The sequence below is a fragment of the Bufo bufo genome, chromosome 1 (assembly GCF_905171765.1).
Source record: "Bufo bufo chromosome 1, aBufBuf1.1, whole genome shotgun sequence".
NCBI lineage: Eukaryota > Metazoa > Chordata > Amphibia > Anura > Bufonidae > Bufo > Bufo bufo.
Genome location: NC_053389.1, coordinates 218,717,985 through 218,790,073, shown reverse-complemented (window position 1 = coordinate 218,790,073; position 72,089 = coordinate 218,717,985). Strand labels below are relative to the sequence as shown.

The 72,089-nt window shown below is 45.5% G+C and overlaps 1 pseudogene; it reads left to right on the top strand.

The window, feature by feature from the left end:
* Nucleotides 1-31,749: 31,749 nt before the first annotated feature.
* On the top strand, nt 31,750-60,595 carry LOC121000816 (annotated as a pseudogene).
* The last annotated feature ends 11,494 nt before the right edge of the window (nt 60,596-72,089 follow it).

Genomic DNA, 72,089 nt, shown 5'->3' with positions numbered 1-72,089 from the left:
GCGGGGAGCAGCGCTTGGTGGTCGCCGGACCCCGGGTTTCCGGCAACAACTCTCCCCGTTCTGTTCTCGTTGTAGGTGCAGGTCCCAGAGGTGGGAGACAATGGGGACATATCTTGAACAGCCTGCCGGATCCGTGCTGCCGCTAGTGCACGCATGCCGACGGAAGTTCCTGCGGCATCACGGAAAACATGCCGAGAGGCGGCCGGAATAAAATGCAATCAAGTCAATAAAAACCCTAAAGATAGTGCGCTAACACAGCACTGCTATATGAAGACTAATCCAGTGATCTTTAGCAATACTACTCTAAGTGCCAATTCACTTTTATCTGTAACTCGAGCTGGCGCACTACTGTCCCCATACAGCCCTGGAAACATAGTGCACCTGACCTAGCCAGTCATCTTGTTAAAAGTCCAGCGCAACTTTTTCCTACAGCGCTACACTGAAACCTTCTCTTGCCACTTTCCTGTAGAGCTTCGGTATTCTTCTTATCTCCTGCTACTCCACAAAAGAGCAAGTGTGCGTGGGTGCATGCATGATACAAGAAAAACTTAGCGCTGTCATTTGCAGCACTCATCATTCACAGTATAATAGAGTTATTACGTTTGACCTAGCCAGTCATGTGCTTTTACAAATATACCATACTTAAAAATAACATGATTTATGTGTTTTTTATATATGACCTTTTGACACTCTGTGGGCAGGACTGGTGCCCTTTTTTTGCACTATATATATATATACCACCAATGTGTCTGTTTTATGATCTGAAGAAGGGATGATTGTACCCCCAGAAACGCGTTACCAGTCTACAATAAATATATTGGCAATTAGTGTACCAGCGCAGTCAGGTTCATTTTATCCACTTCAAATTATCTTCATTGCTGAAAGTTCTTCCAGAGGTCGTCCTGGACTGCAGCAGACTCCTGATACCTTCACTTTGAAAGCCTAATAGAGATTTGTGCCTGTCAGTACAACCAAACAAGATGAGCACCCAATTTATTACCTTTCCCCTATTTACTGCTCAATGAGGAGCACTTTTCTCATCTTTATATAAATAGAGAATTGGAGTCAGTCAGTAAGGTATGTATTGTTTAAGGCAGATAGAGACTTTACTGCAGTGAGAGGGACATTGTTAAAGTACCTTTCACACTTTGACATGGTCCTGGCCCCTTGTATCTTAATCCTGTACCCCTCAGCTGAGAATTACAGCCACCATTGCAAGAATAGTATTGCCAGCCTTATATTCTGCAGAGAGAGACTTTGGAGAGTTACAGGGAAGGAGTACTACAACCTCCATCTTTTGCCTATATCCATACATTGTTATTTGAGCAGATTTGCACTGAGAATTGTTTGGAACTGTGTTCTAATTCTATGATTTTATGAGTGTAGGACAATAGCACCGCGGGTGGCCTGATGTGCACAGCATCATTGTAATCTGTGATGCTGTGTGCTCCCGTGGGCACGAACGATCAATGCCCCTCCGGCACATATGGCCTGCTCATGGACTGTATGTCTCAGAGGGCATACGGTCGTGTGCAAGGGCCCTTAGTGAGAGTTATCACAACTCCAGGTGCACCAGGATGGTCACTTCAGCATGACCTGTTGTTTTACTATGTGATTTAGTTACATTAATGCAGTCAAAATAACGTTGGTCAGGGAGAATCGGGAGGGCCCCATACACAGTTTTGTTTTTTTGTTTTTTGCATTTGGTCCATTCGGAAGAGGGTATTCAGCTTAAAAATGCACAGGAATTCTCTTTGGACCAATAATTGTTTCCAATCACCGCCATGGGGGCCAATAAATACTCTATCAAGGCCATATACTCTAAGTAGAGATTCATCACAGTGGTAAAACTATTTGAAAAGGCACAAGATTGGTTCCAACGTCAATGTATTCTTAATTTGCTTTGCTGAGATTATGTCCCAGCAGGTATGATGCAGTGACAGCATGGCACCTGCTGGGCTGAGAAGAAGAGCGCAAGGACGAAGGATCAATCCCTGACCTGTCCTTGGCCTGTGCACTATACTACTCAGCAGGCGCAATCAGGGGCGTAGCTAGAAATGCATGGGCCCCATAGCAAAAAAATTTATGGGCCCCCCCGTGCTATCCACAGATCCCCCTCCCCTAAACAGTGTCATCCACAGATCCCCCCTCCCCTAAACAGTGCAGTCCACAGATCCCCCCCTCATAACAGTGCCATCCACAGATCTCCCCCCTAAACAGTGCCAGCCACAGATCTCCCCCCTAAACAGTGCCATCCACAGATCCCCCTACAGTGCCATCCACAGATCCTCCTCCCCGACGCTCACAGCAGTATATTTATAAACTAATCAGTAACTACTTTAACTTTAATCATTGCTCATTGCTGATCTCTTTAATTGGATTATTTTGATATCTTACTCTGTCTTAGCTCCGGTAACAGCAGGCAGTGCGGGGGGCGGCGCTCACTCACTGACGTCACGAGCCTGCGCCGCCTAGTGGGAGGAGCAGGCGCGTGACGTCAGTTAATGAGCGCCGCCCGCACTGCCTGCTGTTACCGGAGCTAAAACAGAGTAAGATATCCAAATAATCCAAGTAAAGAGATCAGCAATGAGCAATGATTAAAGTTAAAGTAGTTACTGATTAGTTTATAAATATACTGCTGTCAGCGGCGTGGCCCTGTATATTCTAACCCCCAGGCAAGCGTCCCTGTCACCATGGGAACGCCTGGGGGTTAGAATATACCATCAGATTTGAGTTTTTACGATCCCACTGAGCTCGTGAAAATTCAGATCCGATGGTATATTCTAGCCCCCAGGCAAGCGTCCCCGTCACCATGGGAACGCCTGGGGGTTAGAATATACCATCGGATCTTCTGAGTTACTCAGTGGCCTGGCTGGAGCCTCCCCAGCCACTGTGTCGGCCCGGCCCTGCGTGCGCCCTGCTCCAGTCCTGACTCCTCCCCAGCCAGGCCCGAGCCGCGGACCACCCGCGCCCTGCCCACTACACTAGTCTAGTGTAGTGGGCGGGCGGTCCGCGGCTCGGGCCTGGCTGCCTGTGTGTAGTGTGTATGTAAATAAAATAAAAATCAACAGAAGGCGGCCCAGACGGGCCCCCAGTGGCGTAGGGCCCCATAGCCACTGCTATGGTTGCTATGGCGATCCCTACGCCACTAGGCGCAATGACTTCACTGCATCACGCCTGCTGGGGAGGGCAGGATGTGCTCCATTCATCGGGGGAACAGGGCTAGGTGAGTTTTATAGGTTTTTATTTTATTTTATTTACACCACAGGGACTTCACTAATATAAGTGAGGCACTAAGGGGGGAGGCACTACTGTGTGGGAGCATTAATAGGGTTACACAGAGACACAGAGGTGGCACAACTACTCTTGTAGGGGGCATAACTGTTATGTGAATATAACTAATGTGTGGGAGCACTAAAGGGCATGATTAATGTGTGGGGACACTAAATGGGCATAACTACTGTGTGGGGGCACAATGGGGATATAACTATTGTGTGGGGGCATAACAGGGGGCATAACTACTGTGTGGAGGCACAAAGGGAGCATACATATTGTGTGGGGCACAAAAGAAGGCATAACTACTGTGTGGGAGCACTAGGGGGCATAACTACTTTATGGAGCACTAAGGGGGCATAACTTATTTGGGGGCACTATTGGGGTATAACTACTGTGTAAGGGCACTAAGGGGGCATAACTATTGTGTGGGTGACTAAGGCAGAATAATTACTCTGTAGGGGCACTAAGGGGACATAACTACTGTGTGGGGGTACTGGTAGAATTTTAGTGTGTGGGGGCACTAGGGGGCAATCTATTGTGTGGGGGAACTAAGGGGGCATAACTACTGAGTGGGTGAGTAGTAGTATGGCTTGTAGCGAAATTGCTTGATGTGGAGGAAGACTCTTTCTATAATTTTCTATGGGGTCCTTTTCTAGTTCTGCCCCTTTCATGAGGGAGACAAGCCTATCCAATTCTTGTCTGGGTTCCTGCCAAATGCACCCCAATGGGGAATAAGTCCAGAGAGTCAGGGTCTGCAGGTAACTAGTGCGCTTCTTTACTGGAGGAATTCAGGTGCAAAACAATACAGCCGAGGCATAGGGCTGGCTTCTCCAGTCTTCTCCCTGGAAGAAGAAAGGTTTGATGCTGAGGAAAGGCTTGAGCTAGCTGTCCCCCTCTCTCTCTCTTCAGAAGGCTGGTACCCTGGTCAAAGGCCCATGATCTGTAGCTCAGTAGTCCAGGTGGTTCCTTAGTCACAAGGCTGGTGACCCATGGTCTGTGGCTCAGCATCCCCATCCCAGCGTCTTCTTCTGGTCACTCATGCACACTGGCATGAGTCTCCCTCTCCAAGTACTGGTCCCTCAATGCAAAACACTGGAGTGCAGGATGCAGCAGCGGCGCAACCAGGTAGGTTCACAAACGGCTATATTTCTTGATTGATTGATTTATTGAAGAATTTTACAGGTGACGCGTTTTGTTGCCAGACCAGCGCCTTCATTTTCTCAAAATGTTTGTGGCATCTTTAACAAAATATTATATGCTCAAATAAGCCCTACGTATGGTACAACAAGTCACAATCGTATATAAGGTCAAGGAGAATGGATACGTCAAAAAAAATACAGAGTACAGCAAATCCAAGTGAGAATAAAACTACAAATTACCAACCTGGTTGTGACATAGTAGATCTAGGTAGAAAGGATCACCTTAAAGATATATCTGTAAAGAATAAATCAAGGCAACTGGACTTACTGTAGATTTCTTGAAAACGTTTCACTCGTTCTTCCAACGAGCTTTCTCAATTCTGAGTGACTGTACAAGAATTCTGACCTCTGACCCCATGCTGGGTATAATTACCAGATGTTGATTCAGTTACATATTTATTCCCAGAGAATTCTTGTACAGTAACTCAGAATTGAGAAAGCTCGTTGGATGAACGAGTGAAACGTTTCCAAGGAATCTACAGTAAGTCCAGTTGCCTTGATTTATTCTTTACAGATATACCATGACCTGAATAAATGAGAACCTTCACAGACATCACCTTAAAGGGTTTCTGTCACCTGAAAAATGGGTATTAAGCTGGCTGACATTAGCGATGTGCTAATGTCAGCTGAACATAACTGTATTAGTGCCATCTCACTGCCTAAAGCCTTTATTGAGAAAAACAAACTTTTATAATATGCTAATTAGCCTCTAGATGCAGGGGGGCGTTGCACCTGCTCCTAGAGGCTCCGTTTGCCCACCTCTTTTCACGCCCTTCTTCTCTTGATTGACAGGGCCAGGGCAACGCTGCTCTCCTCCCGCCGGCTGTATCTGCAATGTAAATCTCGCGCCGTTCAGCATTCGGCACAGGTGCAGTGAGGGAAGGACGCTCGACGGCTGCTGGCTTCCTTACTGAGTATGCGCCGAATACTGAACGGCGCGAGATTTACACTGCAGACACGGTTGGAGGGATGAGAGCAGCGCTGCCCCGGACCTGTCGATCAAGAGAAGAAGGGTGTGAAAAGAGGTGGGCAAATGGAGCCTCTAGGAGCAGGTGCAACTCCCCCCCCCCCCCCCCCCCGCACCTAGAGGCTAAATAGCATATTATAAAAGTTCGTTTTTTTCCATAAAGGCTTTAGGCAGTGAGATGGCACTGATACAGTTATGTTCAGCTGACATTAGCACATCGCTAACGTCAGCCAGCTTAATACCCATTTTTCAGGTGACAGATACCCTTTAATATCCTGCGATGCATTTTGCAGCCACCTTTCTCTTTGCTGTTATAAGATAGGGTCAGGGGCTATTCATAGTATTCAGTATATTGGGCAGACTAGATGGGCCAAATGGTTCTCATCTGCCGACACATTCTATGTTTCTATGTTTCTATGTTTCTGTTCTGGTGGTGGTACTTTCTATCTAGGTTTACTTTGTCGCAAAGAGGTTGGTAACTTAGAGGTTTTAATTATAATGTATCTAGGGATGCTTTTTGATTCATCCACTCTCCTTGACTTACATAGTATTTTGTGAGATTTAGGCACAGATTTACCATTTGAGCACATCATTTTTATTTTACACAGTATAACCTTTCACTATCACCTGTTTAAGCGCCTTTTAACTGTCTTTATGCACCTTTTAACCGTCTTTATGCACCTTTTAACCCTAGCCAACGGCTTGGAACATTTATACTGGATTTTAAAAGAACCATTGCCTAAACTGTTCCTTGCCGCTAATGACATGATCTTGCCTAACCTGTTCCTTGCCGCTAATGACATGATCTAGAATTTGTAAGGATAGGTTCCCGGTTTTGACACTTTAAACAGCATACATTTTGCAGGAGATCTGTTAATTAAGGAGCTTCCCATTAAATAGGTGCAGGCGTCATGTCCAACCTATAAGTCGTTTCAAAGGTAGAGACTGCTGCTGTAATCGCTGCTGACTCACATGCCATATCATCTAAGTTCACATATGTACTGAGGTTCTGGTATGATACCGCTGGGGCACCAGGAGAAGGAGTTTGTGTTGAGAAAGTGGGAGAATGATAGAAAAGTGAGGAATGTAAAATGTCTGTGCGACAATTTCTGTAGAGATAAGGCCTCATGCACACGGCCGTTGTTCTGGTCCGCATCCGAGCCGCCGTTTTGGCGGCTCGGATGCGGACCCATTCACTTCAATTGGGCCGCAAAAGATGCGGACAGCACTCCGTGTGCTGTCCGCAACCGTTGCTCTGTTCCGTGGCCCCGCTAAAAAAAATACCATGTTCTATTCTTGTCTGCGCTTTGCGGACAAGAATAGGCATTTATATTAAAGGCTGTCCGTGCCGTTCCACAAATTGCAGAACGCGCACAGACACTATCCGCGATTTTTGGACCGCAAAACACACCACGGTCGTGTGCATGAGGCCTAAGACGTGGCTGAAAGAAGTTGTTATGGTCTTGTCCAAAGGGAGAAGATGAGGAAAAAGAGTCTACAATCAGAGGAGATGTCACAGGATGTAATAGGTAGGTAGTGCCTTATTCTCCTATATGTTTGGTAGTGCTAAAAGACCAGATAGCATGCTGTTGGAAGGTCTGTCATGGTGCAGCCGCCTGCATCAGGGGCGGATTGGTCATAGACCCTACAGGGAAATTTCCTGGTGGGCCAATGCCCAAGGGGGCCACCCAAACTCTTCTGATGGCCGCAGCCCTGTACATAATGACCTGATGCTCAATGGCCGCAGTTTCCCTCCTGAACTCAACTGTATTACCGTGTTAGGCTGAAAGAAGACATCTGTCCATCCAGTTCAGCCTGTTATCCTGCAAGTTGATCCAGAGGAGGGCAAAAAAAAAACTGTGAGGAAGAAGACAATTTTCCTCATTTTAGGGAAAAATAATTCCTTCCCGACTCCAATCAGGCCTCATAACTCCCTGGATCAATAGGGAGACACAGATGAATACTCTATAGAGGGTGACAGTATTTTGATCTGCACTGTGGTATTTGATTCAGCTGCTGCGGTACTTTGTGCTGCACTATGGTAGTGCAGGCCCTGTCTACTTGTGTTGGCCCTGCCTACTTATGTGGCCCCGTCTTCTATCAATTTAGTCCCACCTACAACATGGGGCCACTTTGAGGTTTTTTTTCCAGGACCACTTTAAGTTCCCAATCCGCCCCTGCTCACATGTCACCTCCATTGCTCCGTCCTCTATATCTTAATTAGACATGACTACAGGAGGACGAGGACAGAACATGGCAGCTGATGTGGGGAGGTATTTTGTGCTGCTATTTGGTCAGGCTCAGCAGTATTTTTTGCAGCACTGTGGTATTCGGTACTGCAGGAGCAGTATTTATTTGCTGCAATATGGTATTTGGTTCTACTGGGGCAACATTTTATGCTGCACTGTAGTATTTGGAACTACTGAGGCAATATTTTGTGCAGCACTGTGGTATTTGGTTCTGCTCGGGTAATATTTTGTGCTGCGCTATGGTATTTGGTGCTGTTGAAGCAGTATTTAGTTGGGGCGGTATTTCTTGCCGCACAGCTGTATTGTTGCCCTTGCCTACTTATGTTGCCCTGCCTTTTGTCAATCTGAACCCTTCTCCCCTCCTGCAACATGGGGTCACTTTTATTTTTAATCAGGGCCACTTTAAGTTCCCAGTGTGCCCCTGGAGATTAGAAAATTAAGCATAATAATGGCGTGATCTGATTCTAATGTCTTATATGTGGCAGAGGAGCCCCCTCATGCAACTACACCCACTACAGTTACACTCCTAGTATTTGCCTATTGACGTCCACTGCTGTGTCTGATTGTATTTTGTATAATAATAGAGCGTTGCTGACAAGTAGATCTATTTGTTCTTTTAGTTTATCTGTGACTGCTTCATAATCACTGATTTTCACTCTTGACATTTCAGTCCCTTATCTAGAGATTTGACGATCAGTAATTCTGATTGCTATGATAAAGATCAACCTTGTAGACATCTTTGTGGCAGGTTGGGAGAGGAGCTTTAGGTTAGTCTGGGGTCTTCTGTCCATATTTGGAGCTCTTCTCTGCACTTGGTCCTCCTTTGCAGTCCCCCTGTCTGCCACTAGATGTCACTGTGAGTCCTTGTACTGCTTGGAATCCTTGTTAGGACATTTCCACAATGATCACTTATGATAATGACATTTTCCTGGTGATTTGTTCTGAGATTTCTTGGCCTGAGACCTGTCCGTGCACCGAGGACCCTCCACAGATCAGACACTTAGCGCCTCATCTTCGTTCCTCAGCCCCTACCATCTCAGCTTTATCAATACAGATGGAAAGTTTAGAACCAGTGTAGGGCTTGTGGCATGAACAAGTGGAGAGTTTACTGTATAAATGAATGGGCACTCTGAACAGGGGGGAAGGGGTCAGTGAGGGTCTCCCTGTTATAATCCCCCCCAATGACATTCATCTTATTATCACTGTGATGATCTTTCATCCATAGCTGGGAGATTCGACAGAGCAGTGCGATCAGTAGACAAGTTCAGCTCTCAATCAGCAGATGCTATGATGACAGCGCAGACGACTCGTATGATATATGACCACCAATTGTTCTCATTAAAACAAGGGCAAACTGCACAATGAGAATCACTCGTCCTGTGGAGGATCCGCCATGATTCAAGGTTCAGCATTTAGGGAGTAATTAAGTCGACTCGCTGCAATAAAGAGACCAATGAGGACGAGCGCGTTGAGCGCCATCCCAGCAGAGATGAATTAACGCTGGAGGCCGAGACAGACGGCAGATAATTCACTAGTAAAAGGTCACACGTGAGAGGCACCCCCACCCCAAGTGTTCGGCCTAACACCGTCGCTGCACTTACTGTTCATTCCTCAGTTTGCTGTTCACACAACACCGGGAGCTGCGCAACATTAGCTTCTATCTCCTCTTTACTTCAGCATATTGGAAGGTTTATAAATGACTACAGAGCACAGCAGTAATAAAAGTAAGCTGCCATTGTCTGATCAAGAAAAATCTGAAATAATGGCCTCATTAATGCACTGCTCAAACCGCAACAAACACAACAATGCAACGTCCGAACAAATGCACCAACATCAGATGAGGCACTGTAAATAATCCACATGGAAGGTGAAATGCAAAAAATGGACCCAGATCCTCAGGTTCCCTCATGAAACTCTCAAGTGTTAGGCCTCTTTCACACGGGCGTGTGTGCCTCGTGGTCGTGCTGCGGCCAGCAAAATGCGGGCCGCAATGCACGAGCACAGTCTGTGGGGCAGCCTGGGTCCGCGATCCGGCCGTTTCGCAAAAAGATAGGACATGTTCTATCTTTTTGCGGAACGGAAGTACGGGACGAAACCCCACGGAGACTATCCATAGTGCTTCCGTAGGGTTCCGTTCCGTGCTTCCGTTCCGCACCATTCTGCATCTCCAGATTTGCGGACCCATTCAAGTGAATGGGTCCACATCAGTGATGCGGAATGCCAACGGAACGGCACCCGTGTATTGCGGATCCGCAAATGCGGTTCGCCATACGGCAACGGGGCGCACACGCCCGTGTGAAAGAGGCCTTAATTGTATTCATTTCACACCATTAACAGTGATGATTAAACTTGAAGGACTTATGTGTTTTTTCAACTGTATTAACTATGTATCAGTGCCATCCACTGAAATGAATGGACGTTTTAAAAAGAAATGGATGTATTACTTTCACTAAAAAAGTGCATGCGGGATGTCATGTGGACTTCATTACACCATCCATCCCATAGAGTAGTGGAGTAGATGTGATTGTCCTGCCAATCATCAGCACATGGGAGTTTTATTTCTGGATGGAGAGGCATCACATAAATATAGATCAATGTGTGGAATAGGTAACCCTGTCATAACCGCAATAATTACATTGTTTTTTATCACTTTATATTGATTATCGAGTAAATCAATGCCAGATGTCAGCCCAAATAACTTAGATAGCCTATGCAAACAGTGGATCAGGGAGAGCTCATCTGCAGCACCGGGGGAGCAAAGGGCTTGGTTGACATCAGCACCATGAAGTATGTATGCTATGAGAGGTTGTGTCCACACTACATGTAGCAGGATCTTGGTAATGAGGTTGTTTATCTACCACATAAGGTTGTATCTAGGTAATGAGGTTGTGTCCAGACTACAAGCAGTAGCATATAGGTAATGATTGTTTATATACTACATGAGGTTGTATCTAGGTAATGAGGTTCCACACTACATCTGATTGGATCTATAGTATGTGACCGAGGGTTATTCAGGCCTCATCTATAGACAGTCTCGATGGTCGATTTTCCAGAAGACTTAAAGACATGGTTGTTATGGGCAAACCATGCTGAAGGCATCAGATCAAGCAGTTACCCTGATGAGCGTTGACATAGATTAAAGATACTGCTCCAGGGCTTGTATGATCTGTTCAGTCTGACAGTAGAGTATTCATAGGCAGAAGGCAAATTTGTAAAGGGGTCCATAGAGATTTCAGAGCAGAGTACTTTTGGAATTGGTAGACGCTGGAGAAAACATGAGGATGTTTGCAGAGAGGTCTAAAACTGCACATAAATTGCAAAGGAAGCCACAAACATTTTAACCTCTTGTCTCCAGTGTGACTAGCAGTAGTATCATGGGAGTATCTCACTGGTGCATTTGACTTCAGGATGTCCTGACAGTAAAGATAAATGGGCCCAGGACAAGATTTTTCAGTGAAGCTTGAGGGGTACAATGATTATCCCCTAGGATGAAACTCTGGAATGACATAATTAGTGGCCAGGACGGAATTATTTGAGTTGCATCTTCAGATGATCAGTTGAACTGAAGGACCCAGAGAGAGCTCCCCCCCTTTAATTCTTCTTGGCTAGACAATGTGTATGGATATCATCATGAAAATAAAAAGGGAATAAGAGGCTTGACATAGATTGAGTCTGTGTGTGGACTGAAGATAATCAAAGTTTATATGGTCTTTAGGTATCATCACTCTTTTTCTAAAGCCAGCTTCACAGTAAAGAGCTCATGGTCACCAGCTCATTGACCTTTGAGAGACAACCATGCCAAATCCGACTGAAGATTCATTTACCTATAAGCTCACAAGATTGGCAAAAAGGAGCTTATAGGTATGGATCTAGGATTTTAACTGGGGTGGGGGCGGAGGTGCAAAAAGTGGTGGCACGCAACTCACGCAACTACAAATTTAGCTTAATTTGGTTATGCCTCCTAATCACTATATGAAATATGAATACAGATGGTCACTTTTTTATACTGACCTTGTACTGCAGACTATAAAAGGGAATGCAACATTGACCAAACACAGTCAGAGGTAGAATAAAAACTTACATTTAGTAACTCACAGGTGATGTCTCTTCTGATTGGGGTTGTTTGCTTTCTTTTCTTCTTCATCTGGTCCACACTTTCATGATGTTTCTCTAGCCATGACTCATCTGTGCATCACCCAGATGTTTTTGGCTCCTCACTTTTGCTACATGTCCACATGCTGTGCCCCTAAAAATAACAGTGTGTCAGTGTCCCCTGAAAATCATAGCTCCACACACTGTGCCCCTGGAGATAGCTCCACATGATGTGCCCCCTGAATAAAACAGCTCCACACAATATGCCCCTGAATAAAATATAAGGCCACCACTGTGCTCTCTGAATAAAAATTTCCCCCACTGTACTCCCCAATTATAAAAGAAAATTCCCCATTGTGCCCTTGATTAAAAAGTAGTAGCACAAGTGCTGCTATTATGTTCAATTATACAAGCATTCTTAAATATGAAATATTGAAAGAGAATGTCCTGAAAGATCTTAACAAATCTTATAAAGACCATCAAAGCGTTTCAAAGGCTGAAAGGCACCAGAACATAATCTTAGGGAAAAACAAAGGATGACGGCAGCATATCCATACGAGGGTCCTTTATTCACCAGATGTCCATGAATAATGTACAAAAAAAGAGTACAAGTATGCAACGTTTCGGCTACATATTATTCTTTCTCAAGCATGCTTGAGAAAGGCTAATATGTAGCCGAAACGTTGCATACTTGTACTCTTTTTTGTACATTATTCATCGACGTCTGGTGAATAAAGGACCCTCGTATGGTTATGCTGCCGTCATCCTTTGTTTTTCACTGATCTGTTGACTGTTGAGGATCCATGGTTGTGGACGAGCTGATGCATACCTGAGGGAGTCTGTGAGGTACTGGTGCTGCTCTACATTACTGTTTGTTCCATAAGATAATATTAGTGACCCTCCATTAGTTACAGGTTATAGTTCATCACAGATCCAGTTTGGTAAAAAATTGAACCATTGATTCAGTTGAAGAGTTTACAGATGAGAGGTAGTGGGTAACCATGATCTCGTTCACATTATGATAATCCATACAGGATCTCAGAGATCTGTCTTCACAAAGAACAACCATTTCCAGACGAGGCTTCTCTCAAGGTTTTCGTTGATATAAGCTGACATTACCTTTACGGTTTCAGGTAGAGATACTAGGTATATGATTTCTCGGGGGAGGGGGGTGGGTTCATGGCTAAGGAGAATGGGGATAGCTCATTGTCAATGGGAACAGAAGGAGTTCCAGTGAGTGATCTGACCAGATGACCAGTCTACAGATTGTGAATAATGACTGAGCCAGGGCTACTAAAGAGTACCTGACTGTTGGTGTAAGGAAACACCAGCACGGAAGTTCCTTCAGACTGAAGAGCACCAGGTTGGAAATGAACTAGTGCTGTACTGGTAGCTGTTTGGAAACAAAACCCTGTGAAACTGAAGATCCCCTGATGGAAATGGGATGAAGGGGAGGCAGCAGAGGAACTAAGTTACTTGGCCAGGTTACAATCAGTAACATTTTCAACAGTGACAGAATCTAAGAAAGCTATACAATTCACATAAGCATTCTTGTTCTTTAAACGTTTCAGCCACCAGAAATATGTCATTAGAGAAAGTAAGAGTTAGGCCCAAGGTAATTTCCCCACACTCACTTCAGTTGTCTTTAACATAATATAGACACAGACCAAAAATCAGCTAACAAAGTTTTTTCTTTTGGAGTTAGGGTCTAGTGAGCCAGTTGCATAAGCTCAACTGGAATCGCTGATGGTTGATTGTAGAAGTTTGGTACCAGGCAAGGATATCACCGGACATATTTCCTTTCTTGAGACCTTTCCTTCAACCAGATCTACTCTGGTAGCCAGGGAGATTAAGTCATAAAGGGTCGTGAGGAGATCAAGACTAGATGAGCGAATAGAAGTTGACGAAGTGGAATTCGATCCGAATCTCAGGAAAAATTTGATTTGTCCCGAAGTCAAATTTCCTCACGCTTCGTGGTAACGAATCACATTTTTTCTAAAATGGCTGCTGCCCATGTTACAAAGTGAAAGTAAGAAGCCCGGGAACGAGGGAGCACCCATAATGCCATGCAGACAGCCAATCAGCAGATAGCCATCCCCTGTGATGTCACAGCCCTATAAAAAGCCTCCACAATTTTACTGTGAACTTAGAGCACGGAGAGACGTTACAGGCCCTAGGGACAAAAAACGATTGAGCAGTTCAGGGCAATATTATTCATAGTGTAGGTAAAGTATAGGGAGGCATTATCCACACTGTAGGGAACGATCAGGGAGCAATAGGAGAGTGTAAAGCCTGGGTAATAGAAGTTATTCTATTACACCTTGCTGCACTAATTGGGGTTAAAAAGTGATCTATTACTTCAGATTTTAGGTTGTTTTAAACAGTAATTGCAGTTATCCTAGCATCTGTTATTGGGTTGAAAGTGCGGTCTGATACAACCAGTTTTGGGGTGTATTTATTTTAAATATATTAAAGTACATTCATTCATCCTTGCTTTTGGGGTGAACTTGCTGCCTAATACAAACAGTTTTGGTGTGTGTTTATTTTAAATATAAAAAACTACGTCCATTCATCCTTGCTTTTGGGGTGAAAGTGCGGTCTGATACAACCAGTTTTTGGGTGTATTTATTTTAAATATATTAAAGTACATCCATTTATTCTTGCTTTTGGGGTGAATTTGCGGCCTTATGCAAACAGTTTTGGGGTGTGTTTATTTTAAATATACAAAAGCACATCCATTCACGCTTGCTTTTGTGGTTAATTTGCGTATATAAGTATTGTAACAACTCCGGGTCACTTAGCTCTTCAGGATCGCCGTCTTCTCTGCTTAGACGGTTGGCACAACTCAAGAAGTCACTCCAACACTGCAGATTTGGGTGCAAACTGGCCACGGCCCGCTTTACTATCACTTTTTATAGCAGACCAAAACATAAAGCATAAACATAAATCCTCGGCTGTCTGGCCACTGACTATACAGTATTTTCCCTCTATCAGGATCTGGGTCTACAACCCAGCTCCCCAAAACACTGCAGTGCTTACCCCACACAAGGTTAGAGGGTCCCGTCTCCCACAGGCCTCGACGCAGCCTGCTCCTTCCCCAGACTGGCAGCCCTGATTAAGAAGCTCAGCCCACATTTACCTGAGCTCCTCAGCTGGCTGCTAATTCTCTTAATTACCAGCCTAGCTGCTGCAGACAGTGGGAAAAACCTATTTTCCCAGCCTTTCCTGTTCTCACCCAGGCTCCTCTGGGTGAGATACACCATTTCAATGGCCTTCATATGGCCCTCTGGCAGCTCCACTGCCACAGTTATATATACACTCACCTAAAGAATTATTAGGAACACCATACTAATACGGTGTTGGACCCCCTTTTGCCTTCAGAACTGCCTTAATTCTACGTGGCATTGATTCCACAAGGTGCTGATAGCATTCTTTAGAAATGTTGGCCCATATTGATAGGATAGCATCTTGCAGTTGATGGAGATTTGAGGGATGCACATCCAGGGCACGAAGCTCCCGTTCCACCACATCCCAAAGATGCTCTATTGGGTTGAGATCTGGTGACTGTGGGGGCCATTTTAGTACAGTGAATTCATTGTCATGTTCAAGAAACCAATTTGAAATGATTCGAGCTTTGTGACATGGTGCATTATCCTGCTGGAAGTAGCCATCAGAGGATGGATACATGTTCTCATTCTGTTTACGCCAAATTCGGACTCTACCATTTGAATGTCTCAACAGAAATCGAGACTCATCAGACCAGGCAACATTTTTCCAGTCTTCAACAGTCCAATTTTGGTGAGCTCGTGCAAATTGTAGCCTCTTTTTCCTATTTGTAGTGGAGATGAGTGGTACCCGGTGGGGTCTTCTGCTGTTGTAGCCCATCCGCCTCAAGGTTGTGCGTGTTGTGGCTTCACAAATGCTTTGCTGCATACCTTGGTTGTAACGAGTGGTTATTTCAGTCAACGTTGCTCTTCTATCAGCTTGAATCAGTCGGCCCATTCTCCTCTGACCTCTAGCATCCACAAGGCATTTTTGCCCACAGGACTGCCGCATACTGGATGTTTTTCCCTTTTCACACCATTCTTTGTAAACCCTAGAAATTGTTGTGCGTGAAAATCCCAGTAACAGAGCAGATTGTGAAATACTCACCGGCCCGTCTGGCACCAACCACCATGCCACGCTCAAAATTGCTTAAATCACCTTTCTTTCCCATTCTGACATTCAGTTTGGAGTTCAGGAGATTGTCTTGACCAGGACCACACCCCTAAATGCATTGAAGCAACTGCAATGTGATTGGTTGACTAGATAATTGCATTAATGAGAAATAGAACAGGTGTTCCTAATAATTCTTTAGGTGAGTGTAAGTACCTCCATTCCTCCTTGTTTCTGGGGTTAAATTGTGTTCTGATACAAACAGTTTTGGGTGTATTTAGTTTATATATAAGTACTTGCAGTCTGGCATGTTGCACGGGTGAAGAAAACACACTCCTGGGGCTTAAGAAAAAAAAAAAAGATACACCATAAAAGTCGAGAACAGATAACCCGAAAAGGGTTAGCTGCCGAGGCCCCCATTTGCGGAAGCAGAACACTTTTCTACACACTGTTATGGTGGTCCTGACCCGGTGAAGTGGTGAGGAGTGCATCCAGCGTGTCCGCAGAATGGCGACTGGGAGGATCGTTCCATTTATGCCCAGTGAAGATCGTCAGGAATCCGGACCATCGGCTGGTGGGTCCACAGCGCCCGAGCAGCCAGGTGAGGCAGCGTTGGGGTAGTTGTTTGCACTGGTTCAGGGTTTGGGGGCAGGTGGTTCTGGCGGGCGCCGACACAATTTAATTGGGAGGTTGGGGCAGTTGTTATGTGGCTTGGCGGGTGTGGGTTCGGAGTTAGGGGCGTCGGGGTGTGGGGTCTCGGGTTTGTGGGGCTGTGAGTGGTTCTAGTGTCGGGTCGGGTGGGTCGGTATCGGTGAAGACACAGGTGGGCGGCGAGGAGGCTAGGCCCAGGGTGGCTGATGCGGCGAAAGGGGAGGTGTATGAGTGTTTCGAGGGCCCAGGAGGTACGTGAGAGGATTTGGCAAGGGGAGTATTTTTTCTCTTCTCCCAATGGAGCGTTTTAACCTGGATACGGTTAAGAGGGATGGGGAAAGAAGAAGGAGGAGGAAAAATGTCGGTATCGGCTGATACTGCGCACGTTTGGGAATTGGCTACAAGCATTTGCTATTTTAGCGAGCGTGATCGAGGAAAAATCGCAGGACTGCTGTCCGGCTCTTTTCTGTTATTTGGATGCGATAGGTGAGGCTTATAGGGTGTGTGGGGGTTCAGGGTGGCTTAGGTATGACGAACAATTTTGTCAGAGGAAGGCGGTCCGCCCGAACATGCGGTGGGACCATAAGGACATCGGGTTGTGGATGAGGGTGACTGCGCCGGAAAGGCCAGGGCAGTCCTTTCGAGGGGAACCAGGGGGAGCAGGGCAGTCCGGTTTTGCAGCAGCAGCGGCCAAGGGCCTGTGCTTCCTGTTTAACGAAGGGAGCTGCAAGTTCGGTCAGAAATGTAAGTTCAAACATGAGTGTTCATCCTGTGGGGGCAGTCATGGGTCTAGCCGATGTTTTAGGGGCGGCAGGCAGAGAGGGGAGAATGTTACAAAAGGGGTGGAGCCCAGTCCGGGTGGAAAGGATGTTGGGGTATCTAAATAAATATCCGAAACGGGAAGTGGCGGTGTTTTTGGAAATGTGTTTTTTCTTTGGAGGGTTTTCGTATTCCATCTAACCCGTTGCCGATGGGGGAGGTGAGGAAAAATCTGCGTTCTGCGTTAGAGCACCCGGAGGTGGTGACAGATAAGTTGGCAAAAGAGGTGTCGTTGAGGAGGATGGATGGACCTTTTTTGGAGCTGCCGTTAGCAAATTTACGGGTTTCCCCATTGGGGGTGGTTCCCAAGAAGGAGGCGAATATATTTCGGCTCATTCACCATTTATCGTTTCCAAAAGGTGCGTCGGTCAATGAGGGTGGTAAGGTCAAGCTGCGCGTTGTTGGCGGTGGGAGGTCCTAGAAGCTGGTGGTACAGAATTGTATGGGTGAAAGGGAGGGCCTCAATGGGGGCTGGACTCTCATAGTTGGAGCACCTGATTGTATCGGAGAGGCGTCCGTCAGTTGGTGTCTCCGAGCTGGTGTTACACGGCTGGAAGCAAGATGGAATCGCCATGGTGGTTGTTTATGGAGGTTAAATTTTGGGGCTTCTACGACCTCCCTCGTCAGGTTTAATGTTAATATTCATGTTATTTATGTTATAGATTTTTAATTTATTAATAAAACGGCTGCTGTTGCCGATTTAATCCGAACAATGGCTGTGTGTGTTTCTTTGGGGGAATGTGGCACTGTGGTGAAATTAGAGGGGGTTGGAGGGCCCGAAGAATAACCAATAACCTACTCATGAGTAGTTGATCACGAACATTCTAACCGCAAATTTTCATCACAAATATCGGCACTATTCCAGTCCGACAGGAGCATGCACGCAGCGTTCGGGACTGCCCACTACTACGTCCTCCGTCTTCTGTATATAGAAGATAGGAGACGGAGGACACCTAACAACGCTGTTTTAGCCGCACCACTGAAATGCCTGGGGGAGGAAAGAACATGCTCCAATTACTAGGTAATTCACTACCTATACAAAAGTATTAACTAGGGAACTAAGGTAAACTTAGTCAGACCAATCCAATTACATAAAAAAATATATATATAACAGTTACCCTTGAAGCCTACTCATAGATAAGGTGTAATGGAAAGATCTGCACCTGTTCTGTGTTTTTGACGAAAACCTGGTTTGATACTATACATTTTAGGGTGTTCAAATTTTACACTTAATTCCATGCATCAATCAGTAGTTTAGGAGTTAGTGTTCAGATTCTTTTACACTTAATTCGATGCATCAATCAGTAGTTGCGGAGTTGGTGCGAAATTGCGGCCTGATACTATTGCTCTTTTACCCTTTCAGTTAATGTTACAGTACAGTAAGTCCGACAGACAGGTGAGGAGGAGAGATCTGCTGCTTCCTGCTGTAGACGGGCAAGTAGCAACATTAAGAGTCGCATGGGAGCTGGTGTTGCGAACGATCAGGCTCGTGGCCCTGAGACTGGTGAGGGTGACATCAGTGATGTGCACACAGTGGCGGACGATTATATGGCCGATCGCATGTGGGAGACGGGTAAAGAGGGGGCTTCATCATCATCAAAAGAGGGTGGCAGCTTGCACGTGAGGCTGCGGCCGAGCCAGCAGGGTGGCAGCATGGCCTTGAGTCAGCAGGGTGGCAGCAGTGTGAGATCTGTAGCCAAACATGCCTGGGGTAGACCTCCTGCCACTTTATTCTGTGATATTGTCTGTATATTTATGCCTGGAGGTGGGGCAACCTCACATTTGAATGTGCCTTAATTTTGATCTATGGGTAACATTCAGGGGCACCTGGGCAGCCTGTGTTACATGAGCCAGTTATAGGTGGGACTCAGAGCCTCCTCCCTCCTCCCACTGTATGTGTGATTTCACGCTGGAGGTAACTGGGAGCTGCTGGCTGTGTGTCAGACTTTATGAACCTATCATAAATTGTCTATACGGCATAGGTAGGTTAACGTTAGGTCCCGTGCCATTTTGAGAGACCTTGACGGGGTGCGCGGGCTCCGGTATGTTCTTGATATAAGAATATATTGGCGAAAGACTCATTTTAATATCAGTGTGAGGGTTTAGCCATATATTGTCAATTGTATTTACCATTGTAGTGCACCATTTTCAGTGATTTTCTGTTTCTTATAAGCTTCATCCGCACATTATGTGGTCCGTTGCGGGCATCCTTCATTGTATGCATTTTTTACTGGGGATTGCTGTTGGCAATAGATAACATATGCAGGATTTGCTCCCCCGGTTAGTAATGCGCTACAGCATATGGTTTTTGAGCATTTTCTGCCTGTAAGACCCGTGTAGGATGTTTTTGTGGTACATGTGGTCCGCTGCCAGCATCCTCCATTGTATGCATTTTTGCTGGGGATTGCTGTTAGCAATGGATCACATGGGCAGGATTTGCTCCCCCGGGTAGAAATGCGCTACAGCCTTAAGGATTTGGAGCATCTTTTGTCTTTTAGACCACTTTATTCTGTGATTTTGGTTGTTCTCGTATGACAGATGAGAAGAAGGGCAAAATAAACAGTGACATCAAGACAAACTTACTCCTGATGCCCTATCCACTCTGTCAGGGGGACACTACTTGTCTCAGTGTGTAACAGAACAGGTTCTGTAAAAATATATGTGGAATCAGCTAACAACAGTGTAAAAGAAGTGCACTCTTTCACTCTATAGTAGAATCTTGGGGCACTGCACAGTTCTTTATACCTGACGCTAACATTGACCTGTAAGGATGAGTTCACACCTGAGTTATTTGGTCAGTTTTGGCCCCTTAACTTACCAAATAAGTGAAGTGTGAAGTGATTCTAAGAGTAAGGGGGTCAGTCAGCACATCCCAATGCATAGGTGCACATCGCCATGACTAGAAACACAAGGAAAAAAACACAATGCAAGAGCACTCTGAAAACACAGAGTTTGACACATAACAGGTAGTATTTAGTGTTAGGTTCCTGTTTTATAGAGATTGCCTTGACGTTTGGCAGACGGGCCCAAATAATTTTGTATAAAATGTATTTGCCAAGAATGTCAAATTTACAAAATAAGCGTAACATTAGCACCAAAATATTTTCTATAACTATGGCACTATTGTACTTTGTTTTTGCAGAGTGCTGTTGTATTGTGTTTTTTTCCTTGTGATTCTAAGAGTGACGCCTGTCATCTGCGTGTCATACTGACTCAGACTCATACTGTTTCACTAGCACATTGGATTCCCTATGCATGTTTCTGCAATGCACAGTGTTCTACACCACTATAAAGGCTCTCAACAGCCAGGAACTAGCTATTTTTTAACGCGATTCGTCACTAATAAATTCGGATCGAATTAAATCTTTTTGGGAAATTGGGTGAACCGACCGAATAAAATTTATGAGAAATTCGCTCATCTCTAATCATGACTCTCCAACTAGATTTTGCCAACAAGGAATCATTGTTCCGGCTTGCTTTGAAGCCAAAGTCCAGAATTTAATGGCATATTAACCATTATATTAACAATTGAAGCTTATTGCTGGAGATGCAATAAGGAAGAAGCTGCAGAAGTCTAACCAAGTACTTAAAATATTTTTCAGAAGTTGACCAGGAAATAACACTGAGAAGACATGACCAGGTGAGCCTGGTCACGACCAGACATGGCCTTTTTCGTTTGTAGGTGACATAGGAGAAGGTTTGGTAGGTAAGGTTTGCCTGTTTGCCGATAACACAAAAATGTGTAATAGGGTTGATATTCCTGGAGGGGTTTTTAACATGGAAAAATATTTAGCTTCACTAGACTGGTTCAATGTTTCCAAATGTAATATGATGCACTTGCGGAGAAGGAACCCTCAGAGTATCATATTGGCAGCTCTGTGTTACTGAGGACTTCAGAAGAGAAGCATCTAGGATTCCTGATTAGTGATGAGCGGGAGGTGCCATATTCGATTTTGCGATATTTCGCGAATGTTCGATTGAATATTCGTCATTATTCTATTTATCTCGAATAATACAGTCCTGATCAAAAGTTTAAGACCACTTGAAAAATGGCAAAAAATCATATTTTACATTGTTGGATCTTAACAAGGTTCCAAGTAGAGCTTCAACATGCAACAAGAAGAAATGAGAGGGAGACAAAACATTTTTTGAGCATTCAATTAATTGAAAATAATGATTAAACTGAAACAGGCTGTTTTTCAGCTGATCTAAATTTTAGGACCACATGCCTCTAAAAGACCAAATCTGTGCAAACATGTGGATTCATTGTCATTTTCTGTCAGGTAGTCACACGTTGTGATGGCAAAGGCAAAAAAACTCTCCCTTTTTGAACGTGGTCGGGTTGTTGAACTGCATAAGCAGGGTCTCTCACAGCGCGCCATCGCTGCTGAGGTGGAACACAGTAAGACAGTCATTTGGAATTTCCTAAATGATCCTGAGGGTTATGGAACAAAAAAGTCAAGTGGAAGACCCAAAAAAATTTCATCAGCACTGAGCCGGAGGATCCAATTGGCTGTCCGTCAAGACACTGGACGATCCTCGACCCAAATTAAGGCCCTTACTGGTGCTGACTGCAGCCCCATAACCATCAGACGGCATGTGAGACTGAAGGGCTTCAAAAACAAAAAACGTCTTCAAAGACCTCGTCTCCTTGAACGCCACAGAACTGCTCATTTGGACTTTGCAAGAGAGCACCAAACATGGGACATTCAAAGGTGGAAGAAAGTTTTATTCTCTAATGAGAAAAAATGTAACCTTGATGGTCCTGATGGTTTCCAACATTACTGGCATGACAAGCAGATCCCACCTGAGATGTTTTCTACGCGCCACAGTGGAGGGGGCGCCATAATGGTCTGGGGTGCTTTTTCCTTCAGTGGAACAATGGAGGTTCAGGAAGTGCAGGGGCGTCAAAATGTTGCAGAGAGCATTCCTCATGACTGAGGGCCCTCGTCTGTGTGGTAACGACTGGGTTTTTCAATAGGACAACGCTACAGTACACAATGCCCGCAGGACAAGGGACTTCTTCCAGGAGAATAACTTCACTCTTTTGGCCCATCCTGCGAGTTCCCCTGATCTAAATCCAATTAAGAACCTTTGGGGATGGATGGCAATGAAAGTTTACAAAAATGGACAACAGTTCCAGACAGTAGATGGCCTTCATGCGGCCGTCTTCACCACTTGGAGAAATGTTCCCACTCACCTCATGGAAACACTTGCATCAAGCATGCCGAAACGAATTTTGGAAGTGATAAACAACAACGGCGGAGCTACTCATTACTGAGTTCATGTTTGGAAGTTGGATTTCTGTTTTGGGGGGGTTTAGTTTTTTTTGGAGGTGTAGTCCTAAACTTTTGATCAGCTGAAAAACAGCCTGTTTCAGTTTATTCGTTGTTTTGATTAAATTGAATGCTCAAAAAATGTTTTGTCTCACTCCCATTTCTTCTTGTTGCATGTTGAAGCTCTACTTGGAACCTTGTTAAGATCCAGCCATGCTAAATATGATTTTTGGTCTTAAACTTTTGATCAGGACTGTATGCGATTTAATTTTTCGCGTATTGCGATTTTGTTTAAACTGTATAAGGCAACTTTCATATTTGTTGGCTAATATGTGTATTTTACGAATATATTCGCTGTATTGCTATAACTTCGTTTTTTAGAATATTACGAATATTCTAAAATACGACGTTATAGCAATATATCGAATATTCGTAAAATACACATAATTTAGCTAATATAGTGCTATAATCTTTTTTTTTATAGTCCAATTTTTTTGTCTCTTCTGAACTTCATTTTTGGAAAAAATTGACACTATTAAAAAAAATTCTACAGCACTATATTAGCTAAATTGCAGTCTATATGTGTATATTACGAATATTCACTATATTGCTATAACTTTGATTTTTAGAATATTACAAATATTCAAAAAAACGAAGTTGTAGCAATATAGCGAATATTCGTAATATACACATATAGACTGCAATTTAGCTAATATAGTGCTGTAGTATTTTTTTTTAATAGTGTAAATTTTTTCCAAAAATGAAGTTTAGAAGAGACAAAAAAATTTGACTATAAAAAAAAGATTATAGCACTATATTAGCTAAATTGCAGTCTATATGTGTATTTTATGAATATTCGCTATATTGCAATAACTTCGTTTTTCAGAATATTCGTAATATACACATATAGACTGCAATTTAGCTAATATAGTGCTGTACATAAAGAGGAAAATTACAAATCAGTAATGAGAATCGTTACTGATTTATAATTTCCCTCTTTATGTAGGATAGTTTATGTTATGCGACAAATAGGCAATAATTACATATGCGAGTGAATCGGGTCGCATAAAGGCTGTATGCTATTGGGTTGGCTTGGTCGAATAGACGAAGATAGAGAATATAGCGCTATATTCGCTATATTCGACAATTCTACCAAGCTAGAATTGTTGAATGTCGAATATAGCGAATATAGCGCTATATTCTCTATCTTCGTCTATTCGACCAAGCCAACCCAATAGCATACAGCCCTTATGCGACGCGATTCACTCGCATATTTAATTGACGATTTATCGCATAACATAAACTATCTTACATAAAGAGGAAAATTATAAATCAGTAATGAGAATTGTTACTGATTTATAATTTTCCTCTTTATGTAAGATAGTTTATGTTATATGATAAATCGGCAATTAAATATGCGAGTGAATCGGGTCGCATAAGGGCTGTATGCTATTGGGTTGGCTTGGTCGAATAGACGAAGATAGAGAATATAGCGCTATATTTGACAATTCTACCAAGCCAACCCATTAGTTATAGTAGTAATTTTTACTATCGCAAAATTTGTGATGCTAGATTACTAGCACTAATTTAGTGATATTAAAGTAAATTACTAATATGACTAATGTGTTCAGATGGGAAAAAAACAAATATTCGTTATAACGAATATATTTTAATATATTAGAAATATTCGCGAATTTACGAAGTTGTAATATTCATACGAATATTTCGCTCATCCCTATTCCTGATATCAGACAGCTTCAAAATGAGTTCACAGTGTGGACAAACAGCAAGGAAAGCAAGTAGGATGCTTGACTGTATAGCTAGAGGTATACCCAGTAGGAAGAGAGAGATTGTGATCCCACTGTATAGAGCTCTAGGGCGACCACATCTGGAATTCTGTATCCAGTTCTGGAGACCCCACCTACAAAAAGATATAGAAAAAATTGCAGGTGTGCAGAGATGGGCTACAAAAATGGTGGACGGTCTTAAGCATCAAACATACCAGGATAGACTTAAAGAACTTAAAGGGGTTGTGGAAGCAGTATGTATTGATTACCTATCCTCAGGATAGGTCATTAATATCTGATCAGCGTGGGTCCAACAACAAGTACCCCCACTGATCAGCTGTTTTAAGAGGAGGAGACGCTCCATGCGAGCACTGCTTCCTATTCATTACACTACGCTTTATCTCCCTTGCAGAGGTGGGGTAGTGTAATTACAAGTACTTTCTCCATTAAAGTGAATGGAGCAAGTACACTGCACTTCCAAGACGACAGGCAGTGTAATGAAGAGGAAGTAGCACTTGCATGGAGCGGCTCCTCCTCTTCAAACAGCTGATCAGATCAGATATTTGTGACCTATCCTGAAGATAAGTCATCACTATACTGTCTGAACAACCCCTTTAATCTGTATAGCCTTGAGGAAAGAAGGGACATGATTGAAACCTTCAAATATGTTAAAGGTTTAAATAAGGTTCAAGAGGGAAGTGTTCTCAATAAGAAGATAAACACCAGTACAAGGGGGCACAAACTGAAATTAGCTAGGGGTAAGATCAGGAGCAATGTCAGCAGATGTGGTTGGGAAATCTGCAGTAAGTGAATTTAAACATGCCTGGGATAAACACATGTCTGTCCTAAGATAAAAAAAAACCCATATATAATGTAAACCACATTAGCCTCATTTGTAGAAAACTGATGAAGGCACAAAATAAAATGGTACATTGATTTATAAATCCCTGATAGGTCTTAGGATCCCATCATACTGTGGTGGAGGGCTTGGAATTTGAAGCAGAGTAACCAGATTGAAGAGGCTCAGTGAAGGCTTTTGGAATCACAGGTGCAGCAGATACAAGAAACTGAAGTGCATCCAGATGACTAGAGATTCTAGATGACTAGAAGTCTGTACTGCATCTAGCTGACAGGCTCTATAATGAGCCACTTGATCAGCCAGCTCATAGACATAAGTAGGCAAAGAAGTTGAAAACACAGCACTTATGAGGTCAATGGCCTGGTGATACAATTACGGTTCATGTAACAGAGAATAGTATGAGTCCAAGCCACAATATCATTGTGTTAGGCCTGGACCTTCTGCCATACCCAGGGGCGTTGCTAGGTTAAAACATTCGGAGCCTGGGGTCGTTATGTTTTGTCCCAGGCTCCTAATGTCCTGCCTGCCTGCTAGATACAACTGTGTTGCCATCCTCAGAACAGCAATACAATTGAATCTAATGCACTAGAAGAGCTGAAGGACCTGTGGTGACATCACAGGTCATATGACCAGCAAAACAGGCAGTGGTTGAGAAGGACCTGCGATGATGTCACCATTATGTGACCAGTGCAGGAGAGGACGGCAGTGAAGAGGAGAAGTCCTTGGGGAAGAAGCTGTGGTGATGTCTGCTATATGAGGAGAGGTAAGTGAAGGTAGAGGCAGAGCAATGCTGGGAGTTGTGGTTATTTAACTTGGACTATATGTTAGGGCTGAAGGGAGTGATGTTATTTACATGGGACTGTATGTTGGAGGGGGCTGTGGGAGGGAGTGATTTTACTTACATGGAACTGAATGTGGGAGAGGGCTGTGGCAGGGTGATGTTATTTACATGGGACTGTATGTTGGAGGCGGTTGTGGGAGGGAGTGATGTTATTAATAGTGACTTATAGATCTGCCTTATTACTACTGAGGGGTCTGTAGATTGCTTTAAACGTCCCATAGGGGTGTGCTCCTGCTGCTTCTTGTCATTTATGCTTCCAGGGGCACCTGCTACCTGCCTCCCAGCAGGGCCCCTGGGTGGAGTTATAAGTACATTGTTAAGGGGCACTAAAGGGGCATTCTATTGTGTGGAGGCACTAAAAGGGCATAACTGTGGGGGGACTTACAGGGCATTCTTACTGCCTGGGGGCACGTAGGGAGCATTCTACTGCATGGGGACATTGTAATGTGAAGATGGCACTACGGGAGCATTACTACTGTGTGGAGGCACTAAGGGAGCATTCTAAAGTGAAGAGGGCACTAAGGGGCATTCTACTGTGTGGAGACACCAACAGGACTGGACAGAATTGAGCATGAATAGATAGGTATTGGGTTAGAGTTACAGATGTGGCTTAGTGTAAAAAAAAATTGCTGATCTTATCCCTCCTTAGGCTTTTTAGAAGTTGGAAGGTATGCCACATGTATCAAGCAGACTAAACAGGGCTAGATGAAAAGGTAGTCAGGAACAGTGAGTAATAGAGGGGTACTTTCTACACTATACTGTATGAGTTCATGCAAACACTATGTACAGTTAAGTTTCTATGCTAATTCAGATAGCTTCCAGGCTAAGTGTGGGACTTTCCAGACAACGTGTGAGGTCATTTCCACATTAAGTGAAAGGTTGTGCTCCCACATCACATGCGATTTTGTTCATATTTTGTGAGGTCGTACCTACACTATGTGAGATTTGTCTATTCTACATGAGGTTTTACCCACACTAGTGGTGTCCACATTACACAATTACAAAGTGTATGACACATGTAGACAAGGTTCTATTCTACATGAGGTTGTTGCTTTGTTACATTATGTTGTCTTTTTATTATACAACATTATGTACATATGGTGTTGCATCTAGGTCATGTGGCTTTATTTTAACAACATGCGCTGAATAAGAATAATTCTCTATTACATGCCGTTGTATCCATACCACAAGAGTATGTATCTAGGTAATGAGGGTATGTATTTGCTGGATGAGGCTGTATATGCAGCAAGTCAATGAAGGGGAGCAGAAGATGGGACTTATGTAATGACCCTGAGTGCCATTACTACTTCTTTTGACACCTTGCTACCATTTCAATGTGCTAATCTATCTCACCTAATGTATTTCCTATAATGTGCTTATTTATTCCGAAACTGTTGTGCTCAAGTGTAATGACATTGGTCCACCAGCAGATCATGGCAACAACATTGGCAGTATTAGCTTCCCTGGAAAGGAACCTTCTGGCTTCCTTCCAGCCCTCTGTAGCTAGAGGGAGGAGTTTAGTTAGTTAGTGAGTCAGTCTATCCTGCCCCCTCCTAGGGAGAGGTTGTGTGCTGGCTAGCAGAGCACTGCCTGCTCTGCTAGGTCCAGAGGCCCTGTCTCTGAAGTCTACATGGTTACTTGTCCCCTCCTGGGCTTGCAATGCCTCCTTCCAAGCTGATCTGAAGCTTGAGGTACTCTAAAGCCAGGACAAGAAGTTCCTAGGATTATAAAACAGACTACAGCTAACTTAAGTTCCAGCAGAAGAGGAAGAGTTTCTTATTTATCCAGCCAAGTATAGCAGAGCTTAGAGAGCTACTGCATAGCAGAGCTGAGATAGCTGCAGAGAAATATTTGCCTGCCAAAATTAAGCCAATACCTGCTGATGACCAAGATATCATTTGGAAGCTGTTTGGATTACCCATTTATGCCAAGTAAAAGCAACTGTTCAACATTACTACAAAGTCTGGACTCCATTTATTCCACTCGTCCATCATCCAAATTCACCTACCCCTTTTGCATTGCTTCGGACCACATCATGTCTGGGATCCATGGATATCCAGGTAGGAACTTCGTGGACCGTGTACATAACATCTACAGAGACTGTACGCCACCCTGCACCACTCTGGCAATCCTACCTCTGGGTACCAACATTACCATCTACAAAGGGAGCCTTGAGCTTCCGCTGCTTAACCGCAGCTGGCGTCACGTTTACTTGCTCTATATGAGGGACATATTTCGTAGAAACCTCCAAAGGGGTAAGGGATACCCCAGACGTGGCCAGTGGGCCCGTTGCAGTTATAGTTGTGGCCCAGGGAGGGATAGTACTATTCACAGCTCACGATAGCAGTCCTCCCTCTGCCGCTCCCGGGGGCCTGCAGTGGGTGGAGGGTGGACCCATTCTTCCCTCGGGAACACCCTGGTATTGGGCCTTCTTCCAGACTGGTAGCTAGGGTGCCCTTGATAGTAAATATTTGGTTAGGGTGCAAGGCAGGAGAATGGATGCATGGCCAGTAAGGTATAGAGACAATGATCAGGCTGGTTGGTTACAATAAGTAACGTTTCTTTACTGAGTGGATGATGAGAGTTGTAGTACAAGTAGCAGCAAAATCCCAGTTCAGAAGTATCTTTGTCATGAGGGTGTCATGACCTATCGCTGACCCTGTTCTGCCTAGGGTTAGAAGGTCGCAGCAGGTGGCTATGCGCTCAGTTTCTCAAGAGATCGCTCCATGACCTAATGGTGAGAATGGTTTCCTGTCCAGATTTTCCTGCTTAGGTTTGCCATCCTTTTTGTCCCATTTAGGAATCTGTAGCTTTTCCTTTCAGCTGTTCTGTCAGCCACTCCCAGCCACTATATATTCTCCCTTTCTGCTTCCCTTGTTGGCAGATATAGACCTTCCTTCCAGATATTCTATTCTGACCTCAGGTGGACAACTGTTGCTGTGGAGCCGTTGGAACTGGAGCTGTTGGATCTCTGGTTCACTCCTGTTGTTGTCTCCCTTCGGGGATTGTTTGCAGTGTTTGTGTTGTTTGTTCTTTCCCTGTTGTTAGCCTAGGTGTCAGTGGTGAGGACTAGGGCTCCCAGTGGCCGACTCACTACCTAGGGTAAGCCAGGGACGAGGCACGTGAACGGCGTACGGGTTAGCAGCCCGTCTAGGGACGTCAGGGCAGCCAGGTGCCAGTGCCAGGCGAAATAGGCGTCACCACTCCTCCCTCTCTCTAGTGGAAGGGTACTCCTCTTCCCTCCCCTCTGTGCCGCACGTCTCTTACCTGCCATATCAGATGTGATAATCTTACAGTGCAGCAATATCCACAATGGGAGCACACGGGCAACACAATGATGGAGGTACTGTAATAATACTTCTAATCTCTCTAGTACTTCCAATCTCTACATATTCTTTGCAGTCTTTCCAGGCAACCATAGGCATGCAGTTAAGTTCTTAACTCCCATACCTCCCAATTTTTGAAAATCGTAAAGAGGGACAATATATGCCGGCATGCATCGCAGCAATTTTTTCATACTAATCTAACTCCGCCCAAAGCATAATTACTGACCCCCGTCACAAGTGCAGTAGCTGGGGATTGGTTAGGTGAGTATAAGTTCCTTTATTTTTTACAGCATGTGGAGCCCCTGGGGAAGTTTTTTTTTCGTGCACTTCAATATCCATTTAAATATTAGTACATAAATCAACAGATTATAGATATTTTAAAGTAGAAATTGCACAAAATAATGAAGTTATGGTCTAATATACAGGTAGAAACCATACAGACACTTTAGTAAGGAGCAATTTAGTAAATTTATTAATGCACATTAATGCATTAATTCCCCAGGTCAAAAAGAGGGACATTTAAAGATCAAAGAGGGACATGGGTCAAAAAGAGGGACTGTCCCTCCAAAAGAGGGACACCTGGGAGGCATGAACTCCTACTGCAGTTCCTGAACTGAGGTGTGCAGATTAAGACAAACTATGGCAGGTGCTTGAACAATAAATGCTTCCTGCAGCAGTAAGGTCCCTTGCCATAAACAGTCTGTACAGTTTGCACAGCCTTGCAGATTCTAGACTTTCTCAAGATGTCTGTTCTCCTTCTTTCAGAAGTACTTTATTGTTAGAGCTGTTCTTTAACTTGAAGTCTTAGGGATAACAGCTCTTTGGAACTTGAGGCCTTGTATGCAGAGCTTCTCTCAGACATGTCTGTCTTGTTCCTCTACAAACACTAGATTCTCTAACAAACTAAACAGGGGCGAACCTGGGTCCAACACCCTGACGACATAAATGATAACCACATTTTAATCAAATAGCTGCCTGTTTATACTTGCCATGTAAATTACATAACATAGGAAAAACATATTTAGCCATGAATCATAACATTAAACTGAATAACAGTAATTTAAGTGTTGTCGCAATAGTTAACCCTTTGCAGTGCCTCACTGGGCTACTGCATGTATTTATTATGCAAGGTTGTATCATTATTATATAATGTATCTATACTACATGAGGCTGTATCTAGGTAATGAGCATACACTAGATCAGGGATCAGCAACGTTCGGCACTACAGCTGCTGTGAAACTACAACTTCCAACATGCACACTTACTTGGCAGTTCTTGCAACTCCCATAGAAGTAAAGTGAATAGAGGATTCTGGGAGTTGTAGTTTCAGAACAACTGGAGTGCCGGAGGTTGCTAATACCTTCACAAGGTGTATACTTCGTACACAAGGTTGTATTGTTATTATATTATGTTGCATCTATACTACCTGAGTGTGAGGTTTTATCTATTACACAAGGTTGTGTCTCTCCTATATGAAGCTGCAATAATCCATCATTTCATTGTAATTTTCATCTTTTCTTGGACAATATATTAAATCATCATTTCCAGATTTGATTGCGGATCATGAATCCATCACTCTGTGTGAGGATTTACCTGCAGACGCCGCTGTGTATTAAGACGGCGGCTGGTCATTGAATAGATCACGGCCGTCACCGGCTTGTTAATGTCGTTGCATATTCCTCTATGACTTGTTCCGCGCCATCATTCTTACATAAAGGGGACACGTCAGCTTTTGACACTTCTCTTTAGTGATGAGAATGGATTTCTTGATTCTGCGGGACGCACTTAATCGCTGCGACCTTTACTCAGTTGTCATTATCCATCTTTGTAATACACCATCCATCATCTTTCACCTTCCATCTTACACTCATTTCTTGGAAAGTAAAATAAGTTTCTGCTTTAATAAAACTTTGAAAAAGTCTCCAGTTTTACATTCATTTCACGGACTTAATGTTTTGCTGGAGGAAAGTGGGGATAATGGTGGAGGCTTTAGTGCTTCTGAGATCCTAAGCAATTAATTATGTGCCCTCAGTGATGACGCGGACACCTCCAGATCTACAGCAGAGGACATGATAGGCCGATATTTACTAATGTCAGGGCATCTGGATTTTGTTTAAAGAAATTATCTGCGCCTAGCCCAACAAAAGCTATAAGGTCAATAAATCTGCCCCAAGGAGTCCTAAGGTTCTGGACTTTCAATAAATCCTTCAGGAGCTGGAGCAGCGCAGAACTAATAGACTTACCAAAGCACAATGGCAAAGAAGGTCACAAAACCTGTGAATGGAGGGGAGAAGTCATTTATAATCTCAGGGGAGATCAGACCAGAGGTAAGGTAGTGCCATCTACAGGGACCAGTGAGTGTATGAGGTAGTGCCATCCATGAGATACCACCTGTAGGGACCAGGTAGTGAGGTAGTAGCATCTTCAGGGGCCAAACTGTAAGGCAGTGTCATCTTCAGGGGCCATGCTATGAGGTAGAACCTGTCATGGTGGGGAGTGGGGGAAACCCCCCACCGTGCGGTGTCAAAGGGTAAAAGGGGATCAGCCTGGCCAAAAGAAGTAATAAGGGAGCAGGTCACCTCCTACAGCGTACCTAATCCTCTCCTCACAGTATGAGCGGACCCCAATGGTAGGACGACTCATACTCAGGATTCCTAGAGACCCTAAGTCGCCCTGGTAATCCCTCACCAAGGGGCCGGGAAGAGACGACCTGTTCATCCCAGTCATGGAGGAACAGGAGTCTCTATCTGAGGCCAGGCTGCAAGGAGAGGGGAACACACACAGCATAAGCAGATGGCAGGTAAGTGAAACCCATAACACACTTACCTGCCACAGACATACTGACTGGAACCCGTGCACTAGTGCTGCTGTCCACACCAACATTAAAGGGGACAGCACACACCACAAACCACACAGGAACCCAGGATACCAATAGCTTCAATAAACATGAGACAGGGGAATGTCTAGCAAACATGCTGGACACCAAACACCACCAGACATGTAACACCAAACTAGACATACAAACACCCTGAACATAACCCACTCCATACAAATAGAGACAGGAAGGGAAGGAGACACCGGGATAACATTGAAGACCACAAGGGTGGCCCTCACTGGACAGATGGAACACCCTGGACTGGAGCAGAGCTCCAGCACCAACAACAGCTGAAGTACAACAGACTCCACCCAGGAAACCACAGAAGATAATAGCCAAGTGACCACACCCAGTCAGGGAGTTAACCCTTACAGCACCAGACAGAGGGAGGCTACAACTTAAAGGGGAAGTGCACACACAAGCATACCAAACACAACCACCGGCAACAGCATGCGTGGCAACCATGTCACGGCAATCACCCAAAAAGCCGAGACACTGCCACCGCATGCTCTCACAGCAACACGTTGCCGCGGGCAACCGCAAGTGTGGCAACAGTGTCACAGCGTACACCATAGGCCGTGACAGTACCACCTGCAGGGACTAGGTAGTGAGGTAGTTGCATCTGCAGGGGCCAAAATGTAAGGCATTGTCATTTTCAGGAGCTACACTATGTGTCACAGCCACTATTTCTGGCTGTGACCTTCCGTCATTGCTTGTTCAGCACTCCTCGCTGAAGTTCCGTCCCTGTGTCATTTGTGGTTCTTTATGGGTTAACTCCCCTGTGTGCCTATTAGGAGTTAATCCTCTGTCTGCTCCATGGGTGTGGTCTCTCTGCTGCACCCATGGAACCTGTATATAAGGCTGAGGTTTCCTCAGTTCTGTTTCAGCTCTCCTGGTGTGTGTTGTCTTGTCCTGCTCCTGGTTTGTACTCTCTCTCCCATGCTGCTGACCCATGGGATCCGTGTCTGTCTGCCTGTGCTCTGTGGGTTTCCCTACTTGTTCATTTATGTTCTCTGATGTCTTCTTTCCTGTCTTTCTGTTATCTGTTCTGCTAGTTATGTCTTAGTTACTTTGTGTTTATTCTGATGTCTGTGTTCAGCAAGCCTTTGCAGCAGAGTGGCATGACAAGGCCATGCAGTTTACTACTGGTGGAGCAAGTCCTTCTCTGCTCATTGCCACTCCTGCTCCCTTGCGTGAACTTCTGCTTGTGTTATTAGTTGCCCTGTTTTGTATTTACCTGTCTGTTATGTTTGCCTATGTGCCGTCGGTACCTTCTGGTACCTGTTGTCCATTCGCTCCTGCTGTCACTGTCTAGTTCACGCTCCAGAGTGGACCCTGGCAACTTCCTGCGGCAAAGTCTAACCTTACCATCTAGGGCTCTAGTGAATACCAGGAGTTGCTTAGTCATGCCCCTCTGGAGTATTACTAGACAGTGGCGCAGTGGGGGTTTTCTCCCACTGTGCTGACGGTACATAGAGCTCATGTTTTATCTGTGCTGCCTTCCATGTTTTTGTTTGTGCAATAAACTCTTATGTGTCTGTACCTGATTTCTGTTTGTTTATTGCATGACGACGCGGTGGTCTCTCCTGGGACCTCCAACTCGTGACACTATGAGGTAGCACCATCTGCAGGGGCCAGGCTGGGAGGTAGTAGCATCTGCAAGGGCCAAACTGTGAGGCAGTGTCATCTTCAGGAGCCACGCTATGAGGTAGCACCATCTGCTAGGGCCAGGCTGTGAGGTAACGGTACCTGCAGGAGCAAAGCTGGGAGGCAGCATCATCTTCAGAGGTCACAGCGCCACACTATGGGGTAACATCATCTGCAGAGGGTGGCTGGGAGGATGTCAGGAGCTTGTCAGGAGATGACTTGGAGCTTCTCTGGAGAAAGTTGGGAAGTTGTCAATGATGTCACTGAGTTGTCAGGAGGTGGCAGGAATGTTGTCTGGAGGCTGCTTGAAGTTGTTGAGGAGGCTGCAGGCATGTGATGTCAAGAGATGGCTGGGAGGATGTCAGAAAGGGATCTAGAACTTGTCAAGAGGCAGCTGAGAGGTTGTCAGGAGGCTGCAGGACACTTGTTAAGAGAATGCACATTGTCTCATAATTAACCTTGTGTCCATTCCATTTTACAGTGTTCTGTTTATTTGCTGTCTATAATTTTCTGCTTTTAGCTTTCAGGACCTTTGATTGTTTTCTGCTAAACCTTCCGGAATAACCGTATGGGCCTTCCTGGCTCCAGATGTGAACGTTACGATCAGATTAATTTGCGTTGTTTCCAGCCGCCGTCTGTGTGGTTTATTGTCATCCGTGCGGCTCAGTCACCGTCCTGCATGGTTTATTATCATTAGAAGCAGATACAGGGGACACCTCTGATGATTTGTGTTTATGATGATGAATGTTCCAGAACCGACAGGATGATATTTATATTTTACATTGAGCCCGAGTGCGCTGATTAGCAACTGCCGACCTGACAGAGCAAAGAGGCTGAATTAATGGACCCCACTGCGCTCCGGTCCTGCAGATAAACTGAGAGAATTGTTCTATTGATTGGAAAATATTATACTAGGATTAAGTGTGCGACAGCCACCATGCCAGCACATCTTACATGACAGAGGACAAGAGACACGCTCATTGTGAGGGTCATTTTCTATTTCCTGAAAGCACAGTGAAAAGACCAAGAGAAGCTGAATATCCAGCAGCTCCATGATTGGAGTATAAGACGTGATGTAACAGAATTGGAACTGCAGCTCTGGATGTGAATAAAGTATAAGAAATGATATACAGTAACTGCAGAATTGTGACAATTCCTCTGGATGTGGCTGGAGCATAAGGCATGATGTAAGAGCGAGCTGTATCGAGAATGAAAGCATGAGAATGCAATTTTTGTTAAGAGTCCAGTGTCACCAGTATACAAAAGTGACATTTCGAGTGTAGGCACCCTTTATCAGGCTGTATGTGCATTACCCCAGATAGGGTATCTGCAATTGTTTATTATATATTGTAATGTCATCTTATGTTTATTGTACCTGTCGTATGCTTTAGGAATTATAAGGTATAGTTGTCATTAGGAAAGTACCGCACCATTTCATTCAAGGGAAGCTCTAGAGAGGTCTAAAGAGAGTTAGCTGAGCAAGCCTGGAGTGAAGAAGCACATCCATCTGCTCCTGCTCCATGGGCCTTGGGACTGAAGTTACAGCTTGTCTGTGAGGACCACTACTCCAGGGAGACTGCAGGGTCCCAAGGTATTAGAAGATCTGCAAGCTACAGCGTACAGAGTCAGCAGAGTGATCAGTATTACATCTAGACAGACTCTGCTGCAAGGTGTGGGATAACAAGTTAAGACACCCATCACCACAGATCAGGAGAGGTGCACTCAAAAGTCTGCATATCACAAGCAAATACCTTTAGCCACAAGTGCCAGCTTATTGCTGTTAGCAGAGGGAAATCAGGAGAGAGCGGGGTGGGGTGGGGGGTGCTACTCTAGAGTGCTATTGTCTGCCATCTTTGCTGCCACCATACCTCATCATCTGGGGATAGAGACATTGCAACTACAGACGACAGCAGGATGTACTGTAATTTGCACTCAGTATGGCGTTTAGTTTGATATTTTCCTATGTCTGCCTGATTCCTCCACTCCATCTTTTCACTGCACCAAACCCCAGGGAGTGACAGCCTGAGTGAGCGCACAACATCTCATCAGGGCCACTACCACGCTCATCCTCTGCACCAGCCCCTCTGGGACTCTCTACATATGCAGAAGTGGGTTGGGAGCAGCGTCGACTTTGTGGCACTGGCAATGCTGTTCCCACCCCACTTATGAAAATAAATCGCAAGCTCACTGTCTGAGTGCAGTTCCTTATTCTGGAGACAACTTGTATTATTGGTGATCCATGACACGTGTCCTGCACCATTTTTCACATAAAGCTATAGAGTGTGCAACTTCTGGTCATTTTCACATGATGTAAGAGCAAAATCATGACTACACCTCTGGAAGTTACGGGAGTATAAAACATGATGTAACAACAAAGGTCTGTTTGAAGCTCTCAATGTGACCGGAGTATAAGAAATTATATAAGAGCAGAATTGTGATGGCAGCTCTGAGTGTGATTGGTGTATAAGATATGCTGTAACTGAATTGTGATTGCACCTCGGGATGTGTCGGAAGAATACGATATGATGTAGTAGTAGGATTGTGACTGGAGCTCTGGTTGTGACTGGAGTATAAGACATGATGTAAGTTAGGATCAGTGTGGACTAGGCAGAAATTTTCAGTTTCTAATGATATTTGGAGGTTTATAGTGGAGTGGGAATTTGACTTTATAAAATTCTCTTCTTTTATAATGATAATACGAAAATAACTCCAGGGATTCCACGATAACAGTAATTTTTGAATCATGCGTATTTGTTTATTGTTTCTTCCCCTCTGACTGCCGACTACCTTTACCTTACCTACATTTTCCTACAGCGGCACCAGGTACCCCCTCACTTGACTTTATGACTTTATTTTGAATAAGGATTGAGTTTCTATGCGTTTACCTTGTACTTAGATACTATTGCTTATATACAGTGGATATAAAAAGTCTACACACCCCTGTTAAAATGTCAGGTTTCTCTGATGAGTAAAAGATAAATCATTTTCAGAACTTTTTCCACCTTTAATGTGACCTATAAACTGTACAACTCAATTGAAAAACAAACTGAAATCTTTTAGGTAGAGGGAAGAAAACAAAAAAATAATAATAATGTGGTTGCATAAGTGTGCACACCCTCTTATAACTGGGGATGTAGCTGTGTTCAGAATTAAGCAATCACATTCAAAATCATGTTAAATAGGAGTCAGCATATACCTGCCATCATTTAAAGTGCCTCTGATTAACCCCAAATAAAGTTCAGCTGCTCTAGTTGGTCTTTCCTGAAATTTTCTTAGTCACATCCCACAGCAAAAGCCATGGTCCACAGAGAGCTTCCAAAGCATCAGAGGGAGCTCATTGTTAGAAGGTATCAGTCAGGAGAAGGGTACAAAAGAATTTCCAAGGCATTAGATATACCATGGAACACAGTGAAGACAGTCATCATCAAGTGGAGAAAATATGGCACAACAGTGACATTACCAAGAACTGGACGTCCCTCCAAAATTGCTGAAAAGACAAGAAGAAAACTGGTCTGGGAGGCTACCAAGAGGCCTACAGCAACATTAAAGGATCTGTAGGAATATCTGGCAAGTACTGGCTGTGTGGTACATGTGACAACAATCTCCCGTATTCTTCATATGTCTGGGCCATGGGGTAGAGTGGCAAGATGAAAGTCTTTTCTTACGAAGAAAAACATCCAAGCCAGGCTACATTTTGCAAAAACACTTCTGAAGTCTCCCAAAAGCATGTGGGAAAAGATGTTATGGTCTGATGAAACCAAGGTTGAACTTTTTGGGCATAATTCCAAAAGATATGTTTGGCGCAAAAACAACACTGCACATCACCAAAAGAACACCATACCCATAGTGAAGCATGGTGGTGGCAGCATCATTCTTTGGGGCTGTTTTCTTCAGCTGGAACTGGGGCCTTAGTTAAGCTAGAGGGAATTATGAACAGTTCCAAATACCAGTCAATGTTGGCACAAAACCTTCAGGCTTCTGCTAGAAAGCTGAACATGAAGAGGAACTTCATCTTTCAGCATGACAACGACCCAAAGCATACATCCAAATCAACAAAGGAATGGCTTCACCAGAAGAAGATTAAAGTTTTGGAATGGCCCAGCCAGAGCCCAGACCTGAATCCGATTAAAAATCTGCGGGGTGATCTGAAGAGGGCTGTGCACAGGAGATGCCCTCGCAATCTGACAGATTTAGAGTGTTTTTGCAAAGAAGAGTGGGCAAATCTTGCAAAGTCAAATTGTGCCATGATGATAGACTCATACCCAAAAAGACTGAGTGCTGTAATAAAACCAAAAGGTGCTTCAACAAAGTATTAGTTTAAGGGTATGCACACTTATGCAACCATATTATTTTATTTTTATATTTTTTCTTCCCTCTACCTAAAAGATTTCAGTTTGTTTTTAAATTGAGTTGTACAGTTTATAGGTCACATTAAAGGTGGAAACAGTTCTGACTATCTTTGTCTAATTTTTTTATAGCACAGAAACCTGACATTTTATCAGGGGTGTGTAGACTTTGCATATCCATTGTATGCTACCTCTTGTACTATAGTCCCTCTCACCTCCTTAACATACCATTTTGATATAGTACCGTTATACTTACCTTTGGATTGAACCTTCAAGACTCACCCTATGTTCCAGTGGCTTAATAGATACAGATCTACATAATGGATGCAAGCGTTTCTGTTTTCATGTCATATTGCTTTGTTTATTCTACGTTATGATTCTTTGATTTATTTCCTTTATGATTTTGTCAGACCATATGATTTGGAGTATTCATGTCACGTGACTTCTTGTTTTCATGTTAGACTGACCACTGCCATTTTGTACTCTACCAAAATCATGTTATCTATGTTATCCTTTTATTCTGTTATAGTTTGATAAAGGCTTAAATGGGCCAAAACATAACAACAGCCGCGGATTGAACAATAAACAGATACGCATGATTAGAAAAATTACTGTTATCGTGGAATCTCTGGAGTTATTTTAGTATTATCTGATGGGGTGGGAACCCGACTCCTAGAGAATCATACATCATATCTATAGCAGTGTGCGACTAAGCATTTTTCACTTCTTTTATAATGGTTATAGGATCACACTCGCTGGGGCACACAGCACCCACTGCCATCACTGCTTGCATGGCGGTTTTGAGTGACTTCCTAATAACGGATGCTGTAACTTTCCATAGCTGTAATCTTTAGTCGCTGTGGGTGGAGAATTTGCTGTGGTTTTACTGACACAAATGTAAACTCCCTGAGCAAATTGAGTGGGTAATTAATACTGAGATTGTAGATTCATATTCAGCCGCATTGTGTAGTAAATAATTTAAAAGAATTTTAATGAAAGTAAAATCAAAATCACTAAAAAGACAGAGAAATAGCAAAAAATGGCAATTTAAAAGAATTGCCTGACTGCCTGCTGCACTATATATATAGGGGGGCGATGACCGCGCCTATAGGATCTGGACTCCCTACACCACGAAAAAAGGAACATATAGGGTTAGTTATATATCCGTTTAGATATATACAGTATACATACTGCAGAGCTATAAGCCGGGCATACACAGCTATATACTCACACATGCAGCTCAAAGGTTTTGGTGCCTTTCCTATTTCTACATTTATTTCATATTTATTAAATGATCATATAGACCGCCATGCACTAAATACCAGCCTGCGCCACTTTTATCAACAGCAACCAAACATGTCAGATAACTGGTGATCCCTGTCATTTCTGCGGCAAAGTCCAGGTAGAACACATGTAGATATTGCTACGGATTCACTGTGGATTTGTGGCAATTCTGCAGTATAATCCACTGTGTCCAAACAAACTGAAAAAATGGAGTGGTGTTAAACAGGCAGGAAGTGCTCAAACCCATATGCAGTTGTACATGTATATACAGGGGGGCAAATGCTGCACTTGTGGCCCGTTGCTAATGGCGATCCCCAGCAAAAATGCATACAGTGGAGGATGCCCGCAGCGGACCACAAGTACCACAATAAACATCCTACACAAGATAGCAATTATGTGGATGTGATAACCAATATAACAATATAATAATATTTGCAAAGACAGTTGCACTCTGTGGTCTTACTAAACCCTGTGTCCCATCCTTCTTAGGGAGCATTCACACGACCGTAAGTGTTTTGCGGACCGCACATGCCCAGCGCTATATAGAGAATGCTCTTTCTTTTTTGTGGGGCCACGGAACGGAACAACGGATGCGGACAGCACACGGTGTGCTGTCCACATCTTTTGCGGCCCCATTAAAAAGAATGGGTCCGCACCCGTTCCGCAAATTTGCGGAACGGATGCGGATCCATTTATACGGTCGTGTGAATGCTCCCTTAGTCAAAGGGAACCTGTCACCTCCCAAAACCATCCCAAGCCGCCCGCAGTGTGTTTCTGATGATGCCTTTATTCCTGAAGGCAGATGCAACAAAAGTGCTCAAAACCTTGTTTTATCCCCTGCCCGTCGCACTTCTCCACACATGCTTGACGTCAAGGAGGCAGCGGTCTCTTTGCTTCAAGTAATGGTAACCACGCCCCCTTCCCTGCCCCTTCGCTGTAACTGACAGCGCTTATGCACGAAAGTTCAGCTGCCTTTGCCGAACTGCCGGCTGTCAGTCACAGCGAAGGGGCAGGGAAGGGGGCGTGGTTACCGTTACTTGAAGCAAAGAGGCCGCTGCCTCCTTGACGTCAAGCATGCGTGGAGAAGCGCGCCGGGCAGGGGATAAAACAAAGTTTTCAGCACTTTTGCTGCATCTGCCTTCAGGAATAAAGGCATCATCAGAAACACACTGCTGGCAACACACAGGTACTGCTGGCGACTTGGGATGGTTTTGGGAGGTGACAGGTTCCCTTTAAAGAGGTTATCCAGAACTCCTATATTGATGACCTATTGATAGTTATCAATATCTGATCAGTGGTGTCCTGACACTCGGCACCCCCGCCGATCAGCTGTATGAGGGGATGGTGTACAGTACACAGTGTGCACGTGCTGTCTCCCTTCTCTCTTCCTGTTCACTGCTGTCTATATCAAAGCAGTGGTGAACAGGAAGAGAGAAGGGAGACAGCATATGCACAATGTGCGCGCCAGGTGTGCCGAGTGTCGGTTTCCCGCCGATCTGATATTGATGACCTATCCTGAGTATAGGTCATTGATAGTAAAAGCCCGGACAACCCCTTTAAGATAGGTAATCAATATAGAATTGTCTACACTGAATATAATGTTTCCTTTAGTTGTATGACTGAGGGTTGTGTAATGACCTACGTCATGCACAGGGAGGAAAAAAGGGAAAGCCCTGCCCAAGGGTGAGGGAAAGGTGGTGACCCCTAACTTTCCTTGCGGCTGGCACCTGACTGCCCTGACGTCCCTAGACGGGTTCCTCACCCGTGCGGCGATCACGTGCCTAAACCCTGGCTTTCCCTAAAATGAGCCCTAGATAGTGAACGGGCCGGTGGGATCGCTAGTCCGCACCACTATCACTAAGAGGGAAACACCAGGGAGAGGACAGACAAAACAGACAAACACATACACCCAGGTGGGCGATCACAATAGACCACAAAGGTCCAACAGGGATCCGGAGAGTAGCGTTCTGGACCAACTACCAGAGAACGCAGCAACACAGCTCCAGAAGGTCAGAATAGATGTCCAGGCAGGAAGTTCTATCTCTGGCAACCAGAGAAGTGTGAGAGAGGAATATAAGGAGGATTGGGAGTGCTGGACAAGGAACAGCTGAGGAGAAAGAGCTACGGATCCCTGAGTGAGCCAAAAGGGTTTGCAAAGCAAACCCAGAAAGCTACCATAAGGAAAACAGCCCTATCTTAAATAGAGCGTGCAGCCAACCGCTGCGACTTCCTGACCCCCGGTATAACGGAGTCAGGCGTGGTTCTCGATACCCTCGTGACAGTACCCCCCTCTCTACGAGGGGCCTCCGGACACTCAGGACCAGGTCTCTCAGGATGAGAGGCATGAAAAACCCGAACTAGCCTGTCGGCGTTTACCTCAGACGCAGGAATCCACATTCTTTCCTCGGGACCGTAACCTCTCCAATGCACCAGATATTTAACCCCTTAAGGACCTAGGACGTACCGGTACGCCCTATTTCCCGAGTCCTTAAGGACCTAGGACGTACCGGTACGCCCTATTTCCCGAGTCCTTAAGGACCGAGGACGTACCGGTACGTCCTGACTTAAAATCTGTATTCCGGCGCCCCAGGGGTTAATTGGAACGGGATTTCGGCTGAAATCATTCAGCCGGCATCCCGTAACAATGCAGGGGGGGGTCATTTGACCCCCCCGTATCGGCGATCGCAGCAAACCGCAGGTCAATTCAGACCTGCGGTTTGCTGCGCTTTTTGCAGTTTCTGATCGCCGCGGTCCCTGACCGCGGGGATCAGAAACTTTAGAGTGGCTAAAATCATTATTTTTCACCCCCCCCTGCACCCCTGCACGATTTGATGCCGGCGGGTGGTGCGGGGGGGGTGTCGCAGGCGGTGGGGGCGTTGCGGGAGGCGGGCGGTGCGGCAGGCGGGATCGCGATCCCCCGCCCGCCTCCCCATGAACGATCGTTGGCTTCTAGTGGGTATACCAGGGTGCCAGCACATTGCTGGCACCCTGGTATAAACGGCTGACATCTGTGAAGATGTCAGCCGTTTAACCCTTTCCATACCGCGGTCCGTACGGACCGCTGTATGGAAAAAGTTAACTGTCATCGGTCAGGGAGCTCCCTCCCTCTCCATCGGGGGGCTGCTGTGGCTTTGCAGCCCCCCGATGGAGAGGGAGAGAGCCCCCAGAGAGCCCCCCTCAGCCCCGTGCTTACCCTTCCCCGTCTGCGAAGTTCTGAGCAGACGGGGAGGGTTCCCATGGCAACAGGACGCCTGCTCAGGCGTCCTGCTGTCCATGGTGCTGAACAGATCTATGCTGAAAGCATAGATCTGTTCAGTGTAAGTAAAATACAGTACAGAACAATATATATTGTTCTGTACTGTATTATACAGACACCAGACCCACTGGATCTTCAAGAACCAAGTGGGTCTGGGTCAAAAAAATGTAAAAAAAAGTGAAAAAAGTTAAGATAAAAAAAAAAACATTTATCACTGAATAAAAATTAAAAAAATAAAATAAACTACACATATTAGGTATCGCCGCGTCCGTAACGACCTGATCTATAAAATGGTCATGTTACTTTCCCCGCACGGTGAACGCCATAAAAATAAAAAAATAAAAACTATGAGAAAATTGAAATTTTGCCCACCTTACTTCCCAAAAAAAGTAATAAAAGTGATCAAAAAAGTCGCATGTACGCCAAAATAGTACCAATCAAACCGTCATCTCATCCCGCAAAAAATGAGACCCTACTCAAGATAATCGCCCAAAAGCTGAAAAAACTATGGCTCTTAGACTATGGAGACACTAAAACATGATTTTTTTTTTTCAAAAATGAACTCATTCTGTAAAACTTACATAAATAAAAAAAAAGTATACATATTAGGTATCGCCGCGTCCGTATCGACCGGCTCTATAAAAATATCACATGACCTAACCCCTCAGATGACCACCGTAAAAAAATAAAAATAAAAACAGTGTAAAAAAAGCCATTTTTTGCCATCTTACGTCACAAAAAGTGTAATAGCAAGCGATCAAAAAATCATATGCACCCCAAAATAGTGCCAATCAAACCGTCATCTCATCCCGCAAAAAATGAGACCCTACTCAAGATAATCGCCCAAAAACTGAAAAAACTATGGCTCTTAGAATATGGAGACACTAAAACATTTTTTTGGTTTTAAAAATGAAGTTATTGTATAAAACTTACATAAATAAAAAAAAATGTATACATATTAGGTATCGCCGCGTCCGCGACAACCTGCTCTATAAAAATACCACATAATCTAACCTGTCAGATGAATGTTGTAAATAACAAAAAAAAAAAACGTGCCAAAAAAGCTATTTCTTGTTACCTTGCTGCACAAAAAGTGTAATATAGAGCAACCAAAAATCATATGTACCCTAAACTAGTACCAACAAAACTGCCACCCTATCCCGTAGTTTCTAAAATGGGGTCACTTTTTTGGAGTTTCTACTCTAGGGGTGCATCAGGGGGGCTTCAAATGGGACATGGTGTCAAAAAAAACAGTCCAGCAAAACCTGCCTTCCAAAAACCGTATGGAATTCCTTTCCTTCTGCGCCCTGCCGTGTGCCCGTACAGCGGTTTACGACCACATATGGGGTGTTTCTGTAAACTACAGAATTAGGGCCATAAATATTGAGTTTTGTTTGGCTGTTAACCCTTGCTTTGTAACTGGAAAAAAAATATTAAAATGGAAAATCTGCCAAAAATGTGAAATTTTGAAATTGTGTCTCTATTTTCCATTAAATCTTGTGCAACACCTAAAGGGTTAACAAAGTTTGTAAAATCAGTTTTGAATAGCTTGAGGGGTGTAGTTTCTTAGATGGGGTCACTTTTATGGAGTTTCTACTCTAGGGGTGCATCAGGGGGGCTTCAAATGGGACATGGTGTCAAAAAACCAGTCCAGCAAAATCTGGCTTCCAAAAACCAAACCGCGCACCTTTCACTCTACGCCCTACTGTGTGCCCGTACAGTAGTTTACAGCCACATATGGGGTGTTTCTGTAAACGGCAGAGTCAGGGCAATAAAGATACAATCTTGTTTGGCTGTTAACCCTTGCTTTGTTAGTGGAAAAAATGGGTTAAAATTGAAAATTAGGCAAAAAAATGAAATTCTCAAATTTCATCCCCATTTGCCAATAACTCTTGTGCAACACCTAAAGGGTTAACGACGTATGTAAAATCAGTTTTGAATACCTTGAGGGGTGTAGTTTCTTAGATGGGGTCACTTTTAGGGAGTTTCTCCTCTTGGGGTGCATCAGGGGGCTTCAAATGGGACATGGTGTCAAAAAACCAGTCCATAAAAATCAGCCTTCCAAAAACCATATGGTGCACCTTTCACTCTACGCCCCGCTGTGTGGCCGTACAGTAGTTTACGGCCACATATGGGGTGTTTCTGTAAACGGCAGAGTCAGGGCAATAAAGATACAATCTTGTTTGGCTGTTAACCCTTGCTTTGTTAGTGGAAAAAATGGGTTAAAATTGAAAATTAGGCAAAAAAATGAAATTCTCAAATTTCATCCCCATTTGCCAATAACTCTTGTGCAACACCTAAAGGGTTAACGACGTATGTAAAATCAGTTTTGAATACCTTGAGGGGTGTAGTTTCTTAGATGGGGTCACTTTTAGGGAGTTTCTCCTCTTGGGGTGCATCAGGGGGCTTCAAATGGGACATGGTGTCAAAAAACCAGTCCATAAAAATCAGCCTTCCAAAAACCATATGGTGCACCTTTCACTCTACGCCCCGCTGTGTGGCCGTACAGTAGTTTACGGCCACATATTGGGTGTTTCTGTAAACGGCAGAGTCAGGGCAATAAAGATACAGTCTTGTTTGGCTGTTAACCCTTGGTTTGTTAGTGGAAAAAATGGGTTAAAATGAAAAATTTGACAAAAATATGAAATTCTCAAATTTCCTCCCCATTTGCCAATAACTCTTGTGCAACACCTAAAGGGTTAACAATGTATGCAAAATCAGTTTTGAATACCTTGAGGGGTGTAGTTTCTTAGATGGGGTCATTTTTGGGTGGTTTCTATTATGTAAGCCTCGCAAAGTGACTTCAGACCTGAACTGGTCGCTAAAAATTGAGTTTTTGTAAATTTCTGAAAAATTTCAAGATTTGCTTCTAAACTTCTAAGCCTTATAACATCCCCAAAAAATAAAATATCATTCCCAAAACAATTCAAGCATGAAGTAGACATATGGGGAATGTAAAGTCATCACAATTTTTGGGGGTATTACTATGTATTACAGAGGTAGAGAAACTGAAAATTTGAAATTTGCTAATTTTTCAAAATTTACGGTAAAAATTGTATTTTTTTATGCAAAAAAATTAACTTTTTTGACCCAATTTTAGCAGTGTCATGAAGTACAATATGTGACGAAAAAACAATCTCAGAACGGCCTGGGTAAGTCAAAGCGTTTTAAAGTTATGAGCACTTAAAGTGACACTGGTCAGATTTGCAAAAAATGGCCTGGTCCTTAAGGTGAAAATGAGCCTGGTCCTTAAGGTGAAAATGAGCCCGGTCCTTAAGGGGTTAAGAGAGCGGCGGACCCGACGAGAATTAACAATTTTGGATATCTGAAATTCTAGATTACCATCCACGACAACAGGAGGGGGTGGCAGCGGTGACGGTTCTAGAGGTGGAACATATTTTTTGAGTAACGACTTATGAAAAACATTATGAATTTTAAAAGTCTGAGGTAACTCCAGGCGAAAAGCCACGGGGTTGATGATGGCTACAATTTTGTAAGGGCCAATAAACCTAGGACCCAGTTTCCAAGAGGGAACCTTCAATTTAATATTCCTAGTAGACAACCATACATAGTCATTCACTCCTAGGTCCGGACCTGGCGACCGTCTCTTATCAGCCATGCATTTGTATTTACCTCCCATATTTTTCAAGTTAGCTTGCACCTTCTGCCATACCGATGAAAGAGATTACGAAAACCGTTCCTCTTCGGGAACCCCAGAAGAGCCCCCCCTCTTTGAAAGTACAGAATTGGGGATGAAAACCATATGCACCAAGAAATGGTGACTTGCCAGTGGATTCCTGACGACGATTATTTATGGCAAACTCAGCTAATGGTAAATATGATGACCACAACTCTTGGTTTTCAGACACAAAACATCTTAGATATGTCTCCAGGTTTTGGTTGGTACGCTCAGTCTGTCCATTCGACTGAGGATGGAAAGCTGAGGAAAAGGACAAGTGTACCCCCAAACGGGAACAAAAAGCTTTCCAAAATTTAGAAATAAACTGGGTACCCCGATCCGAAACAGAGGGGACCCCGTGAAGCTTCACGATTTCACTGACGAATACCTGAGCAAGAGTCTTAGCATTAGGTAGTGCGGGTAACGCAATGAAGTGTACCATTTTGCTAAACCTGTCCACTACTACCAAAATAACTGTTTTACCCGCAGACAAAGGTAAGTCAGTGATAAAATCCATTGACAGATGTGTCCATGGTCTATTGGGAATGACGAGTGGTAATAGAGACCCTGCATGATAGGGTTATTGGGGAAGTCCACTCGGGTCCCACATACCCTTTCCCACCCCAAACACTCAACCAGCCCCACCCCCCTTTTTTACCCCAATAAATACACTGAGGCAGGTACTGGAATTAAATGGCCACAGCAGCCTTTTATTAACATAACATAACATTAACAATAAACACATGTCCATCATGAACCCGACGAAGGAGGTCCTGAAAGCCCTAGTTACACTCTAAAACAAGTGCACCAAAAACACCCGGGTAAGTACAACTTGCCTCCAGCCGCACCACACCAGCTCGGAGACCCCCGAGTGTTGTATCCCCTTTTAACCGCCCGATTACCGAAACCTGGGAGTCCAGCCCCACCAATTGAGGCCCTCCCATCCACAAGACACCAAGTCATAGCCCAGCTTCCAGGACCTCCTACCGCCACCCCTGCCGTGACAAACAGACTCAATCACCAAATCACCCAGCAATATTGAAACCCAAAAACAGGGAGGGTGGGTGGGAGCTTGCTTCCAAATCAAGATGGCGCCGGATAGCCCTTGGCGCCACCCATATAAACCCTTAGCTCCACCCCTCCACCTCGGCCGCTACTTCCCACCATTTTAACCCCTACCTCACCTCGCCCGTCCACACTCCATTACCCCACGTCCCCTCGTTCCCCAAAACCCATCATGGCAGCCTCCCCTAAAGGCTGTCGCCCCCCAGTACAGCTGCACTTGATAGGGTTATTGGGGAAGTCCACTTGGGTCCCACATACCCTTTCCCACCCCAAACACTCAACCAGCCCCACCCCCCTTTTTTACCCCAATAAATACACTGAGGCAGGTACTGGAATTAAATGGCCACAGCAGCCTTTTATTAACATAACATAACATTAACAATAAACACATGTCCATCATGAACCCGACGAAGGAGGTCCTGAAAGCCCTAGTTACACTCTAAAACAAGTGCACCAAAAACACCCGGGTAAGTACAACTTGCCTCCAGCCGCACCACACCAGCTCAGAGACCCCCGAGTGTTGTATCCCCTTTTAACCGCCCGATTACCGAAACCTGGGAGTCCAGCCCCACCAATTGAGGCCCTCCCATCCACAAGACACCAAGTCATAGCCCAGCTTCCAGGACCTCCTACCGCCACAGACGCGCAACTTGACCCACCTACCTCAAGCTTGCGCGCCCCTCCACACCACCAATGCTCGCTCAATTCCACCCTGCAAACCCAGGGCCCACAAATCCACCCCCACCGCATTAAGGTGAACACCATCCGCTCTCCAATACGCTCCCTCCCCCGACTCCAGATCAAAATGCCTCACCACCACCGACCCATTCCGAGCCACAAACTTACCTACCGCCCTATTCACCTTAATACGAGCCCTATTGATCCGTTCCACCGAACGCGCCTCCCGCCAACACTTCCTTGGGACAATATCCGACCACACTACCACCAGCCCCGGGAACAAGGCCCACAACCTCAGAAAATCAAATTTAATGTCCCTTATCAACTCTCTTACCGGCTTCACCCCCAAATCGTTACCACCTGCGTGCACGACCAAGACATTCGGGGGACGGTCCAGCTGAACAAAACGATGCACTTCCCTCAAAACCCCGCCCCACAACATACCTCTATAGCCCATCCACCGGACGGCCGCAACCTCCCTGCCAATCCCCAACTGCCGCCCGTTAGGCCTCACGTCCGCCCGAATCGCCCCCCAGAACACAAAGGAATGGCCGATAATCCACACCAACGCCGGCGAATGACCTAAAATACAAAAGAAACAATCAACATCAGAAAGCAAGCCCTAACCACCACCCCTCACACTACCCCAAGCCTCACGTATGACCGGAACCTATCAGATTCCCACCGCCCAATCCTCCGAATCACCTCATCACTCACACCCCTCCGTGCAGCCTCGGTGGCTGCCCCAATCCTGAAAGAGTGACCCGTGTAACACCCTGGGTCCACCCCCAGGTTCCGCAAACACCTCTTCAACACAGCCACAAACTGAAACCGGGACAAAAATGCCCCATTCTCATGCCTGAGCAAAGGGGCCCCCGTCTCCCGTAACCCCGCACCATACTCCCTCAAACAAACCACCGGGCACATAGCACAGCCCGGAACCGCAAACAAACAGACACAACGACCCCGCCCTTCCTGATCCGTCTTTGACGCCCTCAGCCGAATCACCACTCGATCTGGGAACACATCCACATCATCGTCCCGCAAACCTCCCGCACAGCGAACACTCCCACTCACCAGCTCCCCCAACCGAAATGCCCCAAAAAATGCCAGCGAATAAGCAGCCTTAAACAAGCGAACCTCACTCCCTGAGCTGCAAACCAGCTCCACCTGCACCCCCAGCTTCAGCAACAAATCAAAGGACACCGGCCGACGCCGGTCCTCCGACCTCCACCCCCTCCGCCAGCCCTTTAACACCTGACGCACCACAAAAGCTTTGGTACAGTCCACCAACCCCCGTACCCGAAACCCAAACGCCAGCCCCGCCATGCACTTATTAATCCTCGCCACTGACCAACCCTCCTCCTTCTTCCATCCCAGGAACAACACTAAAGGAACCTCCCCCGCATCCACATACATACCCAACATCCCACACCACTCCCTCCAAGCAACCCATGCCGTATCGTACGCCGCCCACGTACCAGCCGACAGGGACGCCCTAAACAGCCTGCTCACCGTACCTCCAATATCTCCCACAACAACCCCGGGCACTCCATCCCGACGACATCCGCGTCCGGCGCCAATTGCCGAAAACGATCCCACTGCGAACGAGAAAGAGCATCCGCAATACCATTAGACACACCTGGCACATGTACTGCCACTGCCCAAACATTCAATGACAAACAACTCAAAACCATATGCTGCAACAACTTCACCACCTGCGGAGATGAAGCCGACAACTGATTAATTGCCTGCACCACCCCCAAGTTGTCACAATGAAAACGCACCTTTTTATTCCTAAACTTGTCCCCCCACAACTCCAATGCCAACACAATGGGAAACAATTCTAACAACGCGACGTTCTTGACCCAACCCCTCTCCACCCACAATGAAGGCCAGCGATCCGCACACCACTGCCCGTTACAATAGACCCCAAAACCAACCCCCCCGCCGCATCTGAAAAAAGGTCAAAATCCACACTATCCACTGCATCCCCCAAAACCAACGCCCTCCCATTGAACTCCTCCAAAAACCGGGCCCACACCACCAGATCCCCCCTCAACTCCTTCCCCAAACGAATAAAGTGATGCGGAGCAGTCACCCCCGCGGTCGCAGCCGCCAACCGCCTACAAAATATCCGCCCCATGGGCATAATCCGACATGCAAAGTTCAATTTACCTAGCAATGACTGCAAATCACGCAAACGAATCTTCACCAACCGGCTTGCCCCGGCCACTACCGCCCGTAAATCCACCAGCTTGTCCTCCGGCAGCCTACACTCCATAGCCACCGTATCTAACATGATCCCCAAAAAACTAAGCTCCGTAGTGGGCCCCACCGTCTTACCCTCCGCCAAAGGGACCCCAAAAGACGCAAACACTGACTGCAACGTAGCCAGCAACACCGCACAAACCCGAGAATCCGCCGGACCCAAACACAAAAAATCATGCAAATAATGGATGACCGACACGCTCCCTGCCACCTCCTTCACCACCCACTCCAAGAAACAACTAAACGTCTCAAAGTACGCGCAGGACAGGGAGCAACCCATCGGCAAACACCTGTCTACATAAAAACCCCCCTCCCAAAAACACCCCAACAAATGCAGGCTATCTGGATGCACCGGAAGCAGCCGAAACGCCGCTTCGATATCCGTTTTTGCCAGCAAAGTCCCCGGCCCCAACCTCCGAACCCACTCCACAGCCGCATCAAACGAGGTATAGACCACCGAACATAATTCGGGATCAATGCCCTCATTGACCGACGCCCCCTTTGGGTATGACAGGTGATGAATCAACCGAAACTTGTTCGGTTCTTTCTTCGGAACCACCCCCAAAGGTGAAACCCTAAAATTAGGCAAAGGCGGCACCAAAAATGGGCCATCCATCCTCCCCAATCCCACCTCCTTTGCCAATTTTTCCGCCACCACCCCCGGATGATCCCCCGCCGAGCGCAAATTTCGCCCCACGAACGGAGCCGGCCCCGGATCCGACGGGATCCTAAAACCCCAACTAAAACCTTCCCACAACAACTGCGCTGCAGCCCTATCCGGGTACCTATCTAGAAACGGCAACATCTCTGCCACCCGCACCGGCGTCCTGCCCTTTTCCACCATTCCCCCCCTGCTGCCGTCCCCCCTTGAAACACCGTGCCGCTCCATGTCCCCCCCCCACAGTTGGTACACTCGTGCTTAAATTTGCACTTGGCACCGAATTTGCAGGTTCCCTCATTGAAGAGGAAACACAGCCCCTTTGCCACTGCTGTTGCCGCACCTGATGTTCCCGCCCCGGGACCCCCATCCCCCCGAAAGGACTGCCCCTGCCGCCCCGGCGCCGTTACCCGCATCCATAACCCAATATCCTTATGGTCCCACCTCATAGATGGGCGGACCGCTTTTCTCTGCCGAAATTGCTCATCGTACCGGAGCCATCCTACACCCCCATACACCCGGTACGCTTCCCCGATCGCATCCATGTAGCAAAATAGCGCCGAGCAACACTCCGGCGCCCTTTCCCCAATCACGCTGGCCAGTATCGCAAAAGCCTGCAACCAATTTGAGAACGTGCACGGGATCAAGCGATACCGCCGCTTCTCCTCCTCCTCCTTCTTCCCCTCCTTACGACGCGCCCTATCCAGATTAAACCGTTCCAGCGGCAACACAGAGAAAATCTCTATATACTCCCCCTTCCAAACCTTTTCCTTCACCTCTTGCTTCAAATGCGCCCCCAAGGGACCCTCAAAACAAACATAAACTTCCCCCTGCGCCGCATCATCTACCTTGCGCCTCTCCTCCTCCCCACCGGCCTGCGTCTGCACCGACACTGCCTCACTCACCCGGCCCGCCGCCACCTGCCCCCCCCACGCCGGCAACGGAGACACACCTGCCGCCCCTGACCCCCCCAAGGCGGCCACCCATCCCGCCAAACTCCCTAACAGCTGGCTAATGCCCCCAATTAACTCTCCCTGACCTCCCCCAACACCCACACCTTGAACCCCTACCACAGTCTGCAAAACATTCCCCATGGTCCTACCTGGCTGCCCGGGCGCTGTGAACCCCGCAGCCGTGAGTCCGGAATCCTGATGATCCATCCTCTGCGCAGAGACGTCGTCACATGGCACCTCCCTGGAACAGGAACCCCGCACCCCAGCCTCCAAGCTGCTGGGTGCGCCGTAAGATGGATAATCTGAGGCAAACAGCTCCTCAGCACGACCGCTCTCCATAGGGCCCGCGACATCACCCTCCAAGTCCAAAGGCCTGGGCCTGCTGTGGCCGGACACCACACGCCCAGCCTCGCTTCTGCCACTGGCGCCGCTCCCTCGTCGCGCGGGCCTCCCCACCCCCCTGGAGGGGGGGGACCCCGCAGGCCCTGGTCCGGATCCCACGTTGCTAGCAGGAGAAGGCAGGGGGAGGGAACCCCTGCCCTGCACAGGACTCCGCCGTACTGCAGGATTCCTCCCGCGCCGAGAGGATGATGCTGAGGGTCTCCTACCTCCTCCCCGGCGCGGAGGGTCCCTAGGGGGGCTCCCAATTCGGCGCCGAGTCCGTGGGGTCTCGCTCGGGCTAAGGCGCGCCGGCGGCCGTACCCGCCGCGGCCGTCTGCCCTCCGGCGGCGCGCTGGCTGTGCCCGCCGCCTCCCCACTCAGCAGGCTAGATACCTGCGCCTCCAGCCACTCTGGGCCCCGCTCCTCCGCTACCGCCCTCAGCCTTTCTAGCATGGCCTCCATCCCGAGCACCGCAGACACCTTGCTCACAGCTTGCTTCCAAATCAAGATGGCGCCGGATAGCCCTTGGCGCCACCCATATAAACCCTTAGCTCCACCCCTCCACCTCGGCCGCTACTTCCCACCATTTTAACCCCTACCTCACCTCGCCCGTCCACACTCCATTACCCCACGTCCCCTCGTTCCCCAAAACCCATCATGGCAGCCTCCCCTAAAGGCTGTCGCCCCCCAGTACAGCTGCACAGGACGTGTGAAACTTTTGCGCGCGCACAGGTAGAACAAGAAGACACAAAATCCAATACATCCTGACGCAACCTTGGCCACCAAAAACGACGAGACAATAGCTCCAAGGTTGCTTTACTACCCGGGTGCCCAGCAAGTGCCGAATTATGATGTTCCTTTAATAATTCGAAATGTAGGTTCAACGGTACAAACAATTTCTCTGAGGGGCAAGAGACCGGGGCGTCCCCCTGGGCCTCTAACACCTTCCCCTCCAAAACAGAGTGTACCGCAGAAACAACCACTCCTCTTTGAAGAATGGGCACCAGATCACTCACATTACCCCCTCCAGGGAAACAACGAGATAGTGCATCAGCCTTGGTGTTCTTTGCCCCAGGACGATAGGTAATCACAAAGTTAAACCTGGTAAAAAATAGCGACCACCTAGCCTGTCTAGGGGTGAGAAGCTTAGCTGATTCGAGGTACAGAAGATTTTTGTGGTCCGTAATCACAGTGACGGGGTGGACTTCCCCCTCTAAGAAGTGACGCCACTCCTCAAACGCAAGTTTAATAGCTAATAGTTCCCTATTGCCAATATCGTAGTTCTTTTCTGCTGCAGATAGTTTTTTAGAAAAGAAAGCACAAGTACGCCATTTGCCAGGAGACGGACCCTGAGACAGCACAGCCCCCACTCCCACCTCTGACACATCAACTTCAACAATAAAAGGCTGAGAGACATCAGGTTGGACTAGTACAGGTGCCGAGGTAAACCTCTCTTTTAGAGAGGAAAAAGCAACTTTAGCGGCGTCAGACCATTTAGAAAAATCAGTCCCCTTCCTAGTCATGTCAGTAAGCGGTTTTACAATAAGTGAATAATTTTTAATGAATTTCCTATAGAAATTCGCGAAGCCCAAGAACTGTTGTAGTGCTTTGAGGTTCTCAGGAAGATCCCAATCTAAAATTGCCTGGACCTTCCTAGGATCCATACGGAAACCTGAAGCAGATAAAAAATAACCTAGGAATTGTATTTCCTGAACGGCGAAGACACATTTTTCAATTTTAGCATATAATTCATTCGTTCGTAGGACCTTCGGTACTTGTCTGACATGCACCTCATGTGTTTTCAGATCAGACGAATAAATTAAAATATCATCTAGGTATATTACCACAAACCTGCCGATTAGATGACTAAAAATGTCATTAACGAAATGTTGAAAGACGGCAGGAGCATTGGTCAGACCGAAAGGCATAACTAGATTTTCATAATGCCCCTCGGGGGTGTTAAACGCTGTCTTCCACTCATCCCCCTCCTTAATACGAATCAGATTGTAGGCCCCCCTAAGATCAAGTTTGGAGAACCACCTAGCACCCGCAATCTGGTTAAACAGGTCAGGAATGAGAGGAAGAGGGTATGGGTCTCGGATGGTTATCCGATTTAATTCGCGAAAATCTAAGCAAGGACGCAGGCCCCCATCTTTCTTTTTAACGAAGAAAAAGCCTGCAGCCACGGGTGAAGAAGAGGGTCTGATGTGTCCCTTAGCCAAGCTCTCGGAGATATAATCTTTCATGGCTTGTCTCTCTGGACCCGAAAGATTATATAACCTGGTCTTGGGTAATTTTGCGCCAGGAATAAGGTTAACCGGGCAATCATAAGGACGATGAGGTGGTAACTTCTGACAACCTTTTTCAGAAAAAACATCCTCAAAGTCCGAAATAAATGTAGGTAGGGTAGTTATGGAGGCGACTAAGCAATTGCTATTTAAGCAATTTTCTCTGCACTGCTCACTCCACTCCAATATCTCCCTGGCCTGCCAATCCACCACTGGATTGTGCGCTACCAACCAGGGAAGGCCCAGCACTACCGGAGTGGGGAGCCCCTCCAGAACATAACATGAAAGCATCTAGTTATGGTGGTCCCCTAACCGAAGGTGTAAATTATGAACAATGTGGGTGAGGTTTCTCTGAGACAGAGGAGCAGAATCAATAGCGAATATGGGAATGGGTCTCTGTAACGTACAGAGAGACAAACCCAAAGTGCGGGCAAAATGGGCATCTATCAAATTTACCCCTGCTCCACTGTCTAGAAAGAAAGAAATAGTCTCCGTCTTATCACCAAAAATAATAACCGCTGGCAACACAAATTGCGATGTACGTATGGAGGAAACGTATACCCCCCGGCTGACATCCTCCACACAGCCTGGGGTTAGTAGTTTTCCGACGGTCTTTTGTTTCTGAGGAAAGAAGGACAGACATTAATGAAATGACCCCTCTCCCCACGAAAAAAACAAACCCCACGCCTACGGCTTGCCTCAGGAGGACGGACCTGACGAGTAGTTCCTCCTAGCTGCATAGGCTCGTCTAAGTCCGTACAGACTAACTGCTGCTTGGGAGGGGTTACCAATTGCTCCGGTTTTTTCAACCTGTCCCTAAGGCGTCTATCTATACGGATAGAAAGGGACATAACCGCATCAAGGGAAAAGGGGGTCTCATATAATGCAAGCGCATCCTTAACCCTTTCGGATAACCCAGAGCAGAACTGACTCCTGAGAGCCGGGTCGTTCCATTGGGTATCCGTAGCCCACCTACGGAATTCAGAGCAATACTCCTCTACCGGCCGCTCTCCTTGTAAGAGTCTCCGTAATCTTGATTCAGCCAGTGCGACTCGGTCAGGGTCGTCATATATGAGACCCAAGGCCCCGAAAAACTCATCCACTGACCGAAGAGCCTGGGAATCAGTAGGTAAAGAGAACGCCCAGGACTGCGGGTCCCCCTGCAGCAGGGAAATAACAACCCCCACCCGCTGATCTTCATTACCAGAGGAGTAAGGGCGCAGTTTAAAATATAACTTACAGGCCTCACGGAATGTCAAAAACTTGTCCCTTCCCCCAGAAAATCTGTCAGGGAGAGGGACCCAGGGACCCAGTAAGTCGACTTAGGCAGTCGCCTAGGGCGCCATTTAGCAGGGGGCGCCCGTTGCGGTGTAAAAAAATAAAAATAAAATTGCTTATATAAGTTCGGCCGGCGGCGCCCCTCATGCTGCGCCTCCTGAATCTCCGGAGGAGCCGGAGATTCAAATTAGAGCGGCAGGCGCTCAGGACGGAGTCCTGAGCGCTTGCCGCTCTAATTTAAATCTCCGGCCGCCGGCTCATTGCTGCGCAGCCTGCGCCTGCTGTGTGTCAGCTCTGTGCTTTTGTTAATGTAGCGTGGCCGAGCTCTCTTCGGTCCGCGGTAGGAGCTTTTGTTTCCTGTACCCGGCCGGACTGATAGGAAGTGCTCACTTAGTGTGCACTTCCGGTCAGTCCGGCCGGGTACAGGAAACAAATGCTCCTGTACCGCGGACCGAAGAGAGCTCGGCCACGCTACATTAGAGGTGTGTGTGTGGGGGGAATAATGAGATTGACAAGGGAGGGGGGGACTATTGAGATTGACAAGGGAGGGGGGGGACTAATGAGATTGACAAGGGAGGGGGGGACTAATGAGATTGACAAGGGAGGGGGGGGAATAATGACATTGACAAGGGAGGGGGGGGAATAATGACATTGACAAGGGAGGGGGGGGAATAATGACATTGACAAGGGAGGGGGGGGGGAATAATGACATTGACAAGGGAGGGGGGGGATAATGACATTGACAAGGGGGGGGAATAATGATATTGACAAGGGAGGGGGGGAATAATGACATTGACAAGGGAGGGGGGGAATAATGAGAGTGACAATGGAGGGGGTGGAATAATGAGAGTGACAAGGGAGGGGGGGGGGTGGAATAATGAGAGTGACAAGGGAGGGCGGTGCCGGGGTGGAATAATGAGAGTGACAAGGGAGGGAGTGGGGGAGAAGAGAGTGACAAGGAAGTCCCCAGAGCCAGACCAAGAGCCAGACTGCAGCCAGAGACCAGATCATCTTATTGTCCTGGTGGTAAGTAGACAATGCAATATGTTTATTATTTAATTGTTTAGTTATTAATACTACATTGGAAACTAATTTACCTCACATTTAGGGTCCATTCACACATCCATGTGTGTTTTGCGGATCCACGGATCCGCAAAACACGGACAGCAGCCATGTGCGTTCCGCATTTTGCGGACCGCACATTGCCGGCACTAACAGAATATGCCTATTCTTGTCCGCTATTGCAGACAAGAATAGGACATGTTCTATTTTTTTCCGGATCGGAATTGCGGATCCGCAATTCCGGATCGGGGCCGCACGTCATGCGGCCCCATAGAAATGTATGGATCCGCAATTCCGTTCCGCAAAAAAAGACAGCTACAAGAAGCTGGATTAACCATAAGGGAAACATAGCAGTTCTTTTTCTTTAAAAGCTGAGAAAGGGGTGGAACATATGTGATGTCATGATATGGGCAGATTATCTGATAAGGGGGGGCGGCAATTTTTATCTTGCCTAGGGCGGCAAAAATCCTTGCACCGGCCCTGGAGGGACCTTGGGTTCCGCAACAACCTGGTTACCAGTAGCAACCGCTGGGCTTGCGGTCAGTTGCAATCGCTGCTGTTGCTGGAGGACCGACGCCTTCAATCCTGCCACCTCAAAAGACAGGCCATGAAATTGTTTGGACAGAGCAGCAATTTGATCCATACTGGATTCTAAGTAGGTAAAAAAAAATTATTATTTTTTTTACCTACACAAAATAATGGCCAGAGATAATGTAATGACCTACGTCACGCACAGGGAGGAAAAAAGGGAAAGCCCTGCCCAAGGGAGAGGGAAAGGTGGTGACCCCTAACTCTCCTTGCGGCTGGCACCTGACTGCCCTGACGTCCCTAGACGGGTTCCTCACCCGTGCGGCGATCACGTGCCTAAACCCTGGCTTTCCCTAAAATAAGCCCTAGATAGTGAACGGGCCGGTGGGATCGCTAGTCCGCACCACTATCACTAAGAGGGAAACACCAGGGAGAGGACAGACAAAACAGACAAACACATACACCCAGGTGGGCGATCACAATAGACCACAAAGGTCCAACAGGGATCCGGAGGGTAGCGTTCTGGACCAACTACCAGAAAACGCAGCAACACAGCTCCAGAAGGTCAGAATAGATGTCCAGGCAGGAAGTTCTATCTCTGGCAACCAGAGAAGTGTGAGAGAGGAATATAAGGAGGATTGGGAGTGCTGGACAAGGAACAGCTGAGGAGAAAGAGCTACGGATCCCTGAGTGAGCCAAAAGGGTTTGCAAAGCAAACCCAGAAAGCTACCATAAGGAAAACAGCCCTATCCTAAATAGAGCGTGCAGCCAACCGCTGCGACTTCCTGACCCCCGGTATAACGGAGTCAGGCGTGGTTCTCGATACCCTCGTGACAGGTTGCTTGAGGTATTTATGATTCTTATATGAAGGGGTTTATGCAAACATTACAATGCGCATGTGCTGGGGTCAGAGATAACAGAGTATGATGAGAGTAGTGGGTGGGGTCACTTTTTACTCAGGAGAGGTGATGGCCCAGAGTGTATAATGTTGGTAGAAATTCGCTTTCTATTAAAACAACAATTTGCGCACTTGGTGAAAGTGAAGCCGTAAGTCACACAGCCAAGGATGTGTCAGATATCATCTCTAATGCTGTCACTATCCATCATCCCAATGTCGAGGAAAACAAATGCCGCAGCTTTGTGTCCTGTCCAATTTATTGTCCTGAAGCCTTGTATCTGCAGTTGCCTCTCTGGAGTTAACTATCTGTGCAACATAAAAAAATGAACAAAAGAAACTTCTGGAGAATCAGTCGCTAGATGCGACTGAGGGCCCCACAGTGGTGCAGGGTGGTATCTGGGTGCCTGGTGCACAGTATTTTATGGACCCCTGGTGCAGGGTAGTGTCCAGGTGCAATGACCCATTAGGCCCCTGAAAATGATAGGGTTTCATATGTTAAATATTTTCTAATGTAGGGGAGGTTTTGAATCGCTTAGGAGGCGAGTGGTTGGTGGATGTGGGGTGTGGAGTGAACGAGGCCCCGGGGGGTCGGAGGAAGAAGAAGGCCTCATTGCTTGTAACAAACCGCTCTATGTGAGGAGGACAGTTCCTGTGTGTACTGAGACGTGTCCTGCTTGGCTTTCCCTGCGCTAAGAGAGGACACTATGGATCAGCGATCAGCCAAAGAGAACCACAGATTTTCTGGCTGTAATGTGCTTGACCTCTATTGCTGATGGACCAAAAAGTATTTCAGCTACCTAGCAACATGCCACCCAGGGAAAGCAAGCTGGAAATGGCACGGCTCCACAGAGAATTCTCTCCTCATCCAACATGCCACAGAGAGTCCCGATTCAAAAGCCTTTGGTACCCAATCAGAAGCAACAGACTGCACTGCCGACCAATCAGACTCAACCAAAGCCTACTGCTCCCATACAACATCCATGCAAACCACAGCTGGTGAATGAGAACAAGGACCCAACACTGACCAGTAGCTCAGTGGGACCAGATGTAGAAAAGAAGGCTGCTGAACAGAACATGGCTCCGGCCACACCCGTTTCCAAGGAAGAGGGTAAAAATAAGTCTTGAAGACTTTGTGGTGTCTTGAAGACTTTGAGATTGGACGTCCTTTAGGAAAAGGAAAGTTGGGCAAGGTGTTATTGGCTCGGGAGAAGCAGAGTAAATTCATCCTGGCACTGAAGGTTCTATTCAAGTCCCAGCTGGAGAAAGCTGGGGTGGAGCATCAGCTACGCAGATAGGTGGAAATACAGTCTCACTTGAGGCATCCAAACATTCTCAGGCTTTATGGTTATTTTCACGATGCCACAAGAGTCTACCTTATCTTGGATTATACCCCCCGTGGGGAGCTGTACAGGGATTTTCAGAGGTGCACAAAATTTGATGACAAGAAATCTGCCACTGAGCTGGCAGATGCACTTCTCTATTGTCACTCCAAAAAAGTGATACACAGGGACATCAAGCCTGAGAATCTCCTCCTGGGGTCCAACGGGAGCTGAAGATTGCAGACTTTGGGTGGTCAGTGCATTCCTCATTTTTCAGGAGGACCACGCTGTGTGGAACCTTGGACTACCTGCCCCCTGAAATGATTGAGGGTCGAATGCATGACGAAAAGGTTGACCTGTAGAGTCCCGGCGTTCTCTGCTACGGGTTTCTGGTCGGGAAGCCTCCCTTTGAAGCTGAAACGCACCAGGAAACATACCGCAGAATTTCAAAGGTGGAGTTTCGATACCCTCCTTATGTCTCGGAGGGGGGCAGAGACCTCATCTCTAAACTGCTGAAGCACAACCCCAGCCACAGGCTGCCTCTAAAGGATGTACTTGAACACCCCTGGATTGTGCAGAACTCCACCAAGCACCCCTCTAAGGCAGAGAACAACTCTGGCAAGACTCAGTGACTTGAAAAGGGTGCTCCACGCTACAGAATGTTCATCACATCATGAAATCTAGTAATTCCTGATTCCCTGTGAGGCCTGAGAGAGAGTGATGGCCTGCTGAAGTGTAAGAAGAGCCTGTGGATGAGATCTGTATCTTTCAGGCAATAGTGAGCTATGAAGGCTGTCATGTATTTATTGAGGCTGCGGGTGCAGTCTTCACTAGCTGCTTGTATCTGTGACTGAGTTGTCCTGATCTACTATGTAAATTTACCTGTTAGAAATTCTTTACATTTTTAATGTGTTCTGTCTTTTTTTTTCAATGTGTGTAAAAGACAACTTTTACAAATTTTAAATAATAAAAAAAATTAAGTTTAAATATTTTCTAATGTATTATAAGGTGTTATACTATGTTATGTGAATTGCAGGTACCTTCTGGCTGAATTGTTGGAGTAATCCCAGGTGGCACTACTGTATCCAGGAATGGCTGGGCCTTAGTCCCTGAGCTTGGCTCCTTCCTGTGGAGTGAGTTAGTCTGAGGTAGATGTTGGCAGTGTGAGCAGCCTAGAGAAACTGCCGTCCTGTGGCATACACAGTCAGCATTTAGAGACCTGTGGAGGACCTCAATGAACCCACGAGACTGAGTGTAAAAAAGAACCATTGAGAAGGTTGAGCAGCCAAGAAAAGGCCTCTGGCTCTCAGTCATACCATTGTGACAGATTGCATTTCTGCCTTAGGGCATACACCCCGATGTGGGAACAGTAGACAAGTTTTGTGAGAATTGCTCCTACAGGCTGGATTGTAGTGTAGGAAAGTCTGATACAAGAAAGTGCATCTTAAGGGGACCTGGAAATAATCCTCTTGATTGAGCCCAGAACCTATTAGGACTGTTTAAGGACTGTTTCTACATTTTATCTGGACGATTGTTAAAAACTGATTCTTCAGTAAAGACTTCTGTTATTTGTTGAACTTCACTACCCACCCCAAGTTGTCTAGTTTCCTGGCTTTGCACCCCACCTTCTTAAAACCATTGCACCCCACCTTCTACCTAGCAGAAGGCCGCAACCAGGGTGTGCACCAGGAGAATACATGCACCCCCTGCTACAGTAGAACAGCCACCATTGTGACACCACCATTCTGCCACACTCGTTCTCTTCCCTTGTGCCTCCAATGCGGTCCACTGCACAGGCCCTCGTTGCAGAGTGGTGTCTGACTCTATAGTGCAGTAAGGACCCTGCACCAGGTGCTCTTTGGATAAAGACAGCAAACTGATAATCTTTTAAAGGGAACCTGTCACCGGGATTTTGGGTATAGAGCTGAGGACATGGGCTGCTAGATCGCCACTAGCACATCCGCAATACCCAGTCCCCATAGCTCTGTGTGCTTTTAGTGTGTAAAAAAAACTATTCTTAATAGAGAATGCTAAGTAAATTAGGGATGGAGGGGTTAAAAAATAAATAAAAAATATTAAACTCACCTCATCCACTTGTTCACGCAGCCCAGCTCGTCTTCTTTCTTCTTCTTTGAGGACCTGGGAGGAAAAGGACCTTTGGTGACGTCGCTGCGCTCATCACATGGTCCATCACCATGGTAATGGTCCATGTGATGGACTATATGATGAGTGCAGTGACATCACCAAAGGTCCTTTTCCTCCCAGGAAAAATCGCAACGCATACGCATCTTTTCCCACAACGCCTGTGTGAACCCAGCCTTAGAAGAACATTCCTGAGGAGGTAGCTACTAGCTATATAAATCTGTTAGGGTGGGTATAATCCACATTGAATCCTATCAGAGGATCACTATCGTAAAGAATGTAACAACAGAGAAAATAAACATTTCGACAATACAGACAAAGACACATCAGGGGGAGGGGGTAACATAGTCCTCTTGGGTACATCCCATGGTTGTCTATTAGCCCAATAATTGTCCCACACATCCCAAATGGCATGGAATAGATCCACTTTATCCTGGAAGACAGCAGTCATGTATTCCAGGGTCCGGATCTCTGTCACCTTAGCATATAGGTCGGAGACTTTTGGGGGTTCAGATTGTTTCCAGAAGCGGGCAATAAGGCAGCGGGCTGCCGATAATCTCCATTCTTTAAAATCCTAATCCACCAACCACCAGGGCAAAACAGAGGTTCTAGCGAAGCCAGTAGGAGGCGCTCTGCTAAAAGGCTAATGGTCTTATTGTAGTGTTTTCCTCTTTTTCCTGTAGGATTCCAGAACCTTCCTCTATGTGATGTAAGCATCAATATATTTGTTGCTTAACCACTTATGTATCTACAATATCTACAATAAGTAGCAGTCAGAGCTGCAGTCACAATTCTGCTGCTGCATCATCTCTTGTACTCCGGTCACATTCAAAGCTGCAGCCACCATTTTGCTGTTATATCATTTCATATACGCCAGTCACACCTAGAGCTACAACTTGTGGCCAGGAGAGAATCGGATTGTTTAAGGGAATTTACAGAGGGTTTGAGAAAGGACAAATATGGCTGACAGAGTAGCATCTTCTGGTGACTGGAGCTTACATAGTGACTACAGTAAGTGTCATGAAGACGTTCCTAATTTTGGTTCATGGTTTAATGCAAAAAATGTTTCACCTCTGCTTACTGACATTAAATTTAACTGCAGTATTTGGCGATTTATCTTCTGATATTTTTGCTATTTTATCTTGTCTTCATTGGGCTCCTGTAGATTGTATACTCCGGTGGTCAGGGTCTTTGTGTTACATTGTATCTGATTCTATTACTATACTGTGGATCATATCTCAGGGGTTATAATATACTATGAACCAGTTATCTCATTAACTGTGCCTCGTCATGAAATCATGAGCCTTGCTGTTATTTGTATATTTGTTTCTTCAGATTCTGCTCTAGTTTTTTTTGGCCTGTTGATTGTGAGTTGTTACCCTCATCATCACCATCATCACCCTCATCCTCCTCACAAGGTTTGCAGGCAGCACATCGACATTCAGCACAGCACAGCGGGTTCTATTCAATATTTGTTGTAAATTACTGTCACGACTGAAGTCACAATGTGGTTTCAAGATCTCAGGAAGAAGATAAAACCCATAAATGTTACATTAGAAGCGCAGAGTGTGTGATGCCGAGTGCAGTGAACGTGTGACCTAAAGCGAGAATCTACAATGGCTGACAGCCGGGGAGGTTCTGTCACCTGCATTCTCTTTGATTTTGGCACTCGGCTTTCAGGAGGGAGCGCAGGGACTTAAGGTTTGTGGCCTACTCCCCTGTTGTCCCTCATTCTACAGGCAGAAGGGAGCAGATGAAAACTTGGATCACACACACAAAGAAGAACCTGTGCTTTCATCAGCTGCCTTTCTTCCTGGGTGGAGGAGAGACGCAGGCGGTTGATTATACGACTGCTCTGCGGCAGATCATCTACAAGTTTTCTGAAGCTTCTTGTGAGGAGGAAACTTTTCAGCTCTAGGATGAGGTGCCAGATCCATGTAACAGAACCTTGAAATCCCAGGAGCTAAATAGACAGATTGTGCCTGGGGCCTCCCGCAGTGGGCTGCAGGACATGATAAATAACTGATGCAGGGCACTATAGGAAGTTCTAAGGACTCTCCAGCCTCAGGATGAGCTGGAAAGATTTCTCCCTCCAACTTTTCTCCATCATTTCTTATTCTGTCCAGTGTAAACATTGTTTCTGAGACATCTTTAGAGACACGCTCAATGTCTTGAGATGAGGGGATGAACGATTCTTCAGGCACCATAAGCCCCAGAAGTCCAGGTTTTGGTGATGCTGATACTGGCCCAACATCCATTTTTAATCTTATATCATTTGCTCAATGAAATCTTCCCAATCCCAATGATTTTCTTCACCCTCAACCCAACCACCCCCTCATTAATCCTCCCCCATTTACTTATGATAATACCCTATATATGCCCCAACCAGGCAATCTTGTACTAATTAAAGTAGTTCCCAGTATAAGCCTAAGGACCACACCATAACAAAAACCTACAAATAATTGCCAGATCGCTTATAAACAAATATCATTTTATTACATAATTACATATAACTTACAAACATGATTAAAAGACATAGATGCAGGGAAAAGAAGGCGACAGCAACTGGAGGACAAACACAGCGGATAACACGTCCACAAATCGCCCATCAGTATACACATGATTTACATAAGGTGCAAGTGCAAAGCCGAATTCATTCACAATCAAAAGGACATAGAATGTTTACCAATGCTGTGCCTCCTCCAGGATGGCGCCAACCCCGATGCGCGTTTCGGCGAACCTTCGTCTGGGGGTGGCGTCATCACTGGGGGACACAGATTAAATATACCGATCAGCCAATTGCCTACCATTCAAAAATTGATTATCTTACTCTGTGGCATCTGTGTGGCAATAGGAATGAGCCGCAGTTGCGTCAGGCGGCGCTCGAAGGTCATATGATCTACGTAGTACCATGTGACCGCGACCGTGGTTACATGACGATGATGTCAGCACGGGATCGCGTCACATAGTATCGTGAGTCCGTGCCTCTACCATCACTTTAAAACACTGCGCATGTCAGCCCTTATAGTCATTGAAAACGCTGCACATTCTATGTAAATGCGGTTGGAATCATGGGACAGAATGGGGACTAGATATTAGATAAACATGCTAATAAAAATTAATTAATTATTAAATGAAAATAAAACAAGATAAGAAGAAAGGAAGGAAGGAAAGACCCAATGTGTAGCTAATATGCAAGTGATGAAAACGTACATTTCATGAAATCACCCATGTTAAACTGCTCATTATTATATTAAAATAAAAAAATGGTATGTTATACCAAATAAATACATATGTACAAAATATATAAAATATACAGGTTATTTTTGTGAATACAAATAAAACAATGAAAAAAATATATAATTATATAATGAAATAAAATTCATGAAAAACATGATTCCAGCACAAATATAAAGACACATAATTATAAAACCATGATTGTGAAAAAACTGATTGTGAAAGACTACTACATTACCTAAATACACCAAAGACATATACCAAAACAAGTGTATAAATAGCCATGTACATGCGTCACACATTATTGAATATGTGACCATGTAAATGCGTGCACTTGGGTTAGCCCACTACCCTGTGTGCTATGCCAAAATGATGACCAACCCTATACTGTAAGAATTTAACCAGATAGTGTATAACACATCGGCCAGATCATAACAGCCTCCCATCCAAATCCTTGACACCCTAACTATATCCCATGAGACAAATCGCCGCCCACTCCAGAGCATCTCCCAGATCCCGGGAGTCACAGATTACCCAATATATGCATTACATATGTTGTTCAGGGTGTGTATATACCACCGTGAAACCCCATAGATGACCACAAAAAAGGGTCATAATCTGTTAAAATCATATGTGAAAACATACAATGGCTAAGACACTAGAAACAAAACCCTTAAGGATGTGGCGATCCGGAAACAGTCACCATCTCATGAGCCTACAGAAATGGCGCAAAAGCGGTGGATTCATTGAGACCTTTTGGACACAAAGTGTTCAGTTTCAAATTCACTTGCATTCAAGCTGTGCTAATCTTTTCGATATTTCATTTTCTTCAAAAACACAATCACCCGAACCTTCAAAAACATAGGATTGCAACCATGATGTAATTTAAAGTGTCTGGCCACAGGTCTTAAATTATTCAGATCTCTCTCATTGGTTGCTGACATAATATCTCTCACATCTTCACGTACCCTGACTTTTAGTTCCCTTGTGGTCAAGCCCACATAAATTTTTGGGCAGGGACATGTCCCGTAATAGATAACTGCTGTACTCGTACATGTTAAACACTGTGTCATTTGGAATGTTTTTTATTGAGTCGAATCATGAAAGGAAGTGGCTTTCTGCATGTTCGGATAAGCAATGCATTTTCCATAAGGGAGAAAACCCCATCGTGGTTTACTCACCCCTGAAAAAATTGGTGGAATATGTTTTGAAAAGTAGCTCCGAACAAGATGATCTCTTAGGGTTTTAGACCGTCTTGCCATTACTAATGGACGGGAAGACAGACATTTTACAAGGATGGGATCAGTTAGAAGAACCGGCCAGAACTTTTTCAAAGTGTCCTTCATCTTGGACCATCTGCAATGGTAGCCCGTGATGAACCTTGCCTTATCATCACTCAACCTTTGCCTCTCTGAGAAAAGAAAGTCATATCGAGAACATGTCTTTGCTCTTCTGTATGCTTTTTTGATCAAACGTTGGCTATACCCACGGTTTGTGAATCTCTTTTTCAGATCTTTTGCCTGTTGTTCAAACATCTGGTCCGTCGAACATATCCTCTGAACTCGTAAATATTGTCCGATCGGAATGGAATTGATCATCTGTGGAGGGTGGGATAAAGATGCATGTAAGTATGCATTCACAGCTGTTGGTTTCCTGAACACATTCGTTAAAATGGAACCATCCATACCCCTTTCCAATTGGACTTCCAAGAACTCAATGTAGTTCTTGTCAAATTTGTATGTCAATTTGATATTCTTGGAGTTCTTATTCAATATCTCAAAGAAATCTTGTAATTCCGTTTCCGTTTCCCTGCCAGATCATGAATACATCGTCGATGTACCGCGCCCAAAAAATGGCGCGGTCCATCGACATGCACCTATCTTACAGGAACCGGTCCCTCTCCCACAGCCCCAGGGACAAATTAGAAATTAGTGTATGAGGGCGCACAAGGCTCCCCCATCGCGGTCCCCTAGAGCTGTAGATAGAAGGACCCGCCGAATTGTGCGTGAGAACAAAGGACAAAAGGTCCAACAAAAAAAAACTCCTGTCGGTATCTAGGTTCTCTTGCATAAGAAAAAATTCCACCGCCTGAATCCCATCCTGATGTCTAATACTCGTATAAAGGGATTCAACATCACAAGTTACCACCAATACATCCTCTCCAAGATGAATACCCTCAATTTTACGTAGAAAATCGGCGGTATCCTTGATGTATGAGGGAAGATTAGCCACCATGTTCTTAAATTGAGAATGTAAATATCGTCCTACCTTTTCGGTCAGGCTTCCTCTACCCGAAATGATGGGCCTGCCGGGGGGTGTTCTAGCATTTTTGTGAATCTTCGGTAAGAGGTATAAGGTGGATACCATGGGTTCTTTGACAATTAAGGCATCATGAAGAGCTTTGGATATTGTCTGATTAGCAACAGCTTTGTCTAAAATCTGATTTAGACTACCTTCAAAAGAATGCAAAGGATTGTAAGTCAATTTCTTGTAGCATTCCTTCTCCATCAGTTGTCTATGGGCCTCTCGTTCATAGAGGGTGTGGGGCATACTACTATATTTCCCCCTTTATCAGAGGTTTTAAATACTACATCAGTAAGTCTAGAAAGATGTTTTAGACTTTGACACTGAGCCCTGGCCAGATTGTCCCTCGGAATAAACATTGCCATGTTTTCAAACTCTTTGGATACGAGCTTGACAAACAGGTCAATTGCCGGACATACGTAGGGACAAAGGGGGAATTTTTTTTTGACTTACATTTGATGGATGCAGGGATTTCCTCTAAGATAGGCTGTTCACCTTCTCCTTCCAATTCCTCCAAAATCCGGACCGCTTGTAGTTTCTCTGGAGTGGTCAAATTTCCCAAATTACCCTCATTGTGATGCCATCTCTTTAAAGGAAGTAAACGGGCAAAAATGTGTAGGTCTTTTACTGCTGTTAAGGAGTCAAAAGCAGCACATGGTGAGAAGGTTAAACCCCTTTCCAACAAAGATATATCTGTTGATGAGAGAGTATGTTCAGATAAATTAATTACCTTCAGATCATTTTGATTACCATTCTCTCCCTTTTCAAGGAACGTCCTCCTCTTTCCACTCAGAGAGGGGCCAGGAGGTGTCTTTCTTTTCTGCACTGAACCAGACCGTGTCATTAGGCCAGTAAATTCCTGGTTGTCTGAGATTGATGATATAGACAACATCGAGGATGTACGATTATGAAAAGCTGGATTACCCCATTTGGAAACAAAGTGTTCAGTTTCCAAATCCACTTGCATTCAAGCTGTGCTAATCTTTTTGATATATCCCCACCTTGCATATTCTTCAAAACACAATCAATCGCCCGAACCTTCAAAAACATAGGATTGCAACCATGATGTAATTTTAAGTGTCTGGCCACAGGTCTTAAATTATTCAGATCTCTCTCATTGGTTGCTGACATAATATCTCTCACATGTTCACGTACCCTGACTTTTAGTTCCCTTGTGGTCAAGCCCACATACATTTTTGGGTAGGGACATGTCCCGTAATAGATAACCGCTGTACTCGTACATGTTAAACACTGTGTGATTTGGAATGTTTTTTATTGAGTCGAATCATGAAAGGAAGTGGCTTTCTCCATGTTCGGACAAGCAATGCATTTTCCACAAGGGAGAAAACCCCATCGTGGTTTACTCACCCCTGGAATAATTGGTGGAATATGTTTTGAAAAGTAGCTCTGAACAAGATGATCTTTTAGGTTTTTAGACCGTCTTGCCGTTACTAATGGACCAGACTTTTAGTTCCCTTGTGGTCAAGCCCACATCAGTTTTTGGGCAGGGACATGTCCCGTAATAGATAACTGCTGTACTCGTACATGTTAAACACTTTGTGATTTGGAATGTTTTTTATTGAGTCGAATCTTGAAAGGAAGTGGCTTTCTCCTTGTTAGGACAAGCAATGCATTTTCCACAAGGGAGAAAACCCACGCGTTGGGGTTGGCGCTAATCTGGAGGAGGCACAGCATGGGTAAACGTTCTATGTCCTTTTGATTGTGAATGAATTCGGCTTTGCACTTGCACTTTATGTAAATCATGTGTATACTGATGGGCGATTTGTGGACGTGTTATCCGCTGTGTTTGTCCTCCAGTTGAGGTCGCCTTCTTTTCCCTGCATCAATGTCTTTTAATCATGTTTGTAAGTTATATGTAATTATGTAATAAAATGATATTTGTTTATAAGCGGTCTGACAATTATTTGTAGGTTTTTCCCATTTACTTATGTCTTCTTCATTAATATGACCTCCTTTTCTCATGTCATTCCCCTTACTGTGACCCCTTGCACTGATGTCTTCCTTCTTCTCACTTCCTCCTTACCTTGATCCCTTCTAATTATTTCTTCCTCCTTACCTTTACATCGTCCACTTATATACAGTATTTCTTCTTACCTTAACCACCTTCACTTACGTATTCCTCTCTAACGTAAGTCTTCCTCCTTAACTTGGCCCCCATCAGTCATGTCTTTCTATTTACCTTAACATCCTCCACTTGTCTTTCTTCTTACCTTGACCCCTTGCATTCATGTCTTTCTTCAGACCGTGATCGACGCCACTTAAGTTTTTCTCTTTACCTTGATATCCTCCATTTACACTCACCTAAAGAATTATTAGGAACACCTGTTCTATTTCTCATTAATGCAATTATCTAGTCAACCAATCACATGGCAGTTGCTTCAATGCATTTAGGGGTGTGGTCCTGGTCAAGACAATCTCCTGAACTCCAAACTGAATGTCAGAATGGGAAAGAAAGGTGATTTAAGCAATTTTGAGCGTGGCATGGTGGTTGGTGCCAGACGGGCCGGTGAGTATTTCACAATCTGCTCTGTTACTGGGATTTTCACGCACAACAATTTCTAGGGTTTACAAAGAATGGTGTGAAAAGGGAAAAACATCCAGTATGCGGCAGTCCTGTGGGCAAAAATGCCTTGTGGATGCTAGAGGTCAGAGGAGAATGGGCCGACTGATTCAAGCTGATAGAAGAGCAACGTTGACTGAAATAACCACTCGTTACAACCAAGGTATGCAGCAAAGCATTTGTGAAGCCACAACACGCACAACCTTGAGGCGGATGGGCTACAACAGCAGAAGACCCCACCGGGTACCACTCATCTCCACTACAAATAGGAAAAAGAGGCTACAATTTGCACGAGCTCACCAAAATTGGACTGTTGAAGACTGGAAAAATGTTGCCTGGTCTGATGAGTCTCGATTTCTATTGAGACATTCAAATGGTAGAGTCCGAATTTGGCGTAAACAGAATGAGAACATGTATCCATCCTCTGATGGCTACTTCCAGCAGGATAATGCACCATGTCACAAAGCTCGAATCATTTCAAATTGGTTTCTTGAACATGACAATGAGTTCACTGTACTAAAATGGCCCCCACAGTCACCAGATCTCAACCCAATAGAGCATCTTTGGGATGTGGTGGAACGGGAGCTTCGTGCCCTGGATGTGCATCCCTCAAATCTCCATCAACTGCAAGATGCTATCCTATCAATATGGGCCAACATTTCTAAAGAATGCTATCAGCACCTTGTTGAATCAATGCCACGTAGAATTAAGGCAAAAGGGGGTCCAACACCGTATTAGTATGGTGTTCCTAATAATTCTTTAGGTGAGTGTATGTCTTCCTTCTTACCTTGACCCACTGCACTCAAGTTGCTAAACCTGTATAAACTGTGTTAACTGTTAAACTTGAGCTGCGTTTAATGGACCACAGTCTGTAAAAGACCCAAGGGTTATCTGCATTTACCCTACTCGCATGCAGCTGTGGTTGGTCAAGGTGTTTGTGAAGCTGGGTAGTGATGTAGAGGTCACAGACATCCTTGAAGGTGCTGGGGCATCATATACATGGCTGGTGCAATGTCACAAAGGTAATGGTGTGGTAGTGAGTAGCCTCCTTTAGACCTATAGCGGCAAGGATGGTTTTAATAAAAGCCAGCAGCCAACTTCGGTGTGATCTGACTTTGGACCTCAAAAAGTTTTCTGCAACTGTTTTGCTATTTTAATAACACATGTGGTTTGGACCTTAGAGTGAACCTGTGAGAGCAGGGTCTGACAGAGGGAGATAAGCGGAGGTCTCTGATATATAGAATGATATGATCTGGAGATGGATTTGTCAATAAAAAGCAGAGAAAATCCTGGTAGGACTCCTAGAAAAGAGAGTCCTGATTATCATACCTACACAGTAATTGACAACCTTTGGGGACACACACTAACACAGGCAGAGCTGTCAATCACTGTGTGATTGCAAAAACCATACTGTATTGTTACGGACAAGCATACAGATAATAGTTGTGAAAACATTGTGCCAATTAACTGGTTTGATGTTGGGCCAAACTGTACAGGTGCATTTAGACGCACCAATTTTTGGGCAGATTATCAGGAACGACCGTTCCAGTAAATGGTCCTTTCCGACAATTTGCCCTTCTGAATGTGCAGCCAATCACCTGATGAACGAGCAAAACACACAGTGATCCTGTCACTCTTGCAGGCACCACCAATCATGGCTTCTGTGCAGCTGGTCTGCTCAGACGCCATGATTCTTTATTAGGACAAGGGATCGCTATAGTGGTCCCCTGTCCTCATACAGTGAAAGAGATCACTGCATGCAAATGTCTCCTTCACTGAACGAGCAACCGACTGTCGGGATGGAATGCTTCCTTCCCAACAATCAGCCGCTGCATGGAACTGTGTAAACCCAGCTTAAGGGC